Source organism: Lampris incognitus, chromosome 2, assembly GCF_029633865.1.
Source record: "Lampris incognitus isolate fLamInc1 chromosome 2, fLamInc1.hap2, whole genome shotgun sequence".
Taxonomy (NCBI): Eukaryota; Metazoa; Chordata; class Actinopteri; order Lampriformes; family Lampridae; genus Lampris; species Lampris incognitus.
The window spans coordinates 110,332,345-110,404,433 of NC_079212.1; the positions used below are offsets into that span (position 1 = coordinate 110,332,345).

Below are 72,089 nucleotides of genomic sequence, written 5' to 3' on the forward strand. Positions count from 1 at the left end.
CGGCGTTCGTTGCCATAATGTGTGTGGTTTCAGAAAACTTATCCGAAAACCGACGTCGGGGTCACCAGTGTAGAGCCAAAGGAACGGAGAAGACCGTAGGTTCACACTTTAGCCGTGTAGGCAACTTTCTTTAATCCACGGTAAATCAGAGAGACAACTAAACCACAGCTCGACTGAGCGGAGGTGGCAAGAATAACCAGAAAACTGGCTGGACAACCATAACTTAACCCTGCGTTAACCTGCCAGGGCTACCATGACTTAACCCTTAGTTCCTGGGTTGAATTCTGTCCCCAATACGTGTCCACCACAATTTTATCATTTGCAAACCAGAAATGTCTACATTGAGTAACAAGAATGATTTGGCCAGCAGTTGCAGACATAGATTATTTTTTTTTAGTTGCAGACATGGATATAAGCACCTATTTTGTAATTATAAATAAATCATGCCAATAGACAAATACCACCCCCCACACACCTCATTGGACCGTTAGTGATGACGTGTTTTTGAATTTTTTAATGTCGCACCTTTTTTTATCCCCGAATTCGCTACAATATTTTTATTGAACATTGTTAATATTCTTGAAGAAAGTTCATTATAAAACAATTTAATGTCGCACCGCTCCCTTCCCCATTGGAATTGGACGTTGTGCACGTGATGTGCATGACTAGGAAGAAAATGGTAGTTTAACGATCACGGATGAATAGACTCGGTAGCCCTTGGCTAACGGGTCGGACGCTTTAATCTACTGGTTAACGTTGTCGGGGACGCTCTTCCCGAAGGAAGAGAACAATGTAGCGAATTCGGGGGCGGGCAGCCCAGCCGGACCGTCACAGCGGAACGCGAACTCGTGGCTCCCCCGCATCACGGGCGACAACGTTAACCAGTTGACTAAAGGGTCTGACCGAAGTCGTGGATACGGTGCACCGCCTCGGTCCTAAGAAACCCAGCAACAACCAACCCAGAGGCGTCATCATGCAGTTCACATCCAGGGTCCACCGTGATGCTGTCTGGCGGGCGGCAAAGAAGTCAGCCTTCCTGAAGGACAACAACTTAAAGCTGGCAGAGGATCTGTCAGCTGATGACCGCGACCGGAGAAACCGACTCTGGCCCGCCGTGGATAAAGCACGCAAGGAAAATAAGTTAGCGTTTTTCGTCGGGAGACGCGCGTTCGTGAATGGGAAAGAAATATTTCCACCTCAACGACGTTTTCTGAGGCAGCACAAGGTACAAACTGAAGTAATACACGGTTCAACTGCCTTCTATTCATCTCTTACATTGACTGCTCTTTTTTCTTGTTACTTGATATTAGGTGTAATTGCACTCAAAAGCTAACCAGGTTTAAGCTGCCATATATTTCTCAGTTATTTATTATTTGAATATGCAATTTATTTTAAGCACTCATGCATACATTGAGTATTGTGTGAGTTGAACAGCAGCTATTTTTGTTGGACTATTTAAAACGAGTGATTTAATTTTTTGCCTTCAAAACTCACACACTCACATGAGGTGAGCTATATGTTACTTTGGCTGTATTTTATTATAAATACGTTTTGTTATGGCTCAAGTTCACTGGTCCTTCATCCAGGGTTTGCAGTTCTCACCTTCAACAGTACTCTCTTAAGTGACCACAAGTTCTCAATTTAACCACTTCTTCACTTATTTGGTCTAAGCTTTCACTTATTTGTTCTTTTTTCTTTTTTCTTTCCTTGCTCTATCCTTAAGTCGTTGTCTATTATCTCTTTAAATGTGAGAGGTTTAAGAAGTAATGTGAAACGTAAAGCCATATTTTTATATTGTAAGCAGTTTGGCACAGATTTTTGCTTTATACAAGAGTCCCACTCAATTGAGCGAGACAAGTGTTTCTGGAGCTCGCAGTGGGGAAATGATTTGTGGTTGTCCCATGGTACAGAGCGTTCTGCTGGTGTTTGTATATTGAAAAACAGATTTAATGGAAAAATCTTAAGCTCTGGCTGTGATAAAGACGGTCATTATATTATTCTGATACTTGAGGTTGCACACTCTATCTATATTTTAGTCAATGTGTATGGATTTAACAGTCAAACAGAGAATAATCTTTATTTTGACAGGTTGGAAGAGCGTTTACTGCACTGGCTGTCCAAATATCCAGGTTCTTTTATAATCTTTGGTGGAGACTTTAATGTTGTATTTGATAATTGCATGGATAGGTGGCCTTCTAGGGGTTTAGACTTCTCTAACTCACATGTAAAGTTGTTTGCACAAAGATTTGATTTATTAGATTCATGGAGGGATTCTCATCCAGCTCAAAAAGCATACACATGGTGCAATAAGACACAAACCAGTCACTCACGGATTGATTATTGGCTTATTTCAAAAGAATTGAAAGAAGTTAAAACTGACATTTTTCCTATGCCGCTTTCAGATCACAAAACAATTCACTTAAATATCTCTTTGTCATCGTCTTCTGATGCTAAAGCGTCATATTGGAAGCTTAACAATACTATCCTTGAGCATAAGGAAATAGTTACTGAAGTTCATAGTTTAATAAGGCTTCACTGGAGCAAAGCTCGGGCTGAAAATGTGTTTTGTAACAACTGGGAGCTTTTGAAATATGAACTTGGCAAATTTTTTCGTAAATATAGCATTTGTTTGACAATGAAAAGAAGGGCTGACGAGAATGAAACAATACATAAGATTACATCTTTAACATCCAAACCAAAAGAGGCTCTCAACGACTATGATAAGGCAGAACTAATTGACTTGCAGCATAGGTTGGATGAGATTTATAAGCGCAAAGCTGAAGGAGCATTTGTTAGGTCTCGCAAAAAGTGGCTTGAAGAAGGAGAGCAAAACTCTGCATATTTTTTCAGACTCGAGAAACACCAATCCAGCATTAACTCTATTCTACAACTAAATATTAATGGGACAATTTCTAACGATAAGAATACCATAGCAAAGTATTGTGCTGATTTTTATAGTAAACTATACTCTTCCAGTTATTGCCCTCAAGCTGCTTCTGATTTTTTTAACTCCATAGATAATATTACTCAGCTGAGTGAGGCTGACAGTGAACTCTGTGATAGGTCAATTTCTCTGAATGAGGTCGCAGATGCTATAAAGTGTCTAAAAGTTAATTAGTCTCCTGGTACAGATGGCCTTACTGCCTAACTTTATAAGCAGTTCTCTGACAGCTTAGCCCCATTTCTTGTGGAAGTCTTTAAGGAAAGTATTGATAGGGGTGCACTCCCTCCCACTTTATCTCAAGGCCTAATCACCCTGATTCCCAAACCTAGAAAGGACCCCTTATTCTTAGATAATTGGCGACCAATTTCCTTATTGAACAACGATTACAAGATACTAGCGCTGATTCTTGCAAATAGAGTAAAACCTGTTTTAGATACTGTTATTGATGAGTGTCAGTCCGGGTTTATGCAGAATCGTCATATTTCAAATAACATAAGACTAATCTTAGATATAATAGACTACCCAGAATTTGTGCAGGATGAGAGTTTTATTCTTCTTTTGGATTTTTATAAGGCCTTTGACTCCTTAGAACATGATTTTATTATTACTGCTTTGAAGAAATTTGGTTTTGGTCAATCCTTTTGCAATGCAGTTCATACTTTATATTTCAATAGTAATAGTTCCATAAAACTTGTTAGTGGTACTTCCCCAAGATTTTCTTTGAAACGTGGAGTGAGGCAGGGGTGCCCCCTTTCAGTGTATCTGTTTCTTCTTTCTGTACAACTCCTTAATTTACATATTAAACTCAGTTCATTAAAGGGTATGGTCGTAGCTGACAGAGAAATTTTTATAAGTCAACTGGCAGATGACACGGCTCTCTTTCTCAGAGATGCCTCGCAAGTTTCTGTCGCTATCAACAGTATCCAGTCCTTCTCGAAAGCCTCTGGACTTTTCCTTAATCTTAATAAATGTGAACTTTTGCCTGTTAAAGACTGTTTGGCGACCTCAATTCATGGGATTCCTGTGAAAGACTCTGTAACATACCTCGGTATTCAAATCACTAAAGATAGGCAATCCAGAAGCTCTGTAAACTTCAGCCCTATTATAGAAAAGTCCCCAAAAATCTTTAATCACTGGCTGCAGAGAGACTTGTCTCTAAGGGGTAGAGTTCTGCTTTCGAAGGCAGAAGGAATCTCTCGTCTAACCTATGCTGCTCAGTCCTTACATGTCGATAACACAATCTGTAAATCAATTGATAAAATGTTAAACAATTTTTTATGGAAAAACAAAACCCACTATTTAGGAAAATCTGTTACTTTAAGCGCATATGACAAAGGTGGTTTGAATTTTATTGATTTTTGTGCACTCAACAATACCTTCAAGATAAACTGGATAAAAAAATATTTGAAAAATCCCACATCTATCTGGAATTTCATTTCACATCATGTGTTCTCAAACTTAGGCGGCCTTAATTTCCTGCTGCTATGTAATTATAGCATTCCAAAAATACCTCTGAAACTTTCTCACTTCCATCAACAGGTCCTTTTAGCGTGGGCATTGATATACAAACACAATTTCTCTCCACAGAATTGTTTCATCTGGAACAACTGTAATATTGTTTATAAGAACAAAACATTGTTTTTGGACAGATGGCTTAACAATGGTCTTGTTTTAGTTGGTCAATTGTTCAAAAAAGATGGGCTGCTATATAATTACTCTGAATTTCTAATGAGATATAATGTACCAGTAACGCCTAGAGAATTTTCGGTGGTATTTGATGCTATCCCTTCTGGTTTGTGCATGTTATTCAGGTCCTCTGGCAGCTCTCAGCTCATATCATTCAACCCTCCTGATGTGTCACAGTCTCCTCTTGGTACTGTCTGCTTCTCATCATGTAAACTTCTGAACTCCAGAATAAGAGCCATGTTTCAGGATAGCCTAGTTTCCGTCCCACCAGCAACATTTTTTTGGAACAACTTTGTGAATGATGTTGAATGGAAGAAAGTTTGGTCGTTACCACAAAGATTTTTTTTAACAAACAAAGTCAAAGAGATTTCATTTAAATGGCTACACAAATTCTACCCTGCAAAACAATATTTATCAAAGTTTAAAAATGATATAGATGTTGAATGTTCTTTTTGCCAAATGCATCCTGAAACATGTGTCCACTTATTCTGGTCATGTCAGTTCACTTATAAATTCTGGAGAGACTTCCACAAGTTTATCGCTGATTTTGTCTTTTCTGATTTTCACCTTTACTATAAGAATGTTATTTTTGGTTTTCATAATTTTAATCACAAAGATTAATATGCTTTTATTTTTAGTCAAGTTTCATATACATAAATGTAAATTTTCCAACAGAAAGCCTCAACTCTTTGCACTTAAAAAAGAAGTTGAACAATATATAAGGACAATCTCTACTTCAAAAAACACAAAGGCTTTAAAAACTATCAACATTTGCAAATCTCTGAATCTGTTTACATAAAATATGATCTCACCTTTATTTACTTATTTTTTTCTGTTATTTTTTATAATTTACTTTCTCTTTTGTGTCTTTATTGTTTTTTATCTTCTATCTATTGTTTTTGTGGTGTCTCGTGTGTCTATTTTGCTCTATTTGAATGTATTTGAAGTATCAATAAAGTAAGAAAAAAAACAAAAACTAAAGGGTCTGACCTGTTAGCCAAGGGCTACCGAGCCTATTCATCCATGATCGTTACAGTATGTTCTTTCCCGAGTAGATTTATTGACAGCTGATTATCGCTTATGGCATGAAACAGGCTTCACTGTCTCGTAAAGTATATATATATATATATATATATATATGCTGAGCACTTATCAACAAACACCATTGACGGTTTCTGGGAGGGAAAAAAAGAAGGAAATTATATATATATATATATACACACACATATATATACACATATATATATATATATATATATATTGTAGCGTGCATGGATAAGTAGACACGTTGGTGCTTGGCTATCGGGTCGGATTCTTAAGTCGACTGGTTAAAGTTGTCGCTTGCGGAGCGGGAGACACGGGTTTGCGTCCCGGCTGTGGCGACGGTTCCCGGACTGCCCCCCCGAATTCGCGTCATCCCTTTAGTCGACTGGTTAACGTTGTCGCTAGCGGGGTGGGAGACACGGGTTCGCGTCCCGGACTGCCCCCCGCATTCGCTACAATATATATAATATGTGCAAATAAATTATGAAACATGCATGCGGCAAATCATCAGAAAGAGGGCTAATGTTATGCTGGAGGAGTCAGAAGAACAGAAAGTTGAGCATGTACAGATTTTTGCTTAGAGAGAAGGATAGAGGAAGAGAGTGGGCGTGTGTGTTGCTGTAGTAACAGTTTATGGTGCACAGTCCATCTAGAGTTCATGCGAGGGCACAGGCAGTTTTGTGAGTTCCTTGAATTCGAATCTTATCATCCAATGTTTAAATGTATACTTATTGCTTAGCAGTTATACTTCAACTTAATGATGACATAATCCAACTTCTGCAATCAAAACTTCACCAGTGTGCTTCAACTGCTACGACCATGAGGTGCTTGGAAGAAAAAAAAATATTTATACAGCACTTTTCTAAAATGATGTTACAAAGTGCTTTACAGAGAAATAAAATCAGACAAGGCAAACAATATCAAAAAAAAAGAAGTTAACATCAACTCCACTCCGACAAGCAGTCAAAAGGAAAACCCATTTTACAAGATGACAACCTGTTTACTCCTGAAGGACATTATGGCCTCTCTGCTTAAAGACAACCGGCAGGGATTTTTGAGTGAGCATGCACTGTCTCATACTAATAAGTAACAATTAGATTTAAGAAATGGCCCTGAGTGGAAATTATACCCCAAAATAAAAAAAAAAGTTTTGGAATTGAAATGGTACAAACTTAGAAATTAACGTTTGACGCAGCGTCGTTCATTCTTTTTTCAGAGGTGGGGTGGGGTGAGGCTAAAAGGTTGGCTATCTTTGGCTGCCTTGATTATCTTGTATGTCTTGTATTTGTCTAAAAGGTCTGCACTGACAGCATTAGAGTCAGCATAAATGATGCTTAAACCTCACAGGTTCAGCTCCCTATAACATTTTTCCCAAGTTTTAGCCACAGTGAATGGTGTAAATCCTCTGATGTGTTGTTTTATACACATCTCCTTGTCTCTCCATGTAAAATGCGTAGTCTTCCCCCATGGTGCTGCTATAACCTGGATAATCCAAGCAGATGTGGACCTCCCCCTGTGCCCCCATCAGTCCTGCCCCCCCTCCCACATCAACTAATTTCAACCATGCCTGTGATAGCAGAGAGTAAGGACCATCTGGTCTGCACCAACCCTGTTTGAGATAGGCAGACCTCCACATCTGGACCCCTGCAAGCCGCTCCTCCTGCTACTGCTTTTTATCCCCTCCGTGCATTGTCTTTGTTGCAAACAGAGAAATTAGAAAATATTACAGCATGCATCAAGAGCCTTTTGTATATTTCCATTTTTTCTTCATTTGTTTCCATTGCAATCATGCCATGAAGGGTAAATTGCCTCTAGAGTTTTGTTGTGTTTTTTTGTTTTGTTTTTTATCCATACTCTCCAATGTGCGAAAGGCTTAAGCAAATCTTAATGGTATAAGTGCATGGTGTATTTTAAAGAATTTCATCAGAATGATATAAGTCAACTAATTTAATACCATTGTCGGCAAAATGGTGGCTGTTTATGTGATCATGATCATTGACTCGAGTGAATTTAGTGAAATCACATTTTTATTTACTAGTAGCCTACATTGCTGGATGCAAACATGCAAACTGCTCATTGATTGAAAATGGCTAATGCTGTGACAGAGGTATTTTGGAATGATAAGTGATTGACACATTTTTGCTGATACTATCATGCACGACTTTAGACACACCGTGGAAAGTTTTGACTTTCTTGCAAAATCCACTTGCCCTCATCTGTGATTATCTATCTGTCAGACACCCACAATTCCCCTACCCTTAGCAAGGTGGCATGGATTAATTGTTCCAGACAAAAGGACTCAGTGAAACAGAACAAACAAAGCTGACCTTTTCACAGGTGACTTCATCAAACTGTTTTCCCTCTATCAGTTGACTGAATCGTGTACAAGCCCCTGGGCCAATGTGCAGTTGCGAGACGAGTGGCTGACTTTGAACTTTGAAGAACGAGGGTGCAGCCTTTGTTATCTTGTCCATCAGCCACTATTCATCTGGTGGTACATGACTTTAGATTATGGTGACCCATGATGTTGGTAAATCAGGGTGTGATGAATGCTGTTCATGTTTTAGCCCAATCACAACAGAGGGTTAACCTTGACATTCACGATATAGCGAAAGGAGAGAGCAAACAGTGACAATGTTCCAGAGACTGAAGCGTGGACAAGAGCAAATATGCCCTGTCTCCAGCCCACTGCTGTTCCATTTACTTTGCAGCACTTCATTGTTGCCTCAACACAATCCATCTTCAATCTCTAAGTAGGCCATATGAAAGCCTGTGTTTATTTATAGTGGTGTGACTCTAAAATAAGATCTTCCTTCTTTGTCTTAGTAGGCCTATTGGATGACATGCTATATTTGATACTAGGGCTTTTCCAATCAGGCTGACTGAGCTGAAATCCCTCCATGCATGTACATGCATGATTTAAGCAGGTGAGGCGGGGCTGAAGATTCGGTAAAGAAAGATACATCAGAAGATAAAACTGAACCAGTAATCGGTAAATATCATCTTTATGTTTTTTTTTTCTGGCATAGTGAACACAGACCATCATTATAATTACCACCACTATCAGCATACTAATGGTGGGTGGAGTGGTATTGTGACACTGAAATGATGACTAGGCTAGCAAACACTCATTGAAAAGTTGAAATTAGCCAAACAACTAATGGATGTCACTTTGCTGTTTCCCATGGACACCACTGTTTAACTGTAAGAGTTGCATCTGCCATCACTGCTATAGTGGTGTTCATAAGGGAGTATGATGGCGACATGAATAGGATGAATGGGCCATACATTGACATTATTAGGACTCCAGTGAGCGTGAATGGTGCTTACACTCATCTCCTTTTGTCGTTCAGTAAAACCAACCTGCTCTTCCTTCATCCATTTTTAATGTGTTTGCTGTGCTAGATTAATTCTTCCAGATCAACAAACATCAGTCACAGTGGGATATACTCCCCCTATGGGGATTACGTTAAACACTCCCTTAATCTTTTAGCACGTTAGCATTCGTAGCACACGTATTGAGTAAACTCCAAGTCTGTGCTTGTCATTTATGTGATTTTGATTGTCTGTGCCTATCTTTAAAGCTCATCCATGTTGTCTTCTTGGCATAAGCTCCCTTGAAAATATCAGTGGAACCACCTGACTAAATTTAAGTATGTATAAAATAAACAAGGGAACAAAAGCATTTTTCTTGTAGCGTTTGTTATTGATGCCCCGAGGATGAGATGAACCATAAACTGTGATGTTTGGTCATGTTTCATCCTGCTATGCAGTAAAGAAATCCCCCAATTCACTCTTCTACCTCGCTTTCATGCCAAGTCTGTACATCTTCCTCTGCCAAACAGGGATGGAGTCTGGAGACCAAAGCTTGTTATCCCACACCAATATCATGCAGATCAGTGTAAAAAGGAAAAAAAAGAATAACCTCATAAACACATAAATCCTGGCCACATTTGACATGCATGTTAATTCAAACGAAGCAGTGATTCATGAAAGCACTGCGATGTTTATGAGGAAAAAGGATTGGCTTCCTCTCATTGTTATTCATTATTCGTGTGCCTATGTCCGGCCCCAGATATTTTATGGCATTCCCCATGTACAAAGCATACAAGAGGAGCCAGCCTTTGGTGCAGTGAATGAGCAGTTTGCCAGAGGCATGCATTGATGCCCATGGCTGCCCACAATGGCAGTGTTCCTCGTTCACCTCTTCCCTCTGTGCTTTGAGTGAAATTGTAATTTGTTTCTCATAAAGTTGGTCAGACAGTGTGGGATGAACCCTGTTGTGTCATTCATGCCCTGTGGGCCTTTTCTGCATTCACTCAGGCTCGCTGACAAAAAATAAAATGATGGTGGCAAATTCAAACTGATTGTTGATCAAGAGCTTCGTTTCTTTTTTGTTGCGTCATCCATTGCTAGGTTTGATAGCTTTATGGAGATAGAATATTTTTAAATTCAAGAAATTGCTCTTGATGTGATTTACAAATTATTCTTAAGTATATGTTACACAGTCTTTTAATCTTATGTGCCAAAGAGGTTTGCCTGCCCTAAATGTTTGGTGCCCTTCTGCACTTTTCGGGATAATATTAACAGATGTCTCATTGAAGAAAGGTCTCATCCTTTATTGTTGAAAGTGTGCATGTGTCCTTGCAATTTGTCAAAAAAAAATTCATATTTTAAGCATTTAGCTGCTTCTCATCCAACGTGGCTTGCAACAAGAGCAACAACAGTTAGTTCATTATTATAAGGAATCCGAGGGTAAAAACCACAGTACTAACAGAACAGATTTCACACCCACAGAAAAGGTCACAATGTGCCTCTACAATGTTCCTGTTAACCTGCAATTTAATCTTCATTTGCATGTTATAATTTGGACTACACTATAGTGCAAATATAGGGATGAACAGAGAGCACTGTGCTTGTCAGTCACAGAGAGCAGAGGAAGTATGAGGTGAGGTTTCTCTTTCACCCTGCAACCTGACCTCTTCTCCTGTCGGCTCCGAACCAAACCCAAATCCCACTGTGAAGCACAGGACCATTATTCATTCAAAGCTTCCTCTTTCAGTGTTGGTTTACTTGCCTCTCTGTTTTCCTCGCCTCCTGTCTTAGTTTCCAGGTCAGGGGTTGGACAGCTGTGGCCCTGACTGAAGGCAGAGACAGATTGCAAAGAGAAAATGAATAAATGAGGAGTTCTGCTGCCAAACAAAAAAGCAAAACAAACCTTACCTGAATTTAGTCTGTCAAATATTTCTAAAAATGTAGAGGAGCCGGTCTGTGGATATTGTTTTGTCAGTAAAAGAGCCAGGTTCTTATTTATCCTTATAAAGTATCATATTTTCACTTGATTTTGGTGCTTTGAATTGTTATGCAGGAGTAGGTATCCCTTTTATCAAGCGGTGTATATCCAATGATAGTTCACGACTTGTGAAATTATAACTGCCAAGTTAACAAGACTAGGTCAAAATAGTTACCTTTAATTTCAGCACAGTGGGATGTTCATCGATCAGCCAAAACATTAAAACCTAATATTGTGTAGGTCTCCCTTGTGCTGCTAAAACAGCCCTGAACATCGAGGTGTGGACTCCACAAGACCTCTGAAGGTGTTCTCTGGTATCTGGCACCAGGACGTTAACAGCGGATCCTTTAAGTCCTGTAAGTTGCAAGGTGGGGTCTCCATGGATCGGACTTGTTTTCCCTGCACATCCCACAGATGCTTGATCAGATTGAGATCTGGGGAATTTGGAGGCCAAGGCAACACCTTGAATTCTTTGTCAGGTTCCTTAAAACATTCCTGAACATTTTTGCAGTGTGGTAGGGTGCATTATCCTGCTGAAAGAGGCCACTTCCATCAGGGAATACTATTGCTATGAAGGGGTGTACTTGGTCTGCAATGATGTTAAGGTAGGTGGTACATGTCAAAGTAACATCCACATGAATGCCAGGACCCAAGGTTTACCAGCAGAACATTGCCCAAAGAATCACACTGCCTCCACGCACCCAGCCATCCACATGATAAAAAAAAAAACGTGATTCATCCGACCAGGCTACCTTCCATTGCTCCATGGTCCAGTTCTGATGCTCGTGTGCCCATTGTAGGCACTTTCAGCAGTAGACAGTAGTCATCATGGGCACTCTGACCAATCTGCAGCTACACAGCCCCATATGCAAGCTGTGATACACTGTGTTCTGACACCTGTCTATCATAGACAGCATCAGCAATTTGAGCTACAGTAGCTCTTCTGTGGGATCGGACCAGACTGGCTAGCTTTCACTCCCAGTGTGCAGTGATGAGCTTTGGGCGCCCATGACCCTGTCGCCAGTTCACCAGTTGTTCTTTGGACCACTTTTGGTAGGTACTGACAACTGTATACTGGGAACACCCCACAAGACCTGTCGTTTTAGAGATGCACTGACCCAGTTGTCTAGCCATCACAATTTGGCCTTTGTCAAAGTCACTCAGATCCTTACGCTTGCCCATTTTTTTCCTGCTTCCAACACATAAACTTTAATAAATGACTGTTCATTTGCTGCCTAATATACCCCCCCCCCTTGACAGGTGCCATTATAATGAGATAATCAATGTTATTCACTTACCTGTTAGTGGCTTTAATGTTTTGGCTGATCGGTGTAGATGGAAGTACTGTTGAGCTAATTGGATGATCAGTAATCCATAATACAAAATCATGACTGAGGCAGTACATGACTGTGACAGGATATATTTTCTGGTTCAGTCATTGATGCAGAGATGTGTGCAAGCTGATGATGACCCACCATTTAATTGAAAGAATATTCCCCTTTCACTTAATTATACAGTACTGACTAAACTACAATGCTCATGTGGTTATGATAAAGGATAACCCTAGTTGACCTATGTAGATGCATTTTGCAGGCAAATCATAGGGGTGGACACCAAAGTCAGAGTTTGGTTCACAGGGGCATGGTGCTGTTGAGTTTATTTTTTCTTTCTTTTTAGATGCCAGGTCCGGTTAGTTGATGTATGGAGGGGGAGGCGAGGCAGCCGTGCTGAAGGCTATACTTCCCAGCATCTCTCCCTCTCCCTCTTCCCGCCTCGGCTTCCAAGAGCTAGGGCCTCCGGCTGTGTAGCCATGACAACCAAATGAGGTAAATGGTTGCAGGAGAACCCTCATCACTGTCACGATACCCTCCCAGGCCTCTTTTCACTGTCTTGTTGAGGTGGTACACGTTGTCCTCGTAATCTACAACCATTTCAGAAAAGCCCAATAGTTCATTTGCATTTGTAAACCAGTCTGCAGATGATTTATTTCTCCAAACCATGAACCGCGCTTCGATGCCTGCCATCATGGTTCTGTTTTCGTGCTATAATTCAAATTATCTGCTCATCCAATTGTTTTGACTCAGATATTAAATTTCGAAATAATCTAGTGGAAGATGCACATTGGCTCTAGACTGCCTCTAAAAAGATTTTTAAAAAAACTATCTACAAAACATGACAAAGAGACACCTGTGTGCATGCTGCTGAGACAAATGTGGGGGGAATGAATCATGTGCACGAGGGACAAAAAAAGAAACACGTTCTCTGTTGAGCAGTGGAGTGAATACCTCTACAGTGGCTCATGCGTGCCAAAGGACGCGTGCTCTCTGCAAGTCATACAAATATCCCTCTAATCAGGGGTGGGGAAATTGTTTACGTGCAGAAAAAAAACAGTATTTATCCATTTATCCCATTTCACTTCAATTCATTTTGTGATTCGGCTATCCCTATACCGCTTATAATAGTGCAATAATGGTTTACAAATGCAATAGTGTACACAGGAAACTGCAAAGAAGATTGATTTGGAGAAAACGGGACTTTCATTTTATTTTGTTTTACCAAACATTGATACACAGATACACATAGGTTCTGCTTGACAGTGTTTTGGTGACATTTTGAATTGCATTCAGCTGCATGGACACTTCAATGTTTTCTCCTCTTTGTCACTTCAGGTCATTTTGAGCCAGTCTGACATTTTTCCCTGACAAAAAAAAAACAACAACATGGATGTTTCTTTAAGCTATTTTGAGACAAAATGTAGGAAAGCACTCATCAATGCCAATGCTTTCGAGGGATATGATGGCAGAAATGTCCCGGGGGCCGACATAATAAACAGACAATGCATTCTAAAGAATTCAATAGAAAAATAGACATGAATCTGAATTGTATTGGTAACCTCAAGACTGCATGCTTGAATGTGCTCTTATCTGAAATCTAACAAGATGAGTAAGAGAAAGGAATTGGTCATGCTAACATATGCTTCAAGCTAACATAAGAATTTTGTAATACAATTGTACAATAACTACACAGTAGTTGGAAATTATATGTATCAAAAGTATTTCTGTGACTCTTAGACTAAGGTCTTAGAGTTCTTATAAAGAATCCACGTTGCAGCTATCTAAGGGGAAACCATTCTGTTAAATTAATACAATGTCATTCTTAACAGTCCAATCAGGATTTGTGAAGACAAAAAAATGTTTTGAGAAATGACTCGACTACATACCAAAAAATGTGCTAACATGTAAACCTGAACCTTTGGCATTACATGGGAGACTGATGTTCCAGACTCGGGATTTAACGAGCATATGTTTTTTGTATTCCAGTTGGGGCTTTTGGATTTTGAACAAGAAACTACAACCTTATCCTGATAAAGTGTACCCTTATTCTCCTGGCTTCAGCCCGAATTTCAAATTTGGAAAGAGACACACTCGTCTTTTTTGTCTCTGGCAATGAGACGGCAGTAACTGCACACAAGTATAAAACGCACAAGTGAACAGCAATGGTGTATTTCAAATATGCCATTCAGCGGTATTCCCCTATAAGACAACACATAATTCAATTTGAAGATTTGTCATTATAAAATAATAAGAATTTCCATTGGGTAAATTGAAATTTAAGTTGCAAATAAATCCCATGCATGGACAACTTGAGGATCTGTCACATCCATATGAATATCTGTCTAAGTGTTGGTATGAGTTTTTATTCAAATAAGGTGTGAAAAGTCATCTCATTTTAACTTGAAATAACTGTGCTTTTGCAGATGCTGATGCTCACTGAAAATGGCAAATGAACAATAAGGCCACACTTATTTGCTGTCATTTCCCCAGAACTGTGAACTGAATGTTTCTTTACAGCATTATTTAAGGAACAGAAGTATTTATGCATCTTTTATAATGATATTTTTGTGACCTGCACAGTAATAAATAACTCTATCTTGGCTCTTACTCTTTCCTCTGTTTGTTTGTATTTAGAGGCTCAACATTCTTTCTGTTTCACGTCCAAGAGTAGTTGAAGTATGCACGCTGTACAAGAATGCTGAAAAGCAATGCAACATACCTTTACTCTGCAGTGCAAGGCGGGAAAGCAGTCAAAGCATCTGGCTTTGTGCTTTCCAGATCATAATGAAAGAGGACTGTACGAAACAGAATGCTTAAACCAATGTGATTAGAGAATGATCTCAGTATGCTGGTTTATTTAAATCAGAATGTTTCGAGTCGCCCTCGTGAACCTCGGTGATCCTGTACTGTAACCGATACGGCACAACTTTCCACACCAGCCCACTCCAGTTAGTTTCAGATCAGCAACTTCAGTGCAAGGCTTCGGAAGATCTGGAATAAAATGACAACAATCTGACCACAAGTCCATGATTCTCCCTATTTTGTATTATTACTAATTTATCTGCTATCTTGTTCTGAAGGAAACAAATTTTCAGTTAGGACGACTGACTGCCATGTCTACCACTTAAAATAACAGAGCTGGTTTGAGAATTATGTCAACTACTCAGGTTTTGAGAATAACTCAACTCTTTGGAAACCATAAGCATGTGATCAAATTCTTGTATGGGGGGGGGGGGGAATTTGGCTGTACTGCTGCCTTGTCTTCAGGGGCCATCCTTACCACATTAAACAATATATCCACATGGAGGTCCCTGCATGAACCATCTCTCTTAGATTACCTACTTATCTTTGGCAGACAAAGACAACAACAGTCCACTTGGTATTATTAGAGACCTGTCAAATCCAGGTTTAATATTTACCCTTTAAAGTGCATTATTTGACACATCTGTTCTACATAGACTATATGCCAATACTATATTTGCCATACTTTTCCATGGTTATAGATAGGCTATTGTATGGGCATCATTCTACATAGTTCACAGTTACCAATCTAAGGAACATATATCCTCTGGAAGATTTATATGTTTGTCTAATATTTCTGACTGTACATGGTTTCGTTTGGTTTATAGATTTGTGGTTAAATAGTGCTAACATACTATTAATACATGGTGTAGACCAGTTGGGAAGTCTGTCTGTATATGCCAGACGCAAAACATTTCTTCATTATCTCACTCCCATTACATTAAGATGCGTGGCATACTGCAGTTCAACAATTTTGTCTTCCTGTTATCGTTTTTACTGAACTAATTTTGGATGCTAGTAGAGTAGATAAAAAGAGAGACGCTGTGGTTGGCAGGATATGTCAGTATACCGTTTTTAGGCAGTCTAAACGCTGTGACGATTGGTCAATATGAAGCTGTTTTTCCTTGCAAACCAGCATTCTCCAGCATACAGATGAAGCTAAATTGACAGCCACCCATGCTCCTGTGAGTCTGCAATCCCAGAAAAGGTCACACTAATGTGATTTACATAATTTCATACTCCAGAACTGGTCATCTCAAGTCATAAGATGCTATTAAGTTACTGGATATCTAAAACTAATCTGACAGCACTGTATCAACTGTTCAGTTTCTCTGTATTTGTTTTTTTTTATGTCTTTCTTTGTCTTACTATGAAGGTATAAGCCTCTTTACACTGGTGTGTTACATGATGGAGCTAATGGCCACGAAAGGATGACCAAAGGCTTTCACAGCCAAAAATATAAACTCTACAACATCATTTTGCATGTAGAGTGGAGCACTCGCTAATATTTATTGGGACTTTAACCCTTGTCTTAGGAATGTCCTTTGTTGCCAGGTTTCAGTTATCCATGTGCAAAGTAAACAACTCCCATTTTAATAGCAGAAAAGTCCTCCCACCAGTTCCAGTCTCGGAAGGTCACCAGGGAAGACACAATATGAAATATGTCAATTAGTCGGTCCCTGGCTGAGTTATCGTCCATTTGGAAGCAGCGGGGCTGGGCAGGTCAAAGCTCGGGCGTACCCTTACAATAAAAGAGTCGGTCTCACTCTTCACTCTCCTCCTCATCCCCCTTGGTGCCTTTGCTCCAGCGCTGGAAACAGTGAACCGTGGAAGCCAGGAAGAAGCTAGTCATGATGGCCACCACAGAGACTGAGATGCCGGAGAAGATGATGATAAGCAGATCGGTTAGGGTGAGGGTCACCTGGCACTCCCGGAAGCTGTCCTGTGAGAGCTGGGTCAGTGAGACACGCCTGCCGTCCATTGGGAGCGAGCACTCCATACCCTCCACACCTGCAAAGGAAAAATGACATGATATGAACCAGATTCGAGACCTACGAATTTAGAATGACACAAATTATTTCATGTGTGTATAAAGATTTTTGTTTCTTTTTGTTCAGAATATGCTACAAAAATAATATTCGTACCACTTTACAATAAGACATACTTTATAAAGGGTTCATAAGTGGCTAATCATATTTGATATTAATAACTCATTTATTAATCACTCTAAATCGATAATACAACAATTATATAGCATAAACTTTAGCAGACTTGACCTTAACACTAAACCTAACCAAGCAGGAAGTGGCAAAATAATATTGGGTAGTGGTTGGGAAGACTGCCGTCTAATCACATGGTTTCTAGGAGAATGGCTTTGGAGACTCTCCCCACATGTGCTCCAATCCTGGAAACCCAAAAAGTAGTTGTTGTTAATGCACTATGACAGCTTTTAGTGATCTATATAGTGTTCTTATTGTAATGGGCTGTATGTCTACAGCCTACTACAGTGGTGTGAAAAAGTGTTTGCCCCCTTCCTGATTTCTTATTTTTTTGCATGTTTGTCACACTTAAATATTTCAGATCATCAAACAAATTCAAATATTAGGCAAAGATAACACAAGTAAACACAAAATGCAGTTTTTAAATGAAGGTTTTTATTATTAAGGGGGAAAAAATCCAAAGCTACATGGTCCTGTGTGAAAAAGTGATTGCCCCCTAAACCTAATAACTGGTTGGGCCACCCTTAGCAGCAACAACTGCAATCAAGCGTTTGTGATAACTGGCAATGAGTCTTTTACAGCGCTGTGGAGGAATTTTGGCCCACTCATCTTTGCAGAATTGTTGTAATTCAGCCACACTGGAGGGTTTTCGAGCATGAACCGCCTTTTTAAGGTCATGCCACAGCATCTCAATTGGATTCAGGTCAGGACTTTGACTAGGCCACTCCAAAGTCTTCATTTTGTTTTTCTTAAGCCATTCAGAGGTGGACTTTCTGGTGTGTTTTGGATCATTGTCCTGCTGCAGAACCCAAGTGTGCTTTAGCTTGAGGTCACGAACAGATGGCCGGACATTCTCCTTCAGGATTTTTTGGTAGATAGCAGAATTCATGGTTCCATTTACCACAGCAAGTCTTCCAGGTCCTGAAGCAGCAAAACAGCCCCAGACCATCACACTACCACCACCATATTTTACTGTTGGTATGATGTTCCTTTTCTGAAATGTTGTGTTACTTTTATGCCAGATGTAATGGGACACACACCTTCCAAAAAGTTCAACTTTTGTCTCGTCAGTCCACAGAGTATTTTCCCAAAAGTCTTGGGGATCATCAAGATGTTTTCTGGCAAAACTGAGATGAGCCTTTATGTTCTTTTTGCTCAGCAGTGGTTTTCGTCTTGGAACTCTGCCATGCAGGCCATTTTTGCCCAGTCTCTTTCTTATGGTGGAGTCATGAACACTGACCTTAACTAAGGCAAGTGAGGCCTGCAGTTCTTTGGATGTTGTGTGGGGTCTTTTGTGACCTCTTGGATGAGTCGTTGCTGCGCTCTTGGGGTAAATTGGTCGGCCGGCCACTCCTGGGAAGGTTCACCACTCTTCCATGTTTTCGCCATTTGTGGATAATGGCTCTTACTGTGGTTCGCTGGAGTCCCAAAGCTTTAGAAATGGCTTTATAACCTTTTCCAAACTGATAGATTTCAATTACTTTGTTTCTCATTTGTTCCTGAATGTCTTTGGATCGCAGCATGATGTCTAGCTTTTGAGGATCTTTTGGTCTACTTGACTTTGTCAGGCAGGTCCTATTTAAGTGATTTCTTGATTGAGAAGAGGTGTGGCAGTAATCAGGCCTGGGTATGGCTAGAGAAATTGAACTCAGCTTTCCAAAGATGTGATAAACCACACTTAATTTATGTTTTAACAGGGGGGGGCAATCACTTTTTCACACAGGGCCATGTAGGTTTGGATTTTTCTTTTCCCTTAATAATAAAAACCTTCATGAAGAAACTGCATTTTGTGTTTACTTGTGTTATCTTTGTCTAACATTTAAATTTGTTTGATGATCTGAAACATTTAAGTGTGACAAACATGCAAAAAAATAAGAAATCAGGAAGGGGGCAAACACTTTTTCACACCACTGTATATGTTACCTTTTCTCTGCATTGTACAAGAGGTCATATTGTCCTTGGGCTATATCTTACCATGCAGTACTTTGTTTCAGTGTAATCTGTGGATAGGTCTTTGTCATTTACTTTGCAATTTCCTCAAGACAAATAACTGTATTTTTGCTTTGCCTGGTAAGTAAAGTGATTGCAATTCCTTTGCTGATTTTTTTCTTCCAATATTCTTTTTGAAATATAATTTTGCAGCCAACTAATCCTTTTGTGGATCAGAAAAACATTTTTGGGAAGCACACTTAGCAGAGTGCAGATCTCCGCCAGGAGTTCATATAGTAGCTCGCTTTCTCCAGGGCTCAGACTTGGCGACAAACCCTTTTTTCACCGACCAGGAGAAGGGAAATACACACACACGGGGACAGAAAAAAACAGTCCCCCCCCCCCACCATAACACTTTTGAGCAGCGCCCAAGTTCGTTGAAAGGAAAATATGCAAAAAAAATAACATAAAAAATTAATATGCAGCGTTCAAGCTAAAAAAATCTACCTAATAAAATGTTTTGCCCGTCAGTCTTTGAATGTGCAGCCTCCTAGGTGGACCCTTGCATGACCAAGTCTGACATGAAATGACAGAGATCAGACTATCATCATTTCAAAGCCCTTATTGAAAGACTTCAAATGTGTTTAACCATCATGGTTTTCATGATATAAAATGAATGATGGTGAATGGCTTCTCTGCTGATTGACTTTCATTCATAAAATAATGGTAAGAAAACATAGCTCAGCCATGGTAAATGATTTATTGTAGCTACTGAGATTATTTCCATCTGTAACTGTAATTAATCCTGCCCTTGAAATTGTATTTTTATAGTGGAGTTTTAACATTGGAGACTATGGCACTTCCGTGTGGCGGCGAGGTCAATAAGGCGAATTATTTTTGGTTCATCCAGTTCTCCTGTAATGGGATCTGCAGTGAAGGATTTGCTGGGTTGTGAAATACGACCGACTTCTCGTTTACTTTCAAGACTCACACCTGAACACATAATGTTTTGGTTTTGACACCATCACTGCCCAATCTGACTCACCCGAGTCACACACACCCCGTTTACAGTTGGCTTTAAAATGCGTTTTTGCGACCGGATCACAATTGTAGTGATATAACGCCATGTATATCCACTGGAATTACACTAGGTGTTATGTACTACCCGGACTGTTATTATGGTTACATCACTACCGTGTATGGTTATTACGTCTGCCTACTGAGCCACGATTAAACCTGAGTTCTATAACCCGGTGTGGTCATTGATCCTCGACCAATACTACCCCAAGTATTACTTCATGGTGGCAGCGGTAAAGTACTCTCTATGAAGAATGAAGATAGACTGATAAAATTGTCCGTGGATAATTTCTGTCATCATTCAAGCAAGAGTGCGCCGGAGCTGAGCTAGCCGCAAAGCTAACTAGCTAGCTAGTAACAGGAGAGGTCATGGCATCGCATCTACCGACGATGAATTGGTCAGACCCGGACCTGGGTGAGGCAATTTCACTGTATAAACAGAAAATGACTCTGTATTTAGAAGATGAAGAAATAAATGGCGCAGCTAAACAAGCTAGGAAAATATGTCGTGGAATCGGAGATGAAGGATTAAAAAAGACTGAACGCCAGTGGTCTCACTGATGATGAAAAGGAAAAGCCTGCCAAACTATGGGACTTCTTTGAAAAACAGCTAAAGTTGAACGTAAATTTCAGAATCCATAGACTGCAACTGATGCAACACAGACAGAAACCAGATGAGAATATTGATGATTTTGTGACCAGAGCCAGAACACTAGCACAGAAATGTCAGTTTTCAGACGAAGAGCTTAACGAGCGTATGATTGAGCTTATTATTGCGAGCACTCCCCATGATGCCCTGAGGAATGATCTATAAAGCAAACCAAAAGGATATTCCTTAGCAGAGGTTCTGGCCGAGGGACGAAAATATGAAGCCCTGACAATATGCAATGAACAGTTAGACAAACTTAGCCTGTCACACAATGAGAGAATCCACGCTGTGGACAGGGACCACATATGTCGTAACTGTGGGAGAAGCCACAAACCACGTCGATGTCCTGCATATGATGATGAATGCAATGCGTGTGGTGCAAAAGGTCACTGGGAGCGGTGCTGCAGGAAGGCCAAACGAGAGCGCCAGGAACACTCCAGCCAGAGCAGGAGCGGGGGAAGTAAGTCCCACACACCAGAAGACAAACAGCACAAGCGCAAAACCTATATAGACAAAAAGCAACAGAGCAGGACTCGCATACATGCTGTAGAGAGTAGCAGTGAAACAGACAGTGAGAACGAAAGTACTTACCAGAAACAGTTCCACTCCATAACTATCAGTGAAAAGTGCATGCATAGCATAGACAGCAAGCCAGCCAGAGAGGAGGCGTACACAGTCCTGAAGGTGACACCACCTGACCTATCTGGTTGTGGATACACACTACGTCTGAAGATAGACACAGGTGCGTCAGGCAACAAACTCCCATTGCGTACCTTCAAGCAGATGTACGGTGAAAATGCATGCACCCTGAAACGACTGAAAAAAACCAACAGGAGGCTATCTGCATACAGTGGTCACACCATCCCCTGCCTAGGCACCATTGACATTCCATGCCAGTACAAAGAATCCAAATGAATCAATGCAAAGTTCTATGTTGTAGACGTACCAGGGCCAGCCATAGTTGGGCTGCCAACATGTGAATTGTTAAACCTAGTGACTGTCAATGTAGATGCAGTGACCGAGAAAGGACATGCAAACCAGAAAAAAGTCAACACAAGACAGACAAAACCCAAAATGACCATATCTAACAGTGCAGACCTAAAGAGAGCATACCCAGACCAGTTTGACAAAATTGGCAACTTCAGTAGAAAGGCCAAGCTCTTCCTGAAAAAGGATGCTGAACCATTCATAGACCCACCACGTAAGTGCAGCATTCACATCAAAGACAAACTGAAAGATGAACTGAATAACCTAGTCGAACAAGATGTGTTAAGAAAAGTAGAACAGCACACAGACTGGTGCTCGAGTCTGGCATACAGCACAAAGAAAGACGGTTCCCTTCGCATATGCTTAGACCCCCAAAAGCTTAATACCAGCCTTAGGAGATGCCCACACAAGATTCCTACTGTGGAGGAACTGAACCCGAAGTTTGCAAATGCAAAAATATTCAGCAAACTTGACGCAAAAGCTGGATATTGGTCAATACACCTAGAGGAAGAGTCACAACTGCTAACCACATTCCGAACTCCATTTGGTAGATACTGCTGGAAACGTTTGCCATTTGGTCTCAGTGTCTCTCAAGATCTCTTCCAGGCAAAGATGGACCAAATCCTGGAGGGGCTCGACGGTGTCATCAGCATAGCCGATGATATCGCAGTCTACGGAGCAAGCGAAGAGGAGCATGACAGGAACCTGACCAACCTGATGGAGAGAGCAGCCAAGACAGGTATTGTGTTCAACAGTGACAAGTGCACAATCAAACAGACAAGCATCTCATTCTTTGGCAACCTGTACACAGACAAAGGTATCAAACCTGACCCAGCCAAAATCAGGGACATCCAGAAAATGCCGACACCCCAGAACGAAGATGAACTGAACAGATTCTTGGGGATGCTGACCTACCTGTCACCCTACATCCCAAAGTTCGCAGACAAAGCACACACACTGAGGGTGCTGCTGAAAAGTGACGTGCCTTGGACATGGGACACTGACCACCAAAAGAGCTTTGAGGACCTGAAATCAGTTATCAACGAACATGACTGCCTGAAGTACTATGATCCAAGCACACCTCTGACACTTGAGGTCGATGCATCACAGAAAGGACTGGGCGTGGCATTAGTGCAGAACAAAAGACCCATAGCTTTTGGCTCAAAGACACTGGACGACTGCCAATCCAGGTACAGCAACATAGACCGAGAAATGCTGGCCATAGTCTATGGAATGCAGCGATACCATACCTACCTGTATGGGAAGTCATTCATTGTAGTTACAGACCACAAACCCCTCGTTACCATATGCACAAAGCCACTGCATGCTGCCCCGCCACGGCTTCAGCGAATGCTGATAAAAACACAAGGATACAACTATGAGGTCATGTATCGACCAGGAAACCAGATGGTCCTGGCAGACACACTCAGCCGACTACCCAACCCTGAGAACAACAGCAACATCGAGCTGGACGAGCGCATTGACGGAATAGAGGCAGAAGTCGAGGATCCAGAGATGCTCACTGTTGCAATGATAAACTTCTCTCCCGAGAAACAGGACGCACTATTGTATTTAGAAATCACGTCAGGACACAGCGCTGTCGCTCGACACAGCCTCTCCGTGGCATTCTTTATTTAGACTGACCCAGCATCAAAGGCAGACCCGATCAAACAACCCAGAGCCCGCAGGCATCACCAATCGATCCCAGCACAATAGAACAGCACCAAATCAAATGCAGCACTGTCGATGTGTGCATACATAACATTCCCCCCCCCCCCCCGGCAGGATTTCAAACATGAAAGGTTGACACAAAGTCCTCTAGGTGGCCAGGGCGTAAACGTGTGCGAACAGGTCGCGGGGCGGCCTGAGGCTGGGCAGGCCGAGGTGGGGAGGGAGATGGCAGGGGAAGCTGAGGCCCAGAAATGTCTGGGGCCCGTGTAGGAGCTGCATGAAGCTCCGGGGCGTCTCGCCATGCTGAGGGAATGGCTATGGTTGTGTCACCAGCTGAGTGTGGCGGAGCTGACACCTTCCGTAGACGACTGGAGTGCCACCGAGTGCCATCGCTGAGGAGGTAAGTGGCTGGGCCCAGCTGACGGAATATAAATCGCCGAAGGAGGGCACTCTGTGGAGCAGCGAAATGGGTGCTCATAAGTCCCACAGCTTCGGCAAAGCTTGTGACGTTCCCCAGAGACCCGAGCACACGATGACCCTCTGCTCCCAAGCAGTGTAGCAACAGAGCCGTCTTCCTAGCCTGGCTCACGTCGTCGAGCCCTGAGGCGATGATGTAATTTTCAAAACTATGTAGCCAGCGAGTCCATGGTACCGGAGGCTCGCCAGGTAATGCCAGGAAGGGGGCAGGTGGTGGGAGAGAGATATCAGCCATCCTCGTCGCCAATATTGTATTTAGAAATCACGTCAGGACACAGCGCTGTCGCTCGACACAGCCTCTCCGTGGCATTCTTTATTTAGACTGACCCAGCATCAAAGGCAGACCCGATCAAACAACCCAGAGCCCGCAGGCATCACCAATCGATCCCAGCACAATAGAACAGCACCAAATCAAATGTAGCACTGTCGATGTGTGCATACATAACACGCACTCTGCACGGAAACCACCAGCGACCCCAGACTCAATGCACTGAAAGAGCTGATCCACCAGGGATGGCCAGACAACATCAAAGCTCTACCAAGACAACTACGTGAGTACTGGTCATTCAGAGATGAGCTCGCAGTTGAAGCAGGAGTCATATCAAAGGCAGACGGGTGCTCATCCCAGACTCCATGACTGATTCTATACTCGAACAGCTGCATGTAGGACACCAGGGCATCAAAAAGACACGGCGACTGGCGAGAGAAAGTGTCTACTGGATCAGAATGAACGATGACATTGAAAGAGTCTGCAGGTCATGTAGCACATGCGTGGAACATCAGGATGCAAATCCAAAGCAACCTCTCAACCCACACAACACACCGTCAAAACCATGGCAATCCCTAGCTTCTGATCTATTCGAGATCGATGGACATCAGTATTTACTGATTGTGGATAGATATTCTAAGTTCCCTCTAGTGGATGAAATGCCCATGCCTGTGTCCAGCCGGGCAGTTGCACAAAAAATGGAAACGTACATGTCTCTTTTTGGAAGGCCTGACGAGATACTTACAGATAATGGACCCCAGTACACAGGGCACGCGTTCCAGAAATTCACAGCTGACTGGGGAATCAGGCACGTGACAAGCTCACCCCACTATCCAAAAAGCAATGGATTCATTGAGAGGCATGTGCGACACATCAAATCCATTGTGAAGAAAACCATGAGACAAGGAGGTAACATACAAGTGGCCTTACTACAGGTCAGAGCAACACCCATCGACAGTAAACTACCATCACCAGCAGAACTGATCTTCGGAAGGCCAGTCACCACCCTGCTGCCGAGTCGAGGGGACCCAGGCAAGGAGGAAAACCGATTCCACCTGGAGCAGAGAACAGCAAACATGAAGGAACATCATGACCGCAGCAGCAGCAGAGAACTACCTCCACTCGGTCCCGGACAGCACGTATCTGTCCTAAACAAGGAAAAAGGGACTTGGTATCCAGCCACCGTCGTACAAAAGTGCGATGAGCCAAGGAGCTACATTGTGCAAACATCAAATGGGAACAAACTCAGACGTGGCAGGAGCCACCTGCGGGAAATTCACCACCCCCATGCACTGAGGAGCGCAAGAACCCGCTTCACAGAACCTCAACGGGACACTCATGCAGCTGGAACTTCTTCCAGCCAAACCTGTGAAACACACAAGACAGTACGCACAAGATATGGAAGAGCTGTTTCCAAACCAGCTCACTACAAGGACTATGAGTAGAGACAATCACACACAAAAGGAGGGCTCTGAATATGTTTATTGTTTTTTGAGACGGACAATTCTGAGTGTGTTGTCTAAAAAAAAAAGAAAAAAAAAGAAGAGAAGGCAACCTCTGTGTAATGACTGTACAATGCTGATCAATGATTGTACCACATTGGAATGTTCTAGAGTATTTTGATACTGTAAAAATTGAAAACTAAACAGGGTGGATGTAGTGATATAACGCCATGTATATCCACTGGAACTACACTAGGTGTTATGTACCTCCCGGACTGTTATTATGGTTACACCACTACCATGTATGGTTATTACGTCTGCCTACTGAGCCACGATTAAACCTGAGTTCTATAACCCGGTGTGGTCATTGATCCTCGACCAATACTACCCCAAGTATTACTTCAACAATGAACAGCGCTAAATACGAGTGTAAACGACCACCAAAACGTTTTGTGAACCGGTTACTCAAACCACTTGCCGAGGTGGTCTGGGATGCATTTGACCGCATATATTTTGGAGGAAAATACGTCATCAATGCAGGATGCGGTGGTTGTTTTGGTAACAGCGCGCGAACTTTCGAAAAAATGGAGAGAGGGAAGCGTGCACATGGTCGGAGTACAAGTGAACCGATATGCCTAACTTCCATTTGGGCATAAGAATCAATCCTGTCAATAGCAACAGTTGGAATAGTCCGTACATGTATATTAGTGCTTCAAACATCTTCAGACATTAGCTATTGTTTTCACAGCTAGTCGGCAAATCTGGTACTTGACTGAGGCCCTTTGACCTTGTGGCGGAAGTGACGTAGACTAACGAAATTTCTTCTTCGGAGTAACGTAATCTGATCACAAGTGGTCAGCAGGACGCATTTGGAGACGCATGACAGACACAGGTGTAAACGGCAATGTGTCTCGCTGTCCACTTTTGAGCCGATCGCCCAAAACGTATTTTAAAACCAAGTGTAATCAGGGTGACACATGGGCACGGTTAACTCAGAGTCGGCAGCGATGGAACGCAGCATTGGTTCAGCAAACTATAGAGTGAACGGAGAGGGGGAGTGGCGATATATAGAGAACAAACGTTTATTGGGGGTTTTTGATCATCGCAACCATGAGAGCTTATTCATCATACATTCATAACTGCGTACAAAAAAGAAAAAAAATCAGGTTGATAGGTCCAGTAGTTTGTCAGATTAGCCGCGGACGGACACGGACACACACGCGCGCGCGCGATCAAACTCATAATCCCCTCAACAAATCCCCTAGTGGAGATAACAATCTCAAATTAGCCACTGATACGTCTGTTAAATGTACCGTCTGAAACAGGGGCACCTTGACTGAACTCATCACCGGAAGAAAGCACAATAAAACTGTGAGTCATGCTCTCTGGTGTCTTTGTCCTTTACAAATGGTTTATTGCTTAGACGTCATTCACATATAGGACAGACAATGAAAGAAGTTAATTCAATTTCAAGAGAAGTCTCTTCAAAGGGAAAGGGACATATCACTATCCTTTCCCAATGTCGAACTCGTTAATGCCAGTCCCACTCAAATAACATCGGAAATGTATCATGGTTGCAATTGCTCCATTTTGTTGCTAAAAATAGGGTTTCATGGCCTGTGTACTGCCAATTGTTTTAAATCATAAAAACACTAAGTGTCGGCCTGTGTTGCAGACAGTAGGAGACATTACCACTAGAGCACCCTTCACTGCCAATGCAAGTGAAGGGCTTCTAGCTTTGTATTGAACAATGTGTGAGATTTGCAGCACCCATGAATTATTAGGGCACCACAATTCATATAAAAGGTAGGTCATTCATTCATCATTCATTCTTTCATTTATTCATTCGACAGCTTGAATTGACACAGAGTGGCTGTCATCACACTCACTGAAGATCTATGAGGCATAAAAAGTATTATTGTCATACCTCAGACTTGGCAAAACATTTGGATAAGTAGCCTTCCTATAGCAAAATTAGATGAAAATAAAAACAAAAATACTGACTGTTCTGATTTAAGTGTTGACCCATTCTGAGTTGGTGTTTCAGTCTGATCAGCATAGATAGATATAATCATTGACAGCAAAAACACACACACACACACACACACACACACACACACACACACACACACACACACACACACACACACACACACACACACACACACACACACCAAACCTTTGCAAAAACGCATGACCACAGCGAAGCATAACCCACAATTATGCTTTGGATTCAACTTTTAATTGTTGTGTCATGGATAACTGAAATAGTTGAGCTTTTAACCACATCAAAAGATGAAAGCCATAATTTTTTCCACATGAGCATGCATGACACCGCTACTTGGAAAAACTAGGAACTAGAATAACAAAATCTAACCGACAACAGGGGTGATGATAGAGTAATTTCCATGGGTAGTGAGCAATTGAAGAATCAGGACTGAATTTCCTCTACCTCCTCTTGGAAAAAAATGAACGCCTTAACCACAGCGTATGGTTAAGGAGTAGTGCAATGAGTAGAGAGACTATCCTGCAAGTGGATGACTAAGGTTCAAGCCCCTGTGCAGCAAAAAGTCCCCACCTCACTTAGAGAGTGCTTGAGCAAGACGCTGAATCTCTGTTAGTCCTATGAGTGTCAGTAGGTCCAGAAGCAATCACCCATAAGTATATTCATCCAAGTCAAGCGTTTTGTCCATTGGTAAGATGCAGGCCTCTAAGACACAGAATATGTGTGGCAATGCAAACAGGAGACAGTGAGGGGTGTCAACATTATCAGCAACACTTCAAAGTCATATCACATGGGTTTGTACCATTGGTGAGCACTGTTGCCTCACAGCAAGAAGGTCCTGGGTTCGAACCCCAGGCCATCCCAGGTCCTTTGTGTGTGGAGTTTGCATGTTCTCCCCATGTCTGTGTGGGTTTCCTCCAGGTGCCTCCCACCATCAAAAAGGCATGCATGTTAGGGTTAAAACTCCTGTCTGTGCCCCAGACCAAGGCAATGGAAAGAAGACCTGGAGTTGGTCCCCGGGCCCTGCAGCTGCCCACTGATCCTATACAATAGGATGGGTTAAATGCTGATGACAAATGTCATTGTAACCGAACTGTACAATGACAAAAATAAAGTGGTTTTCTTTCTTTCTTCTGTTAAAATCCTGGTGGCTTCATGTTGTCTTGTTCTCAATTCCAATGTACTTTCTTATGCCATCTATGAGACCTTAGTCTTTTGGGGGAACTGAACAAACTCAATGTCTACTGAGAGGCAACAGCACAGTCACACTGACACAGATTCATATGAGCTACTAAAGAGGTAAACAAGTCTAATGGCCCCAACCAATTAAACAATGAATTAGATCACAGAAAAATACAAATGTGATTTAACATTTTTTTATTTTATTTCAAATTTGTATAGGTTTGAAGGATTTGCAAATAAATTGTCCCAAACAATTTACTCTTATTTGAAGCATATCTTCCAAAGAAACAAAGTACTTTTATTTGAGGTATTTCAAATAAATAAATAGTTTTTATTTCGAAAAAAAAAGAAAAAAAAAGAAAGAAAAAATTAAACAATGGGCAGGAATGCCGAATATTTATTAATACATCCTCTGCACCCGCTGACAGAAGGAAGGATGTCAAGGCCCAATAGTGATCAGACACACAGGACAATCATCGACCGCTCCAGCCTTTCTAATTCAAAAGCTTGTTTGGGGGGGTGTTAGGAGTTTTATTTTTGTAAAGTTATTCTGTGTGCCATGTGCTGAAATGCCATGTGACTATTTAGCAAGCTGTTTCCTCTAGCAATCCTTTTGGAAGATTACTGACTACAATATGGCCTGCGTGCTGGTTTCCGTGATGAAACCTTTGAAAGCAATAACTCTCGAGCATTATGGCCCAGATGAGGATACTGAAAGAAAATTAAAATCTTGAAAAACCTTGCAACAGTCAGGTATCCAGCTCAAAGCAGGCGACCTTCATTCATACATATGACGGCGCCTGGATAGTCTCATGTATAACGTAAAAGCAGTGCAAGAGATACCCCCGTGTACTAATATTTTTAGATGCAAGGAAAGAATCGGAGAAAAATATTTTTAAAAAACTGCTTTTTGACACCCATTGAGTCACCAGAATGAAGCATTCAACCAAGTGTTATTATTAACCAGAAAATTGTTTAGTCTGACTATACACTCCCACAGACAGGAAAATAGACAAATCCACTCCAAGCAAACTGAGCCATCTTTAAGCACTGAACTTACATACGTAGGTAGAAGTTGCATGTGAGAAACTATCTTATAATTATGCAGGTATGATGCATTGGCTGTAATGAAGGAGGGAACAAAGGAGTCTGCACATTGAAATGCTCCCAAAAACTAATTTATTTGGCAATGTTACAAATAAATTAGATTTTGGGAGCATTTCAGTGTGCAGACTCCTTTGTTGTAGTTTTGACATTTTTGTCTTGCACTTTTTTGGGGGGGGATTTCCCCCCCCCCATTTTTTCCCCAATTGTATCCGGCCAATTACTCCACTCTTTCTAGCCATCCCAGTTGCTGCTCCACCCCCTCTGCTGATCCAGGCAGGGCTGCAGACTACCACATGTCTCATCCGATACATGTGGAGTTGCCAGCTGCTCCTTTTCACCGGACAGCGAGGAGTTTCACCAGGGGGACGTAGCGTGTGGGAGGATCACGCTATTCCCCCTAGCTCCCCCTTCCCCCTGAACAGGCGCCCCAACTGACCAGAGGGGGTGCTAGTGCAGCGACCAGGACACATACCCACATCCGACTTCCCACCAGCAGACACGGCCAATAGTGTCTGTAAGTACGCCTGACCAAGCCGGAGGTAGCACGAGGATTCGAACCGCCGATTCCGTGTTGGTAGGTAACGGAATAGACTGCTACGCTACTCGGATGCCCCCTTTGTCTTGCACCTTAATAATGTTTTCTGGATGTGCACATTTGTACTTGGTTACTCTTCTGATGTCCATTGAGCAAATGTTTTTAGTTTTATCCATTCATGCTGTATTGAGCAATACACATTCCTTTGAATAACTATCTATTTATGTTTCTCTGCGTAGAGAAAGCACTTGGCCCTCAGCCTTATGCCATGTCCACTTCCTGCATCCAAATAGTGATGTTGCCTTCAAATTGAATGATTTACCAAGTTTTGTGACAGCATGGGCTCGATTCAGGGCCTGCTCGTGAGAGGAGGACTGTTAATACTCTTGTTGACCTTAAGGTCAAGGCAGAGAGCAGTATCCTTTCTCATAAACACACAGTGACATCAATCTGTGTCTCTATAAATAGCTTGTCTTCACAAGTGATGTACCACCTAAACACTGGCATCATCTCCTGAGCTGGACTCTTAACAGTGCGATGCTTCAATCTCCCGGTTCACAGAGTGTGACGAGAACAAATTAAGCTACTGTAATGACTCAAATCAGGATGGTACTGTAGTTAATGACACTGCCAAACATCATGGTTGCTGTCTCCTTCCATGCTGATTGTCCAACAGATGAAAATGGTGGTGATCAAAATGAGGAGGAGAGTCTTTATATATCCTATCTAGTCTCATGTAGCATTCTCTCCAAAGCATCAGCATTGTTTGCTAACACTCTTCAGCAAACCATTAAAGGCCACCTAAAATCCGATCACCTTGTGAAACCATTTCATATAGATTAAACATCTAATGACACTATGACCAGTCTGCTATGGCACAAAATATCTTTTAAGAGTAAAACATCACCAATCAAAAAAATCTGCTAAGTTCATGAAGTGTTTCAAACAGAGACAAAGCAATTACAGATGACAAAACTGTTCATCATAAGAGCATCACTTCCTATAAACATGTTGTCAATACCTTGTATGTTGTTTTGTTTGTCTGGCATCCTATAAGATTGTTTTTTTTAGGTTTTATTGTAAAATATATCTAATGTGGCCAGGTTGACATTTAGATCTTTGTGGGAGCAGTAAAGCAATTTGAGTTTCATCTTTTTGTATTATATTACATCATTATGTAGAGGAAGTTTTTCACTTGACACAACAATCAGTCAGTATGTTCTTATTATTTGTACCATTATTATTACTGCTATTCTCATTATTTGGTCAAAATCCAATATTCAAAATGAATCCAAATCCAAATTAATGTTGATTCGTGTTAGATCCTAAACCACCATGAAATTGAAAGTTAGGTTATTTACATATGGGGCTTGTTGAGAGCACTGTGGTTGTAGACATTTACATGTGGATGGTGATGCTGTTTTTCAGAGTCAAAAGGTAAGAACCTTAATTGACAGTACAATTTCATTAAGAAATAAGTTGGGGGATCAGAGGACCAGGTTTGTTAAGTTCAATACATCTTAAATAAAGGGATGAATCATATGTATATCACATGTGCATCCAGGGTATAATGGTCCTGAGTGTCATCCAAATACACCACTGAAATGTAATACTGTGTAATGGTAAATAGCATGATTCGGTAATTTTAAATACGTACATCTTCGTCTTCTTTTTCTTTGTGCTTATTCCCTGTTTCTCAGGGGTTGCCACAATGGATTTGATAGTTTCCATCAGTAGCCTGTGAGGGCACAGCACCAAATGTTAACCCGGGCCTCGACTGATCCAGTATGGTCTTGTCAATCAGCATAATGATTTGGCAAAATTTTTCGTCGGATGCCCCTCCTGACACAACCACTAACCCTATGGACGGGGGCACAGGTAAAGCGCTGGATGCCATCCCAGTATTCATGGACATGCCTGTCACCTGAGTAATTTCAAATACATGACATAATCAAATACTTGTATTTGTAAATACCACACACACACACACACACACACACACACACACACACACACACACACACACACACACACACACACACACACACACACACACACACACACATACCATATCACCCTATACTTGTGGGGGCCCCTCATTGACTACATTCATTCCCTAGCCTTAACCATCATAACTACATGCCTAACAATTACCTTTACCCTAACCTTAACCCTAAAACCAAGTCCTAACCCTTAAATAGACCCTTTTCCTCACGGAGACCCGTCAAATGTCCCCACAAAGTAGGTGGTTTCAGGGGAAACCACCTAAAAACCTGGTGTACACACACACACACACACACCAACTGGTTTAAACGGGAAGAGTTTGATGCTTGCTATAACTTAGCTGTCCCGTCTGTAATGAATGTTGTTTTAAATGCAGCACTTGCTATCCAATCAGGACAACACGATTGGGATGTTTCTAAAAAATCCAATATTCTTGGAATAATGTTAGATAACTCACCATATGGCACACGAACAGCTGTTTAAAAGCACCAGTTTTGTTTACAAATTAATTTGGGCTTATCATTTTTTTTGTTTTTTGTTTTCATTAGAAAAATAAAGAGGAAGGTTCACTTTGCACTGGAAACAAAATTTCTCAGAAATAGCCATAGAAAATACACAGTTGCCGTAACTCTAACTATTTCAAGACAAAATGTGTCCTGCCCTTAAGACATATAGATAATCTTGTGAAGGTTACAATGGATGATATTATGGAAATCTAGCAGAGACGGTTCCCTCGTGATCTGGAGCCAAAGTATACAGGGTTTAGATGAAGGAAATAATGAATAATGGAATATGCAAATAGGGAGAAGACCCAGAGGCACTATGGAATTTGTCATTGTCAAAATTTGTTTGATGATTAGAAAATTAGATGGAAAAAAAATCAAAACTACATGTTATATCCTGTAGGTTATTTAGAAATACTGCTGATGACCCAAAAAAAAAATTGTTGTAAGTGAATAAACTTTGAAATTCAATATATTGCCTTAGGAGCATGTCCTGTCTGCTTGTGCTGGAGATGAATGGACACTATTTATATTCACCGTGCACTCATTGCATGGAGAACTAACTCATCGCCTCAGAGGATTGGCCTTTGCATTGGAGATGCCTCTATTTGGTCTAGCATGTCCCATTGTTCTGATTAATAACATCAGGGGCTAAAGTTTCTATGGTGAACATGCGGCCCCTGTACAAGGCCTCTGCGCAGCACTGAGGTAATTATTATTTGATCAAATAAGATTTTGCTAACAAAGCCATGTTGAATAGAAGTCAACAAAAATGAATCTCTGCAATGTTTAAGAACGGATAATGTTAAATGTATGTTGATCATACTTGTCTTGCTCTCATTTGGGTAGTCATATGGTACATAATTTGAAATCTAGATTTCCCTCTGTGCTGTATAAGGGGCTTTTCTTTATTTCTGTTCTCATTTTAATTCAAAAAACATTTTTGGACCCCCCCCCCCATTTTTCCCCAATTGTATCCAGCCAATTACCCCACTCTTCTGAGCCATCCCAGTCACTGCTCTATTCCCTCTGCAGAGCCGGGGAGGGCTGCAGACTACCACGTTTCCTCCGATACATGTGGAGTCGCCAGCTGCTTTTTTTCACCTGACAGTGAGGAGTTTCGCCAGGGGGACATAGCGCATAGGAGGATCACGCTATTCCCCCCAGTTCCCCCTCCCCCCTGAACAGGCACCCCGGCCGACCAGAGGAGGTGCTAGTGCAGCGACCAGGACATATATCCACATCTGGCTTCCCGCCTGCAGACACGGCCAATTGTGTCTGTAGGGACGTCCAACCAAGCCGGAGGTAACACGTGGATTCGAACCGCCGATCCCCGTGTTAGTAGACAATGGAATAGACCACCATGCCACCCAGGTGCCAGTATTTTAATTTAATCTAAACAACTTTATGCAAGACATATTGCATATTCATTTTAGTCACAACAATTCGACTTGGTGTAAGTTAAATATGTTGGAATTGCATGTTAAGAGCAGCAAATTACACAAGAGATGTGGATTTCAAGTGCAGCTACACTGACCACATGCAGCTAGGCACTGACATTACATTGCAAAATTACAGACTCAGTATGGTTTTAGAAAATCTGTGTTATTTGACCGAAAATAGAAACCTCTGGGTCAAAGAATACCATGATGCCAGTTTCTCAGTATTTCATGTACATATGTAACAAAATGTGCAGACTTCTCATTTAGAGAGGAAGTCCAGACCTCTTATTAGTGACTGTTGCCTAGGATTAAGCACCACTTTCCCCTCTGCTATTAGTTTGCTCTTCATGTCGTAAGCCTCAGACTGTGAACACCTGTTCTCGTCTGCCAAAATAAACCCCATTATGTAAATCTGACACAAAATGTGTACTCTCTAAAATAGTGGCTTTCTTCACAGCATGTCTTAGTAAAGAACTGACACTTTGTTTGTTTTCCTCCTCCAAAAAATGTTAATCATTCGCCGCAGGTCAAAGAAATGTAATGAATTACAGGGTTAAGTAGGGAAAAGTATTTGGTTGGACTAAAACACTAGTGCCCCAACCCTGAGGTTCATGGTTTAAGTCCTGATTTGCTTCCAGAATGTCCAATTTAAGGAACACAATTGGCAATTTTCTTGGGTGGGGAGCCAATTGGGACAAGGGTAATGTGTCACACAATTGCAATTTACAACTCATAAAGGTGGTGGAGTACCTGTAGGCACCCACACCTCACAGCCTGAGCCTCAGCATAGGTTATATTCCCTTGGAGAAAAGCGTTGCTGAGATGGGAAAAGAGGCAGTTGCTGATTCCCATGTGTATCCAAAAAAAAAATATGCATGTAATAGTCTGCACGCTCCCCAGCCCCTGTAGGAGTTATTCAGTGGTGGAACCTTAAACAGAACATTGAATTGGAGATACCAAATTGGGAAAAAAGGGCTCTGAGTCCTTTCTTGTTTTCAATGGTGATGGTCAGGTTGACGGACGAGATCGGGCAGGAGTCTCCATGGACTATGATGTTCGTGGATGACATTGTGATCTGTGGTGAGTAGGGAGCAGGTTGAGGGGAGCCTGGAGAAGTAGAGGTATGCACTGGAGAGAAGAGGAATGAAAGTCTGTAGGAATGAGATGGAATACCTATGCGTGAATGAGAGGGAGGACAGCAGAAAAGTGAGGATGCAGGGAGTAGAGGTGACAAAAGTGGATGAGTTTAAATACTTGGGTTCATCTGTTCAAAGTAATAGGGAATGCAGAAGAGAGGTGAAGAAGAGAGCGCAGGCAGAATGAAGTGGGTGGAGAAGAGTGTCAGGAGTGATTTGTGACAGAAGAGTACCAGCAAGAGTTAAAGGAAAGGTTTACAAGATGGTAATGAGACCAGCTATGTTATATGGTTTGGAGACAGTGGCACTGACCAAAAGACAGGAGGCGGAGCTGGAGGTGGCAGAGTTGAAGATGCGAAGATTTTCATTGGGAGTGATGAAGGAGGACAGGATTAGGAATGAGTATATTAGCGGGACAGCTGAGGTTGGATGTTTTGGAGACAAAGCAGAATCAGAATCATGTTTATTGGCGATGTAGGTTTGTACATACAGGGAATTTGACTCCAGTTTCATGGCTCTCTCAGTGTGCTTAACATAGAATAGCAACACTACAACACAATAATCTTCAGATATATACACAAGGATTGACTCATACAGGTGAAATAAGAGGTGATTAAGTGCAATAGTGCAGAGAATATATCAGAAATGCTGAACTACATGTTAGCAGGTTACTTACATACATGCCTGAGGTAGAAGTACATGCCAGAGCATACCAGTATGTACAGTATACTATAGTATATACAAAATGGTTGGATTTGACAGTGTTAAGTGTTCATTTGAATGACAGCCCGCGGAAAGAAAATGTTTTTATATCTGGTTGTTTTGGGGTACAGTGCTCTGTAAGAGCAACAGAGACGAGATTGAGATGGTTTGGACATGTGCGGAGGAGAGATGCCGGGTATATTGGGAGATGGTTGCTGAAGATGGAGCTGTCAGCCAAGAGAAAAAGAAGAAGGCCAAAGAAGAGGTTTATGGAAGTTGTGAGGGATGACATGCAGGTGGCTGGTGTGACAGAGGAAGATGCAGAGGACAGGAATAAACAGAAATGGATGATCTACTTTGGTGACCACTAACAGGAGCAGCCGAAAGAAGAAGAAGAAGAAGAAGAAGAAGAAGAAGAAGAAGAAGAAGAAGAAGAAGAAGAAGAAGAAGAAGAAGAAGAAGAAGAAGAAGAAGAAGAAGAAGAAGAAGAAGAAGGAGGAGGAGGAGGAGAAAACGAAGAAGAAGGAGGAGAAGAACTGTATGGAGAAAAGGTATTTTGGTCAGTGACCCTTCTTCAGCAGTCCATCGAAAAACAATGATCACTATGATGCAGTCTAAGCTTGGCAACACGCCTGTAGGCCATCAGGCCCACATTAGTGCGATAATATTGTCCACATTCATCACAGATGAATCTTGTTTGAGTTGGTCTGTTATGTCTTGCATGGTGGGCCTTATCATAGGCTTCTTATCTCTTTTGTTCAACAGCTGTTCTTGATTGCCTTACTGTGGAGCACCACCTCTATCTGTCCAGGGCCACTGTCTCCCAGCTGGAATCATCTATGCTGCAGATCTTCATGACCACATATTTGAAGCGCAGCTTCTGGCCTCTATGCTTTCTTTTTTCCCTGGCATAGCTGCTCATAGAAAACATCTTTTGGTAGGCGGTTGTCTGGCATTCTTCCCACATGGCCAGCCCATCTGAGCTGGGAGACTGTTATTAGGGCTTCAACACTGACAGTACCAGCACATCTCAATACTTGCATGTTGGGCACCTTGTCTTCCTATCTGATTTGCAGCAGCTTTCGCAGATGACGAAGCTGTATGCGGGTGCACTTCTTGATGTGCTTGTGATACAGGGTCATGCATTCAGTGGAGTATAGTAGAGATGGGAGAACAGCTGTGTTGTACACCTTGATCTTTGTTGTCAGCCTGATGTCACGGTAGGACCAAAGTGATTTGTGGAGGGCACCAAAGGCTTTTGAGGCCGCTTGGATTCTTCTGTCCACTTTTAAGTCAGGGAGTTTGTATCTGTCACAGCACTGCCTAAATAGGTAAAGCACTCAGTGGTCTTCAGAGTTGCTCCACTAACCAAAATACTGGGCTGACCTTCTTTGGGGATTTTCTGAGGGGGAGGCTTGTACAGAAGCTCTGTTTTAAAGATGTTGATCTTCAGTCCAAAGAGGGTAGCCACTGAAGAGAAGCAGTCTACTATTTATTGCATTTCTCCAGGATCATTGGCAACCAGAGCTGAGTCATCTGCATAGAGAAGCTCTCGAACACAGAGTTCTCTTGTTTTGTAGATGCCTTGAATCTCGCAAGACTGTAGAGGTTTTCATCTGTTCGGGTCCTGATATACAAGCCACCTCTCAAGTTGGCTGACATTGTTTCTAGGACTGCAGCGAGATATAACATGAATAGGGTTGGTGCAAGCACACATCCCTGCTTCACTTCATGCTTGATGTTGAAAGTATCACTGACATCTCCTCCACTTGATACTTTCCCTGTCATATCTGGTTGTTTTGGGGTACAGTGCAGGAGAGAGATGATGGGTATATTGGGAGATCGTTGCTGAAGATGGAGCTGCCAGACGAGGAAAAGAAGAAGCCCAAAGAGGAGGTTTATGGAAGTGCTGAGGGAGGACATGGAGGTGGCTGGTGTGACAGAGGAAGATGCAGAGGACAGGAAGACATGGGAACGGATGATCTACTTTGGCGACCACTAACAGGAGCAGCCGAAAGAAGAAGAAGAAGAAGAAGAAGAAGAAGAAACATTGGGAAAAAATGACAAATTTAAGAAAAATAAATAAGTAGGGAAAAGCATACTTGTGGGAATACAATTGTCACCTGTTGGTATTCAAATCAAATATTTGTAAGTCATCCGTAAAGTAATTATGAACTTGTAATCTGTTTGTGCTGCTACACATTTGTCTGACCTCACCTTTAATGGACTAAGGTACAGTAGACATTCTAAATTTACACAGAATTGTTAGCTAAGGTCACATGCACACATGCCCATGTTAGTAAGGAGAAGATTTGGGAGCAAGCGCTCCATCAAGTGACCCACAAATGACCAAAATCAAAACCAAGTGGTTCTGGAGCATCATACAGCTGTGGTAACAAATCCTGTTCTCACACTATCAGATATGGCAACCACACAGACCAGCGCACATCTCTGGTGTAGACAGTTGATGGATTACATTTCGGATTACAGCCAGCCTAGGGGATTGGTGATCCGCTGGTAACGCATGCCCTGTTTGAGGCTTGATTGATCTAGCTGGCAGTGACAGACTGATATCGGAGGCTTGTCTCTTCTAGTTCCCTCAGAACCTGGCATTCATGTTATTGTCTGCATTAGATTTCCCAAACACAGGTGTTGTTTGGTCGACTTCTTGGCAGCAAGTCCTTATCACTAGATCGGCCAGGGTATACACAAGTGACAATAACTCTCAGTAGGAAGGGACAATAAATGTCCCTTCCTCAAAGCATGCTAGGAGATGAATCTGCCATTCATGTCCAACACTGAGTAAATGGAGGAAAATCAGATGGGACAGACATAATTACACAGATAGATGCGAGAATTATACACTGGCAATCACAGGGAGAGGAGGCCTGTGGAGTCTACAGGAAACGTGCCTTCAAGAGGCTTATGAGGAGGGAGCATGGGTGAGAGACGGACGCAAACAGAGAGGGTGAGAATGTATGAATGCAAAAAGTGACAAGTGCCAGTGTGATGGCGATAGTGAGGGTGAATTATTCAGGAGGGGTTTCCTTCTACGTGGATACAAAATGACATTATGGTTCCATAGGCACGCTCAAAATGGCTCATCTCAAAACCACATATATGTACAGATGAAATGGCTCATGCCTAAACACAGAATATGATTTTTTTTCTGTGTAAAACATGAACACTATTGGCTGTTTTTATATCGATCTATCTATCTATCTATCTATCTATCTATCTATCTATCTATCTATCTATCTATCTATCTATCTATCTATCTATCTATCATGACAAATACCTACAGTCTTCTTATTGTTTTGGTGCAATTCATGGTTAAAAAAATAAGCTAATATTTCAGAATTTACTGTTCTTCAATGTTATTTTAGGCTCTCACATCCAGTCTGGGTTCTGTCCCAGGACACAGACTGGATGTGTGTATGTGGAGTAGATGACAGCATTCCTACACTTTTTAGAAAACCCTTTTTCAGAACATTTCAAAATGATTTTCCATAACTGTTGCTTGGATATGTATGATAGCTGTTGCTCATGGACGGTCATACCATTTACCATTAACTATCAGTAGAATCATCTCTCTTTAAATAGATCGTGTAACTTTTAGCTGGTCACCGAACATACCCCACAAACTTCAAGCACCGATGTGTAACCTCGTGGCTAAGAATATGCCATCTCAGTGGGTAAAAATAAACAGCCTTTACCATTTTTCATGACCTCAATAATATTTCCAGGACATTTGATCATTTTTATCACTTTCATTTTCCATAACTGGAAAACACTAGTCTATGAATTTCCAGGTTTTCCAGGAAAATTCCATTGCTGGCAGCATCCCCTAATCTGGGTTATACTTACATAAACTTAAGCGTGTAATTCTGTCCACCCTTTGATACTGATTTCCCCTGCCAACACTTTCTCTCACTTCCCAACTTTAAATAAACATTAAATGAGGCCAAGGTAAAAGCAGGCACTCGAGCTGGTAATATTGAAGCGGATAGTTCTCACATCACATGCCAGCAGGTGGTAAAGATAGCATGTAATGGAGGGCAGCAGTGCTATGTGTGCTATGGGTATGTAGTGGCTGGCAGTGGCATCATATTTTCAGGGCTGCTTTTGCACAGTGGCAAAAAGGTCTCGCGGGAGCAACTTGATAGGCTGTGAAGGAAAATTCAGACTTTGACCATGTCACATGAACTGTCAATGTGCCGTGGAACCACACGGGTCACGACTAGTGTTGATGGCAGTGCCACAGTGGGCCTCCGACTCAATCTGCTGTCGGAGCCGCCTGCCCTGCCCGGCAGGCAGCTCTGGCTCCAATTACTCTGGCCAATATGCCATAGAACTGTGTCGCTCTAAATTATCCATGGCCTTTGTTCATCCTTAACCCAAGAGCACTGGAGACAGCGGTGGATCATGTTTACACTCATTCCTCTGTTAAAACATTTATGGACCCGATTGCCGGTAAGAGAAAAAAAAATTGAGCAAATGGTACTTTGACATAAAGGATAGTGACTCAATTACAGGGGCTTCCCCATTTTGTTGAGATATAATGACATTAGATTATGTGTTTAGTCATGACTGTTTACTGATTGATTGCTTTTTTTCTTTAATTATGCAACATGAGCACTTTGTAACATAACTCCTGACTCACCAGCATTGTCACCAGCAGATGTCGGTCCTAATGTCGACCTCATCTACGATGCAATAATTTTTGATGCGGTGCACATTAAAATAAATTTATGCAGTAAATTTTGTCCGTTTAATCCAACCCACCACCCTCCCAAAGAAAAGAAAAAAGAAAAAAAGGCAAATTATAGGATTGTAAGAAATTCCCCACCCACTCCACACACAGGCCCATAGTAATCAAAAGGTTGCAAACAGAAAGACACCGTGCTCCTTTGTGAACTCATAACCACGGGGGAAATCAGCATGTGGAAACTGGAAAGAGAATTGGGTGTTCCACATGTGCACTGTGGCTCTTACATTATGCAGGACTGGCAACCACAGATACCTCAGGATGATTTCCACAATACAACTAGAATATTTACAGGTACAATTTGCTTACAAATTTGCTATCGGCTGTAGACTGCTTTTCAGTTATTGTGCTCTTGTCGTATTTGTACAATGTGCAGTTAAGATTGTGACCTGTGTTGCACCTAATGCAATGTTTAGTGTTTACTGTAGTTTTTGGCACCATAGTAGATTCGTCGTCTGGTAAGAGGCCAAGAAACTACACTCAAGTAATGTTCGCACTGATGCATGTTGAGAAGCTTATAAAGGAAACCTCATTCTCTAACACGTGTCCATCTGTGGTTGTGTAACTATGCCCAATATGGCCTTGAAAGTGATCAGTCCATTACATTTTCCCCTCGGCTCAGAGATCAGTCATTATGTTAACTTGGTCTGCCAGTATGATGTCTGTTTGAATTGGCCAAAATTATGGGTCTAACTCGCTACAACCATCCTCCTTTCTATTTTATGGAACAGTGGATATCTGATGTCATATTTGAGATGATATGTAGGACCAATGCTCATTTCATACGAAGAGGATTTGGATGGATGACTAAGTCATTCAGCTCATAAAGACACCTCTACAGCAGCAGCTCTCAAAGTCAGGGTCCTGGGTCTTCCAGGAGACCTCGTAAATCAAATCAAATCAATTTTATTTGTATAGCCCAATATCACAAATTACAAATTTGCCTCAGTGGGCTTAACAGCAACATAACATCCTGTCCTTAGACCCTCTCATCGGATAAGGAACAGCTCCCTAAAAAAAAAATCCCTTTAACAGGGAGAACAAATAGGAAGAAACCTCAGGGAGAGCAACAGAGGAAAGATCTCTCTCCCAAGATGGACAGCGTGCAATAGATGTTGTGTTTACACAATTTACATAATACAACATTGAAAGAGGATAACAGAATTATAATGGACTTATCAAATTTATGAAGAATACTAGAAGAACCCCGCTACAATGTAGCAGTTTGGTTGTCCACCCGTCTAAATCTCCCTCCTCTTCATCCTGCCAGCTAACCGCCTTCCCCCTGCCCCTAAACCCCCCCCACTCCAACTCCCCCCCCCCAATGCTCAGAATCATCTGAAATGCTGAGAAAAGTGGTTTTTAGCCATTTTTAGAAAATGCATATTTTGCATAAGTATGCATAATTATTATAATTATTTTAATTTTCTGCTATTTTTCTGGTCCTCTCTGGAACAATACCTACCACCTCCCAAAAAAGTAGGATCATAAGTGCATTTTTGTAAAAATGCATATTTTGCATAATGCCAAAACATTTTAGTTCGTTTTTTTTATATAGGTGAAAAAATCAAAGATGCTCAGAATCATCTGAAATGCCAAGAAAAGTGGTTTTTAGCCATTTTTAGAAAATGCATATTTTGTATAATTATGCATAATTATTATAATTAACCCAGCCACTGAGGATGCACAAGCCAGTGCATCCTTAGTGCCGGTCCCAAGCCCGGACAAATGGGGAGGGTTGCGTCAGGAAGGGCATCCGGCATAAAATCTTTGCCAAATCAAATATGCGGATCATAAATAAGACTTACATACCGGATCGGTCGAGGCCCGGGTTACCAACGACCGCCACCGGTACTGTTAACCAGCAGGGTGTCGGTGGAAACTATGCTACTGTTGGGCGAAGGAGAAGGAGAGGGGGAAAGCATGTCCAGAGGCAGCTAGAGAGGAGGAAGGGTAGGCATGTGGAGGTGAGAGTTGGAACTTTGAATGTTGGCACTATGACTGGTAAAGGGAGAGAGCTGGCTGACATGATGGAAAGAAGAAAGGTAGGCATACTGTGTGTGCAAGAGACCAGGTGGAAGGGGAGTAAGGCCAGGAGTATCGGAGGCGGGTTCAAACTCTTCTACCATGGTGTGAATGGGAGGAGTAATGGGGTAGGGGTAATTCTGAAGGAAGAGTATGTCAAGAGCATGCTGGAGGTGAAGAGAGTGTCAGACAGAGTGATGAGTATGAAGCTGGAAATTGAAGGTTTATTGCTGAATGTTATCAGCGCATATGCCCCGCAAGTTGGGTGTGAGATGGATGAAAAAGAAGAATTCTGGAGTGAGTTGGACGACATGGTGGAGAGGGTACCCAAAGAGGAGAGAGTGGTGATTGGAGCGGACTTCAGTGGACATGTTGGTGAAGGGAACAGAGGTGATGAGGAGGTGATGGGAAGGTATGGAGTCAAGAAGAGAAATGTGGAAGGACAGATGGTGGTCGATTTTGCGAAAAGGATGGAAATGGCTGTGGTGAATACATATTTCAAGAACAGGGAGGAACACAGGGTGACGTACAAGAGTGGAGAAAAGTGCACACAGGTGGACTATATCTTATGTAGAGGCGCCATCTAAAAGGGATTGGAGACTGCAAGGTGGTGACAGGGGAGAACGTAGCTAGGCAGCATCGGATGGTGGTCTGTAGGATGACTTTGGAGACCAAGAAGAGGAAGCGAGTGAAGACACAGCCGAAGATCAAATGGTGGAAGTTGAAGAAGGAAGACTGTTGTGTGGAGTTCAGGCAGGAGTTAAGACAGGCACTGGGTGGTAGTGAAGAGTTGCCAGATGGCTGGGCAACCACTGCAGAAATAGTGAGGGAGACAGCTAGGAAGGTACTTGGTGTGTCATCAGGACAGAGGAAGGAAGACAAGGAGACTTGGTGGTGGAATGAGGAAGTGCAGCAAATTATACAGAGGAAAAGGTTGGCAAAGAAGAAGTGGGATAGTAAGAGAGATGAAGAAAGTAGACAGGAGTACAAGGAGATGCAGCGTAAAGCAAAGAGAGAGGTGGCAAAGGCAAAGGAAAAGGCATATGGTGAGTTGTATGACAGGTTAGACACTAAGGAATGAGAAAAGGACTTGTACCGATTGGCTAGACAGAGGGACCAAGCTGCAAAGGATGTGCAGCAAGTTAGGGCGATCAAGGATAGAGATGGAAATGTGCTGACAAGCGAGGAGAGTGTGCTAAGAAGGTGGAAGGAGTACTTTGAGGGGCTGATGAATGAAGAAAATGAGAGAGAGAAAAGGTTGGATGATGTAGGGATAGTGAATCAGGAAGTTCAGTGGATTAACAAGGAGGAAGTGAGGGCAGCTATGAAGAGGATGAAGAGTGGAAAGGCAGTTGGTCCTGATGACATACCTGTGGAGGCATGGAGAGGTTTAGGAGAGATGGCAGTGGAGTTTTTAACTAGATTGTTTAACACAATCCTGGAAAGTGAGAGGATGCGTGAGGAGTGAAGAAGAAGCATACTGGTACCGATTTTCAAGAACAAGGGCGATGTGCAGAACTGTAACAACTACAGAGGTATAAAGTTGATCAGCCACAGCATGAAGATTTGGGAAAGAGTAATAGAAACTAGGTTAAGAGGAGAGGTGATGATCAGTGAGCAGCAGTATGGTTTCATGCCACGAAAGAGCACCACAGATGCGATGTTTGCTTTGAGAATGTTGATTGAGAGGTATAGAGAAGGCCAGAAAGAGTTGCATTGTGTCTTTGTAGATTTAGAGAAAGCTTATGACAGAGTGCCGAGAAAGGAGGTGTGGTATTGTATGAGGAGGTCAGGAGTTGTAGAGAAGTATGTAGGAGTGGTGCAGGATACTTATGGGGGAAGTGTGACAATGGTGAGGTGTGCGGTTGGAATGACAGATGGGTTCAAGGTGGAGGTCGGATTACATCAAGGATCAGCTCTGAGCCCTTTCTTGTTTGCAATGGTGATGGACAGGTTGACAGACAAGATCAGGCAGGAGTCTCCATGGACGATGATGTTCGCGGATGACATTGTGATCTGTAGCGAGAGTAGGGTGCAGGTTGAGGAGAGTCTGGAGAGGTGGAGGTATGCACTGGAGAGAAGAGGAATGAAAGTCAGTAGGAGCAAGATGGAATACCTATGCGTGAATGAGAGAGAGGCAGTGGAATGGTCAGGATGCAAGGAGTAGAGGTGACAAAGGCATTTGAGTTTAAATATTGGGGTCAACTTTCCAAAGTAACGGGGAGTGCAGTAGAGAGGTGAAAAAGAGAGTGCAGGCAGGTTGGAGTGGGTGGAGAAGTGTGTCAGGAGTGATTTGCGACAGAAGGGTATCAGCAAGAGTTAAAGGGAAAGTTTACAAGATGGTTGTGAGACCAGCTATGTTATATGGTTTGGAGACAATGGCACTGACGAAAAGACAGGAGGCGGAGCTGGAGGTGGCAGAGTTGAAGATGCTAAGATTTTCACTGGGAGTAACGAAGAAGGACAGGATTAGGAACGATTATATTAGAGGGACCGCTCAGGTTGGACGGTTTGGAGACAAAGCAAGAGAGGTAAGATTGAGATGGCTTGGACATGTGTGGAGGAGAGATGCTGAGCATATTGGGAGAAGGATGCTGAATATGGAGCTGCCAGGGAAGAGGAGAAGAGGAAGGCCAAAGAGGAGGTTTATGGATGTGGTGAGGGAAGACATGCAGGTGGCTGGTGTGACAGAGGAAGACGCAGAAGACAGGAGGAAATGGAAACGGATGATCCGCTGTGGCGACCCCTAACGGGAGCAGCCGAAAGTAGTAGTAGTAGATGCATAATTATTATAATTATTTTAATTTTCTGCTATTTTTCTGGTCCTCTCTGGAACAATACCTACCACCTCCAAAAAAAAATGAGGATCATAAGTGCATTTTTGCAAAAATGCATTTATTTTGCATAATGCCAAAACATTTCTAAGTCCCAGAAAAAAAAAATTATAGGTGAAAAAAATCAAAGATGCTCAGAATCATCTGAAATGCCGAGAAAAGTGTTTTTTTAGCCATTTTTAGAAAAATGCATATTTTGCATATTTATGCATAATTAATTATGCATAATTTTAATGTTCTGCTATTTTTATAGGTGCCCCTGATCATCCCCAATATCCTCCAAAAAGAATCAAGGCCCCAAGTGCTTTAGTTTGGCCGTTTATAGACTCTCACACAGACACACACCACACACCAGACACACATTGTGAAAATACGGGAGTAGATGATGCACAGGATGCCAAGCAGTGTCCAGATGCCAAGGGGACGTAAAGGGGTCTAAGAAGTCTACAGCACGATGAGAAACAGTTAAATCCCACTATTATTAAATTCACCAGCAATCACATCAGTTAGCAAGTACACTGTATAAGAATAGCTATTCTAATAATAGAGTGTTCTCTTGCAGGCAAAATGCACCTAGCATTTCACCAAATACTGCCTTTGTGTATTCACGTGCGCTCTGCTCTCCACGTTGTGTTTTTCTTATGATCGCTGCATTCCTTCACAAAGTATGTATGTACCTCGATATTGACTGACACTCATGATTATCATAAAAAACGTGACCTTAGTGCATAAAGTAGATTTTGGCTACTATACACATCTGATTCAGGCCAGGCCGTATTGTGTTTATGCTTTAATCAAATTTATTCATGTGTGCATTTGCAGATATTTGCAAATGTTGGCAAACATTTCTGAAAACAGTTGTAAAATGTTCAATCCAAGTTAATGTTACATTAATTGTTGTTAGTAATTAATACCTCCCTCTTTAGTAGAGGGCTTTGCTGATTGATGGAATTAGTGGTGTCATGTACAGTTGACACTTTTTGGCATGGGCACACTTGTTTTTATCCCTTTCTTAAAAAATGTCTTTTTGCAAAAGGGATTTCTAGTCCAATGCCATTTGAACCACTTTATGTGACTGACTACATGAGAAAATATCTAACCAGATTACAGTATAAAGAAAAAAAAGAAATGTTATTTGTCACTGTAAGCAAGCATACAACAAAATGTATCCTCTGCATTTAACCCATCCTATTGTATAGGAGCAGTGGGCAGCTGCAGTGCAGCGGCCAGGGACCAACTTCTTCTTTCCATTGCCTTGGTCAGGGGCACAGGCATTAACCTATGCATGTCTTTGATGGTGGGAGGAAACCAGAGAACTCGGCGGAAACCCACGCAGACACCAGGAGAACATGTAAACTCCACACAGAAAGGACCTGGGACGGCCTGGGTTTTGAACCCAGGACCTTCTTGCTGTGAGGCAACAGTGCTAACCACTGGGCCACCGTGCAGTATGTATTTAGTACATGTACAAAGCTGCAAATATGGGTATACACATTCATGCATACAGGTACACACACTCAAACAAATAAACAAGATATTTTAAATTTATCTGCCAAACTGCCTTTCTTCTTTGCACAGAGCATGTCTGCAATGATTTGAATTGAAGTTAAAAAGTTATGAAAATAGGTTTTAAAACTATTTACATCATAAAAGCATCTATTTTGCCCCCTCTGACCCTTGCGGATGTCATTAGCATTGTCTTAAAGGAGTAGAGTGAAAAATGTTGAATTTTAATATTCCTGCCAAAATGTGTCTTCGTCAACAGATGCAGTGGCATTATTATCATTGCAAGTATGACTCAAGACACATCTGGCAGTCAAAAAACAACAGCAGATATTCTAGAAAAGATCAATGCAGACCCCACCCCCTACCACACACACACACACACACACACACACACACACACACACACACACACACACATATACTTAATGTGTTTTCTCATGCATTTATAGGTTTGCATGTGTATGAGCAGTTGTATAAACATGCATGTCTTTGTGTGTGTGTCTGTAAATCACGCAAAAATGTACTTCCCACATGTTATTTGCATTTCAGCAAAACTGGTAGGCAGTTTTGCCCAGCCTGGTGGTCTGGTCTTTAGGGTCATAAAGCAAGCACTCACTGATGGGACTGTAAGAGCTTTTCATGAGGTAAGTAAAACACTTCCAACTCAATCTGGGCGCGTGTGTACTGTGGGCCCAGCTGGCAGGCATGCCAGAAGCCTGGCCTGGCCATCCTCCTCTTGGTTGCTTTTGATGTCTGCTTGGCCAGTCCTGCTAATGAGATTCATTACACTCTGCAGTAGACAACACCAAGATCCCTGTGATGGATTGTATTTGCCACCTCTTACACGGGGGGAATAAAGTATTCCTTCCTTTTTATCAACTTCTCGCTCTCTCTCTCAGCCCCAAACTTTCTCTCTTCTCAATACAAATGAGGAGAGGTTGGAGAAGAGAGGCAGAGAGGGAGGGCAGTATCAATACTGGGGCATGCGATGGCCTATATGTTTCAGAGTTTGCTTTAGTCAGTGGTCAGCAGTTTGAAGCACCCGGTAGTTCCTCAGGGCCACCGACTTAGGGTATTGCAAGGAAAAGTAGAGTGATTTCGATTCACTCAGTTAATTTAGCTCCTGAATCGGTCGGTATTACAATAATCATGTGGAAATCTCAACGTATAATAGGAAATGTGTTACATCACATCACCATGGTGATAATTACCACATGTCACAGTGATTATGATGTCCATATCTGGAGGCTGTAACGTTTAGCCCGTCTCATCATGCAGATTGAATGGCATGATTACCTGGGCAGGTTACCAGATTTTACCACTTCTGCTTAAACTTCATATCAGAGGTGCAATCAACTCTCACAGCAGAAGGGGATCATATCCTTAAGTCTAAAGATAACACGAGATTTCCAACAGGGCCTTTTTCAATTTGTATGCCAGCAGACACGCAACAAAGACAAAGGGCAAATGCACAAATTGTGTTGATGACCTTTGCAATTATCAACAGATCAACATTTTCCATTCAGAGCGACCTTGGTGCAGTGACGGCTGTAGAAAGAGCTAATGTCATATCAACAATCGGTTTTACATACCAAACACCACCTAGGTATAATGTGTTTATCAGCTGCATTGTATGTATATGGGTTTGAAATGCAGCACATGTATTTGCATGGACAGATGTCAAATGACTGTAAGCCACATTCATCTTGAATTCATAAATTAGGCCAAACTCGTGTAATCTGTTTAATCTAGTCTCTCATCTGAACAATATAGCAGCAGGAGATGCTAGCTGTGAGTGGCTGCACTGTCAGTCCTGTTTATTTTTGCCGCCTTGGTGTCCACATGTGCTGGCCTGCACTCATTAGATAACCACTGTTGTGTCCTCTTTAGCATGAAGGACAATACAAATCATTTACCAAAAGATGACCTTGAGTAAGCAAAAAAAAAAATGTTGATAACAATTTGGTTTTTGAGAAATTTCCGAGTTTGATTTTTAGGATTTTTCTGCAGTGTGCAGCTGTCATGTTGTTCTCCACTCAAGTGAAAGAAATGAGCAGTGAGTTGAACAATAGTGGCATTTTGCACTAACCTAATGTAAATCTGGTGCCCCAGAATAGCAACAGCTAGCTTTGAATGCTGTGTCGAATCATCTCCAAGTAAGCAGATTTTACCCACCATTCAACACTCCCAAAGGTGCATGGTGATCCCCTTTGTTTTGTTTTAATTTTGGTCAGATTTGTGTGCAAACATCGATAGACTGTGCCCCTGAGACAGTGAAACAGAGTGAAAGAAACACACACACACACACACACACACACACACACACACACACACACACACACACACACACACACACACACACACACTTTATTCCTGTTACCTAACTCACCCCTCCAGGCTGAATCAGTCGCCGACCTGACATGGGTCATGTAAGAATAAAGGGAGTTGTTGCTGACATTGGTGGACATAGTCTATGAATTTCTGGGAGCAAGAAAGTTCCAGTCTAACTGTTGCCATATAGATGTATAAGTACGAATTGGCACCAATGCTGACACAATTTAGGTGTTTGATGGCAACTGTTGGCATTACGTTGCAAAAATGCATGCACTAATGGTATTTTTAAAAGTGTTATAAAATATAGGTTGTAATGCATCGTAATGTACTGATTCGCTGAAAAGATCATGGAGCACAACACTTGTTAGAGGCCTACACTTGGCTTGTGTGGTTGCTGAAATGTGCTGCTTCTAAGAATGGATTAAAACAAATCTCAGATGTGATTTTTTACATAATCTTGGTGATTTCTGAGGATGGGGCTGCACTGTTTTGAGAGCCTGCTTTATTTTAAATTGTATTTCAGAGCATCCCATTGGTTTTTCCCGTCAAGCAAATCTTATTGTCTCTTAGTAATATAGCTCTCTTATACTATAGGCTGTGGGGGTGGCGGAGGAAAATGATAAAATTAGAACTGATGGGGGGGGCTGCTGCATGTGTGCAGTCGTGTCGTGTGTGTATGTGTGTGTGTGTGTGTAGAGGGGGGTTCCCTCTTCCACAGGGAGAAAACTTAAATAGACCAAAGCCTCGGCACGGCAAAGGATGCACGAATAAACTGACTTATGTTGTGCACATATACAAACGCTTTATTTAGGTCAAGCGGAGACGTAAAGCAAATGGTTCCCTGATGAGGTCACTCACCGTTAGGAAGCTTGTGACTGTTTTCCATCAGCCATGCGAACAGGTTGGCAAAGTTGCAGTTGCACACCCAAGGGTTGCCCTCCAGCCTCACCACCCGTAAGGAGGGTAGCTGGCTCAGCGCCCCCACCTTAAGGGTAGACAGTGCGTTACGCTCCAGCTCCAGCTCTCTCAGAGAGGTGAGGCCCAGGAAAGCATCCTCGTTCACCATGCTCAAATATGGGTTGTTGCCCAACCGTAGTTTGATAAGACTGCGGGACTCACCGAAGGTCCCCTTGGGGATTTCAGTCAGATTGTTGCTGCCAAGGTCCAGGAAGACGAGCCTGGAAGAGGTGCTGAGCGTCCCTGGCTCTATGTGGGAGAGAGAGTTGTTCCTTAGGTCTAGGTAGACCAGGTCACTGTACAGAACCAAGAAGTCCGACGGGATGCGGGGGATCCAGTTGTCAGCCAGCAAAAGCCTCCGCACATCCAGGGGGATCTCTTCGGGGAGACGAGTCAGTCCACGGCCGCTGCAGTCCACAGTGTGAGGGTCCGGGCACAGACAGGTCACTGGACAGTTTTCCCCCCAGGTCCGTACGACAGAAGACAGCAAGATGAGGAGAGGCTGGAGCCAGCAGACACATGGCAACATGGTCAAGGGGGGTGAAAATGAAGTAGGGGAAACAGAGTATTGGGGTTAGGGGTAAATGGGAGGAAGCTATAGGTGGGAAGAGAGGGGGGGGAGAAAGGGATAGGGGTCAGGGGGCAGGAGATTGGGAGGACAGGGGAGGGGAAGGGGAGAGTGAAAGAGAGAGGAGGAGAGGGGTGGGGAGGGGTCAGTCTTTGTGAAGGGGCATCCTGTGGTTCTCGTGGTGGAAATCTGGAAGGGCTCGGTGACTGAGCGTCAAGAGAGCGGCGGCAAGTGTTGTTTTCCAAGAGATCATGTATCGTGCAGCCTGGATTGAAAAGCAGACTTCTGGCTTGGAGGGAGGCAAGAGGGAGGTAGACAGCGAGTGGCAGAGAGAGAGAGAGCGAGAAACAGAAAGCTTAACACAGCGGGGAGGGCAGCTTAACAGAGGTAAATAGAAATGAGCAGGCTGGGAGCGATGAGACGCTGGGGGCACGGACGAGGGAGATGGGGGTTGAGGAGGTTCTTTCCGTCGTGCTAACCCACAGTCGATCTGGCAGCAGGGGCAGACAAAGACACTGGGGTCCCTGACACAAAAGGATACACGGAGGGGGGAGTCCAGCATGACAAGTGACGAGCAGAATCGTTGCATCCCTCCATTAGTCCCGGGTGTCTGTGCTGGGAAAGGATGACAGCCTAAAACGAGAGCGAGAGAAGCCCTTGGAACATCGCTGAGGTGTATGGTAAGCTGGTTTCCCCCCCTCACTTACTTGCCGTCTTGCTCCCAGTGCTCTGCAACATGCCACGAGAGCAGACCTTAATAACACGCTGTCCAGCTGGGTATCACAGCTCTGTTGCTATGGAGAGGGGATCCTAATTTCCACAGAGAAGCCATATGCATGCAGATTGCAGTCCTGAACTACACACAGCCATGTCAATCCAATGTCTGTTTCTGGATGTGCCAGGGTTTATCTCATGCACTCACAGACCCCCGCCCGCCCCCCTTCTCCCATCTCCACGGAGGCGTGCCTCAACCAAGTTGTCAACATGTGATGTCACTTCCTATTTTGTGAAGAAATAGGGGTCATTTACACATGGGAGAAAGGAAAATAAGATAAATAATACTTTATTAATACACACCCTTAGACCCACACACGTGTACTCATGTAGTTTTATAAGAAAATAAAACTAGATGACTACATAAGACAAAAAAGACAGAAGAGAGAAAGAGAAAGAGTGATTATTGAGAGAATAGGCAAATAAACTATAGCTGTTGAATTAAATTAAGGCAAATTAAGACATTTTTAGAATCATTTTCATCTTCATCCTATGCCAATATTTTCGTTTCACCTCTTCATTTGGTTTGTAATCCCTAGATGATGATGACAAGACAATGCTTTGACAGTAAGCCTCTCTAACTGGGTTACATCACAATAAAAGAGAATATCTTGTAGAAAAGAGACAGGATTACACAACCTACCCATGGCAGAACCTTGGTTAGTTATCTCTGTACATAGAAAAGTCACAGTCGTGACCTTTGAGAAAGTGCAACACAAACCTTCGTCTCGTCCCCCATCCGCCTTCTATTTTCCAAACGTCAGCACATGAAGTCAGGTCTGGTCTATCATTATGATGGTGACGCCCTGCCACAGCAGATCACCTGTCAAACGGAACAAAGACCTATTTTATGACCCACCCTCCACCCCATTTATTTTAATGACCTCTATATTTCTGATATTAAAGCTGAAAAGGACTGCCAGCAGTGTAAGGGAGACGTTTGACTCAGAGTGTTAGATGCAAATGCAATTAGACCAAGGTTGCCACAAAGGGACAATCAGGGAGGCTTAGGCAGATGAGGGTGGAATAACATTTCACACAGTTGTGTTTGGCTGAAGGTAAAGGCAGAATTGAGAGCGTGTCAGTGGGTGGAATTGTTCTTTTAGACATAATAAATGCCCACTCGATGTTTTGTGGATCCTATATTCCAAAGTGGTATTACTTGTTCATTTATTTCATTGATAGAGAACTAAAATGAGAGCACACAGGAAAACATGAGTGCACGTGTGCGCACACACACACACACACACACACACACACACACACACACACACACACACACACACACACGTCACCCTATACTTGTGGGGACCCCTCATTGACAACAATCCTGAGCCCTTAACCCCAACCTTTACCATCATAACTACATGCCTAACCTTAACCCTTACCCTAACCCTAACCTTAACCCTGAACCAAAGACGATTGAATCAGTTCATCTGGATACATTTAACGTATCCAGATGAACTGACTCAACCTTCTTTGATTTTCTTACCTGGATTATTGAGCATGCATAAAGACTTAACCCTGAACCCAAATCCTAAAATAGACCCTTTTCCTCATTGGGGACCCATAAAATGTCCCCACAAGGTAGGTGGTTTCAGGTTTTTGTATCCTGATGGGGACATTTGGTCCCCATTAGGATAGAAAAAGCTGACACACACACACACACACACACACACACACACACACACACACACACACACACACACACACACACACAGCATTTTATGCCGTGATTTAAGCAGTGCCACCACAATAAACAAGATGTAGACAACGTCTAACACCACGTCACAGGTAATCTGATGTTTCCAGCTGTTGCCTCAGGGATCTGCTGAAGTGAGAAGAGTCTGCTATTACGTCTGCAGTGAGGTCGACATAACGCTACTGGCAAAACAGCAGTTTACTCATCAGAACAACTAAGGACGATTTGCCAATGGCGGCTGTGTATTTAGGTGGAAACTATCAAAGGCTATAAGGCAACACCATTTATGTTTTTCCTTTCAACTTGTCTCCGTTAAAGCCTTTCCTCTCTGTGGCTTTTTCAACGTTTTCCCCTTGCCATTTTTAAACAGTGTTTATTCCCTTAACGCTATTTTCTGACACTATTTTTGCACTCTTTTCATGCTGAACAACCGACTGCTCCAGCAGAGGTAAAGCAGCAACGCACTTTCTGTTCACCTCAAGCACTGTGAATGACAGCCTCCAATCAAACTAAAAAAACAAAAAAATGTATCATTTCATAACTATCATTAATTGTGGATGCTAAACATACTTTCATTGCATTACTGATGACTGCTGTGACATATTAATACCCATATATACAATGAAAATATGAGTAAGATTAATCCTTGCATGCGATCTAATGTTATGATGTTGAGTCAGGGTTAAAAGAATAGAATATTATAATTGAGATATACATGATGTACATTGAGTTGCCCCCCCCCCAGGGTTTCCTTAGTTTTTCATGTTTTCTGCAATTGTGTCAGCAAACATTTTAAAAATAGACTGACTAAGAGTAACAAGCAAGCTGTATTTTGCAGAAATGCAGAACATATTGTATGTGCTTGTCACCCTGTGAATGCTGGATATTCTGGATAAAAATCAAAAGAATAAAAACAACAATAACGAAAAGTAAAGGGAAAAAGGCTCTAAAGAAAATGCACTCTTTGAGAGCTGAAGTAGAAATAAAGCAGAGCAGAGAAACACATTTTTTTTCCCTGTCCTGTTTGTGTCAACTGAGTAATTACTAAGCATCCCGAGAACCAAATGGACTGGAGCACAGAGACTTGGCTAAAATGGAAGAGGTTTCCACACTGAAATGCATGTGGAGCACCACTACTTGTAGGTATAATGGCCACTCTGCTGATGAGGGTAGTCACCGATGTTCAATCCCCAAATGTGCTCCTGCAATTCATTGTGTCTGACATTTTCCAGTGTAAAGCCTGGAAATAGATCAATTTGGACAAGACTAAACAACCTTCCATCTGCTAGCTAGTCCATAAGACACTTAAGCCTATATTCGTCTATCTCAACAAATCCACAGACTCACCACAATATTTCTCTCTTCTAATATCCCTCTCATATCAGTTAAACCCATTTATACATTTAACATTTATTAATTTGGCAGAGACTTTTATCCAAAGTGACCAACAAGAGAGTCAACAATTAGCAGATAAATTGGAGTGTTACCAACTGGCATTACAGAGCACTAATCGTATCATAGCCAAGAGTACATGTCATGTCGAGTCCATTAGTGTAAGAGCGCCTTAGATCATAAAGATGCAAAAAATAGTCGAATCAAGATAATAAGTAGATTTACATCGCCAAACATCAGTATAATGGACATATAATCACTATAAGAGTATATAAAATGTCTAGTGCGGGTAGAAGGAGGGCACTACATTAGGCCCAGATAATAATGGTGTTTAGTAAGTAAGGACACAATAGTCATAGTTGATGCCAATGGTAGAGTTAGACGATTCGTATTAGCTGCAAAGTGCCACCAAAGACCATTTAAATATCAAGGTAGGACTTGAAGAGGAAGTTCTTAGGGCCTTTCTGGAGGGAACTGAGTGAGTGTAGCTCTGATGAAGATCGGGAGTTGTTCCAACATTTTTGCGCCAGGTGAGAGAAAAATCTGGACCTTGAGCTTGTCACTTTGGTAGAGGGAAAAGATAGTAGCCTACCAGAGGTAGAAGGAGGATGTGAGCAGGAGTTTACATGTTAATATGAGTTTTCAGGTCATGTTGATTATGTTCCTTGAACTTTCCGGAATATCAACAGCAAGGTTTTAAAATTTATGCGGGCAGAAACAGGGAGTCAGTGCAAGGACACAAAGAGAGGGCTGACATAGGCATTGTCATTGTTTTTGTCATTCAGCACCAATAATTTCTATGGATGTTTGGAAGATTCGTTTTGACTAATTTGTGTTCAGTGGTTCAAAAGCTTCCATGTAGTTACTCACTTGCTGCAATTGTAAACCTAATTAATCTAGGAAAAATTGATTTGTCGTTGCCAGAGCCCAGGGTGAATAAAACTTTCTTATCTCTACAGCTGTAGGCACAAATCAATCTCTATGTGTCAGTTTCAATTCACTTGGGTAAAAACTGTTGTTTAAATGCAACATGAGAGAGAGAGAGAGAGAGAGAGAGAGAGAGAGAGAGAGAGAGAGAGAGAGAGAGAGATAGAGAGAGAGAGAGAGAGAGAGAGAGAGAGAGAGAGAGAGAGAGAGAGAGAGAGAGAGAGAGAGAGAGAGAGAGAGAGAGAGAGAGAGATGTACCAGCACTTGAGGATGTGGGGACCTTGTCAATGGTGAAGGTGCATCAATCTCTTCTCTGCTGTTGTACGTCTCCTGGTCAGTAGCGGCCCGTGGCCATAAATACTAGTGGGTCGGACATTGGCTCCAGCTCCTGAATCGCTAACAACGCCCACTTTTGATATCGTTATTTTAATAATTAAGTATATGAATCACTTATATTAATTAAGTATAACATTTACTATATTAGGCGGCACAGTGGCGCAGTGGTTAGCGCGGTTGCCTCACAGGAAGGAGGCTCTGGGTTCGAGCGCTGGGGTAGTCCAACCTTGGGGGGTCGTCCTCTGTGTGGAGTTTGCATGCTCTCCCCGTGTCTGCATGGGTTTCCTCCAAGAGCTCCGGTTTCCTCCCACAGTCCAAAGACATGCAAGTCAGGTGAATTGGCCATACTAAAATTGTTCCTAGTAGAAATGTGTGTGTGTGTGTGTGTGTGTGGGGGGGGGGGGCTGTGTGATAAGTCTGGCGGCCTGTCCAGGGTGTCTCTCCGCCTGCCGCCCAATGACTGCTGGGATAGGCTCCAGCATTCCCATGACCCGGATAATGGATGGATACACTCTATTAGAGAAGAGACAGTAGGCCTACATACTAGCTGTAAACATACCTGCCAGCAGCCCACATAACGCCGCAGTAGCCAACACATTTCAAAGATGAACAATAGGCTATCCTCTAACCCGAGTGTAAGCGACAAAAAACCCACGATAAACTAAAGCAATGTCTAAAAATAGCTCACTCCAATTTTTCACAAGTATGAGAAGGACATGACAGTTGCATTACGTCTAGCGTGCAATGGAGTAGCTCGTTCTGAATACTTTTGGACGTACCTCTGAAAACAGTATTCTTTTCCAGGTGCTCCTGCATGGCAGGATCCAACGACGAAACGAAATCCCCAAGGCCACGGAAGACGCCACGGTTATCGGAGGATTCGGTCTCGTCGTGTCCTCGAAGGGCTAGTTCACATGCTCTACAGAATGGTATGCAGCCTATAAGCTTTGACAGAATGCGCCGGTTTTTGTCCACCTCCTTATTGTGATTCCGCACACCCACATGGTGGCTCTCGTCAAGCTGTGCTGCTATGTTAGTGTAAACTACTAATAAAACACATTAATCCCTAACGGGTCTGACCCTTTAGCCGAGCGGTTAGTGATGTCGCCTTGTGGTGCAGTACACCACGTATCGAATCCCGCACCGGGCAAGAAAATAACCGGTTACATTGGTGGCAGCGGCGGGATCCGGAAGTGTGCAGATCCTCAGAAGTCTCTTCGGAGCGCGGGAATAACAAAGCGCGAGGGCGCGCTTCCGGGGAGGGTGACGACTGTAAACTACTAATAACACACATTAGTCCTTGGCTAACGGGTCTGACCCTTTAGCCGAGCGGTTAGTGATGTCGCCTTGTGGTGCAGTACACCCCGTATCGAATCCCGCACCGGGCAAGAAAATAACCGGTTACATTAGCTTGACCAAGCATGGCTAGCTGCGAAGCAAAATTACGTGCTTTGCTTGACTCGCGTTGCTTAGCCCGTTCTGAAAAGTGCTTCAAATCACTCAGCCCTGTGTTAGTCCTTATGTCCCCTTGCCCTGACCCTGCTACAGATGACCGGAACAGTAGGCACGGGAAACAGAATACTGTATTCCGTGTTAAGCAACCACATAGCCACGTTTTCTTTTCATACCTTGTTCGCGAATATGTCCTGTTGTAAGTTTTCCCCTTGCCCTTTGTTTGCTGAGTAATGCTAATGTCTGGTCTATCGGCGCCAAGCTGCTTAATTGCTAACTTTTAACTGTAGTCGTTCAAATCGTTTTTTTTAAATAAAGTCTACACTGTTAGACACAGCAGGTGGAATAATGCTGGTCGCCATTTCTGCAGTAGTCTAACCGTGCGGACTAACTCAAGAAACGGTAAAGGGCTGCAGAGCACGGGAGACTTATTTCTGCACCAATGAGCCTCTATTGGCGCTTATTGCAGTTCTCATCTTTGACCACAAGGCGCCGTTATAAATCTGCAAGCGAAAACGGGGCGCTGAGGTCTCCTGCCCCAATACTGCACAACTGAAATGACGAGTTTAAGTTTCAAAGATCAAAAGTCGTTGACTAGTTTGATTCATTTATTGCACAAAAACTAGGTAATATTTATTGCAATGTAAATTATGATGTATTAATGCTGAAAAATATTTTATGAGGAGGAACTATGTTTTTGGGTGGATGATTTATTTTTTTCTTCTGCTCATACGAATGGGCCTGCCCATTTAGCTAAATGTACTAACAGGATCCGTTGTCGACCGAACGGATCCAATATTTAGCGTTTTTATGATCGGAATCGTTATTTTATTTATCCAATTACCGATAAAATAAATTAATTTAAAAATATGTTAGTTTGGCTCTGATTCAGCATGGTCACCACTATGTGGTCTTGAGCAATGTCCCGCCCACAGCACCATGTGATTGGTTACACGTCATGAGAAATAACCTATTATCGAAGTTGCGATAAACATCACAATGCTCCACAATCGTATGATTTATTTATATTATTTATTTATTTGTTAAAAATTTCAGTTAACTTAAGATAATATTGAAACATTATCTTTTATGAAATATACGCTTAAAGGCATTTCAGCAAAGTTTTGTGTTGGAGTTTGTGTTATTCTAAATTTTGACACCAAGTTTTCATGTTGACTGCAAATGTATATCGGTTCCAAATATCGGCGATCAGTGTCCTTGATTACTAATCGGTATCGGTATCAGCCCTGAAAAAAAAAAATTCGTCGACCCCTAATTAGGATCGCATGAATACTTTACTCTGATTGTGATGGCCACCATGGTTACCAAACAGTCAAATTATATTTTATGGAGACAAATTAATGCCACAGCAGAGACAGATTAGGCTAAAGTTTCCTGTAAGAGTAATTATAGATTCAAGGAGGTACGCAGCAGACCAGGATTTGAATTACACAGTGGCTTTCAGGGGAGGCCTATTTTCTAGTGCGCTACTAACAAATGTCCCATGTACATGCATAAATGGATGTGTGCGGTTAATTGTAGGGTTACTGCGAAAAACTACTGTTCCTACATGCCTAGGCACAGACATGAATAATGTCAAATATGCGAGTGTGCTGCCACTGATAATGTTTTCATCTGTATCAAGGTGCACTGTCACCGATTATGTTTTCATCTGTTATGGTGCTCCGACACCAAATTGTGTCGAGTAGGCTAGTCTATCACTATTTTGGCCTTGCTATTATGACTCCTCTTCTATAGCACGGCACTCTCCTAGTAATCATTCTATTGTATTTAGAAATCACGTCAGGACACAGCGCTGTCGCTCGACACAACCACTACGTTGCATTCTTTATTTAGACTGACACAGCATCACAGGCAGACCCGATCAAACAACCCAGAGCCTGCAGGCATCACCAATCGATCCCAGCACAATAGAACAGCACCAAATCAAATGCAGCACTGTCGGTGTGTGCAGACATAACAATCCCCCCCCCCCCGGCAAGATTTCAAACATGAAAGGTTGACACAAAGTCCTCTAGGTGGCCAGGGCGTAAACGTGTGCGAACAGGTCGCGGGGCGGCCTGAGGCTGGGCAGGCCGAGGTGGGGAGGGAGAAGGCAGGGGAAGCTGAGGCCCAGGAATGTCTGGGGCCCGTGTAGGAGCTGCATGAAGCCCCGGGGCATCTTGCCATGCTGAGGGAATGGCTAAGGTTGTGTCACCAGCTGTGTGTGGCGGAGCTGACACCTTCCGTAGACGACTGGAGTGCCACCGAGTGCCATCGCTGAGGAGGTAAGTGGCTGGGCCCAGCTGACGGGTGACTTGGAGAGGAGAGGACCAGTATGAAGCCATTTTATTGTCCCTGTGGGGCCTGCGGACCCTGACACAGTCTGACACATTGATGTCTGGCACCCTGGTTCGTTTTGACTGGTCAAACCGTTGCTTCATCCGCATCTGCTGACGAGTGACTGAGGCTCTGACCCCAGAGGGAGGTGCCTGGGGTGTGGAGGGGCGGAGCCTGTCAAGGGGCATGCACAGTTCCCGGCCTAGCATGAGAGAGGCTGGAGAGATGCCTGTGGTCGAGTGCTGTGTGGCCCGATAGTGCAGCAGAGTGTGACGGATGGCCTGCGTAAAAGAGCACCCTTGGGCCATGTGTGCTCTGAGGCCGTTCTTCAGTGACTGGTGAAAACGTTCAACGCCGCCATTGGCCTGGGGGTGGTAGTACGCAGTGTGTATATGACGGATGCCCTTGCTTTCGAGATAAGCAGTGAACTCAGCAGAGACCAGCTGAGGGCCATTGTCAGTGGTGATGGTGTTTGGGAGGCCCCAGCGAGAGAAAAGAGAGTCCAGGAAGTCGATGATGATCTGTGAGGTCACAGTGCCGGAAGTGGTGAGTTCAGGCAATTTTGAGTGTAGATCGTAGGCGACCACCATGAAGCGTTGGTGGTGGGGAACTCCATGGATCTCACCACAAATGTCCAACTGCAGGTGTTCCCAGGGCTGAGAGGGCCAGGCGAGAGGTTGCAGGGGTGGGGAAGCCTGGTGGCCAGTCTTGCCACTCACAAGGCAGGTAGAACAGTCCTTCACCAGAGCCTCGATATCTCTGTCTATCCCCGTCCACCACACCAGGTCTCGGCAGCGCTGTTTCAGTTTCACAATGCCCAGGTGGCCTTCATGCACCATATTCAAAACACGTGCACGGAGAGCAGCTGGGACCACTGTGCAAAACCCACGTGCCACGCAGGTGTCGTTCCAGCGGGAGAGCTCCTGTCTGACTCGGGCAAATGCAGCCAGCTCCTCTGGGACCTTGTGAGGCCAGCCGTTCTGGATGTAGGTGCGGAGCTGGGAGAGGACAGGGTCCTGTTCGGAGGCTGCCCTCAGCTTCTGCAGAGAGACAGTGGCCTGAAGGGGTGTGTGTAGCATTTGGACAATGTCCTTTTCCACACAGTCAGTGTCCGTCTGTGGAGCTGGGGTGGAGACAGAGCGAGAGAGCAGGTCAGCGACAACATTGTCTCTGCCTGGGGTGAACTGCAGGCTGAAGTTGTACTGGCGGAGGCGGTCAGACCAGCGGTGCAACCTCAGGGGTTTGTGGCCTGTCCCAGATGTGGACAGCAGCGCTGTCAGGGCCTGGTGATCTGTCCTGAGGGTGAAGGAGCGGCCATAGAGGTAGAGGTGCCACCTTTCACAAGCCCAGATACAGGCTAACGCCTCACGCTCACCCACGGAGTACCGCTGCTCGGTCAGGTTGAGGGCACGGGAGGCGAAGGCGATGGGCTTCTCCACACCGTTCTGGGTTTGAGACAGCACAGCCCCTATCGCTGTGGCTGATGCGTCACAGGTCACAAAGGTGGAGCTGGAGATGTCGAAGTGAGCCAACACTGGTGGTGAAGTCAGTTGAGTCTTGAGATCACGCACAGTGTCACTGCATGCCTTTGACCACACCCATGGCTCGTCCTTACGCAGCAGCTGGCGCAGGGGGGCTGTGGTCGCAGAGTACTGGGGAAGAAACCTCAGGTAGTAACTTGTCATACCCAGGAAGGAGGCGACCTGGGCAGCCGAGCTGGGCTCAGGGATGGCCTGAATGGCGTCCACGTTGGATTGTAGTGGAGTTACACCGCTCGCTGACAGCCAGAACCCCACGAAGTCGATGGCTGGCACAGAGAGGACACATTTCTCAGCATTGAGAGTTAGCTTGTGCTTGGACAGGGCTGCGAAGACCATGTTGAGGCGCTTGTCGTGGATTTCACTGGTGGGCCCGTGTACCACTATATCGTCCAGATAAATGGCCACGCCCAGTATGCCAGCCAGGACGGAGACCATGATTTTCTAGAAGCAGCTAGGGGCGGAGCTGAGACCGAAAGGCATCCTGGTGTAGCGAAACACTCCTGCATGTGTCACAAAGGCTGTGAGGTTTCGGCTGCTGGGGTGGAGGGGCACCTGTAAGTACCCCTGTCTGAGGTCGAGCTTGGAGAACACCTCAGAGCCATAGAACTGAGCAGTGAGTTCTTCTGAGGTGGGCAGTGGATACTTATCAGGGACCACTGCCTTATTTACTGTTCGTAGATCGATGCAGACACGCAGGCCCCCCGACTTCTTCGTAGCCACCACGAGGTTTGAGACCCAAGGTGACGTGTCCACCAGTTCAATGATGCCAGCTTCCAGCAGTTGTTGCAGCTTGGCGGAGACCCCATCACGGAGAGCCAACGGGATGCGGCGCAGTGGTTGAATGACAGATTTCACAGCAGGGTTGAGGAGAGGTTGATGGGCGAAGGCGGAGAGGCAGCCCAGCCCCATAAACAGCAATGGCCACTTCTGCTGCCAAGGTGTGGCAACAGTCAGGATTGCTACCCCCCTTGTGTCTAAGAGGGAGAACCCCAGAGCGGAGAACAAGTGGACCTGGGAACGGTTCATTGATCCATGCTCGGGTACTGTACACAGTGTTCCCTCTACTCAGATGAACTGGGTTTTGAGGTCAAGTGTACTTGGATCTGGAAGTGGGTCCCTAGTGTGAAAGCACCCTTAGGCGTCAACTGGGCAGTGCATTTCACTGTTGCTGGTCGTTTTAAAGCTGTGTGCTTTCACTCATTTCATTTGCCAGTGACATTACATTATATTACATCTGATTGTGTTGGGCAGGCCAGGCCTGCTTTGACCATCTTGCATCGGGGCCCGGCGCTGACTCGCGAACAAACACAACACTGGCAAATGTTTACTATTATTATTAATTTCAGGAACCTTGATATATTAAAAAATAAAAATCTATAACCGCTGACATAAAAATGGATTATGTTTCAGAGCTTCCACTAAATTTCTTTAAGAAGCCTTTCAGGTGAGCTTGTGTCCTTTTCAGGGGAACCGAGCTCTCCTTAGCGCCCCCCTAAACCCTGCAGCAGACGCAGGAGGAGCCACATGAAAAAATAAAAACAAAACTGGCAAACAAAGAACTTCCTGTATGTACAACACATGATTTTCAGATTGTCATTGTAACAGGATTTTTTGATAAGCAAGTAATATCAATAAGGGTTATTTTAACTAAACAATGCTTATTGCCCAGTTTTGGAGGTTTCCCATAAATTTAGCATTTGAATCATCACTGAATAATAATCTGAATAATAAATAGACTCAATGAACTTACATGTCATTTGCCCACTTTTTTGCCTACCAGGTTTATTATACTGTCTCGGGATTCATGGATTACAATTCCTGTTTAAGAGGCACTCAGTCTTTCTCAGGCGCCACTCAAAACACTCGTTGGCTCTATTTCCACTTAGTTGTTGACTGTAGGCTTATGCAATACAGATGGGCTGTAGTATATAGCATGTGGAGAGCGAAATGTTGGGAAAAAAATGAACAAAAAAAACTGCAGGGCATTTTTGCCATGTGTCACGAAAATCATAAGACAACAGCTGAGCTCCCAGCATGCTGAATAAATGCAGCGTCTTGGCGGGAGAGGGGGCCCCCCTCGGTTGAACCAGTGCGAGCACAGAGAATCACGTGCTCCAGATGCAATTAAAGAACAGGCCATCAATAAATAATTAATGTCAAACACAGCGTGATGTTTGGGATTGTTAGGAGACCGCTGCCCCATGTAGATTCGTGGTCACAGCAGGGCAGCAGGGGCATGGGGTGCAGAGGAAAACACAGAGTGGGGAGGAGGCAGGAGGATGTCAGAGGACCTGCGCTGCAAAATGTCACCTCATCCCTTTGAACGCCTCTTGGAACGCAGCACACGACATTCAAGATGCAGAGGCAGCTGTCATTTCTTAAGCCATCCACCGACATTTGGCATTCTGGGCCCTGTGCCATCCCAGGAAGTGGGAGCACAGGACAGGGGGTTGCTCTTTCAGCGAAGGGCACAGTGGGAAGGGTGGCACCGTCACAACTCTGTGAGTACCCATTAAAATAGCCGAACTAGGCATTACCCCGACATAACTACCAACCGGAGGGCAGGTCATGTGTGCTCACAAGGTGCCTATAACCCGATCTTACCAAGTGTAGGGGGGGAAAAAAGGTCGCACACAACTGAAAAACAATCTAACAAGGTGACAACTACATCAAGGGAGCATGTGATCCTCTAAAATGTCTACTGAATGTGTCAACAACAAAACAAACTTGCATACTTTCTGGAAGATCATCTACATACAACTCCAGTACCAAAAAGGTAATGTATGCAAAATAATTGCGTGACTAATTATGCTTCTCATGGTTGTCTGTATATGAGTATGAGAGGCGTGTGTGTGTGTGTGTGTGTGTGTGTGTGTGTGTGTGTGTGTGTGTGTGCATGTGTGCATGTGTGTTTTGAGAATTGGGGTGGGGGTTCCTTCTTTGGGCACATTTACCAGCAGGCGGCAAGTGACATGACCGCCAAGTTATTAAGCTGATTGTTATAGGACCTCTCTGATGAGTGTAGTCAAAGCCTATGGGTCAACGCTCACTGGGGTGGGGGTGGCTTTCAACCCACACTCCAACGATGAATAACACTGTCCACTCAGATTACACAATCACTGTGAAAAAACAGTGCAGACATGCAATCTCTAATATCAGCTTTTTGGAGTAACTCGACCCTCAGGCCACATGGAGGGGAAGGCTTGGATATCAAATGGAGCTTAGTGTGGGTCCATTTTCTTCTGTTCGAAATGTGTAAATGTGACAGACTTTGTTTTGTAGGGAGCAAGTAGTTTCGGCCCCTCAGGTCTTGCCTTCATTGCAGCTGGCTGAAATACTCTTGCTCTTGTCTTCAGTGTACTGTAGTTCAAAAAGCAAGACGTGGTTTCTTGCACCCTTCACCACAAGGGGGGTAGATAATCATTTTGTTTGAAAGTAATGTGAATCCAATGGCTTAGTTGGACAAATACACTTGTTGTATGTTAATCCTTTTAACCATGAAAAAGCCTGTTTAATTGTAGTTTAATCCTGTCCCAATGCTTATCTTGTTTCCCCCTTAAAACAACTGATAACAACCAGTGCACTGAGATAAACTTACTTGTTTTCAGTAAAAACCAATTCGTTTAAAGTACAAATTAAACAAGTGATATTATCTTGATACAAGTGGATTGATTTGTCTTGTTCCAATAATGTGCCATTTGTACCAAATAAATCTTTAAACAAATGACGCTGCATTGAAAATGAGTAAAATTGCCTTGCTTCATTTGCAGTGGTTGAACTAAAGAGATAAAATCACTTATGGGAATTTATCATTTTTTTTGCAGCATTATCATTATAAGGAAGATTGCTGTCATGTGTGGCATTAAGCTGGCATTTAGACATCATAAGTTCTTTACTATCACTTAACATATTTAATAAGAATATGGTAAATGAGGCACACCATCTGCCTTATCCTATCCCTCTTAGCTTTAGTGAATTCAGAGCACCATCAGATTGTGCTCCAATGTCTCTGTGGATGTGTTAGACTTAAGCGTGACATGGTCCACTTCCCCCTCAGGGAACCCATTAAGCTTCATTCCATATTGCCCTACTGTATGTGAGCAAAATCCTCAAAGAGCCAAGTGCCATGTGATGCACATAGTCATACATAGTATATAAAGGTTTAGATGATGATGATGATGATGGTGGAAAAGCAGAAGCACAGCTGTTTAGCTAGTAAAATTACTGAACTACTTTCGCTTCTGTTGTTTGTCAATAGCATGTCCAAGGACCATGGATATTAATAAAAATGAGTAAGGACCCACAGATTGAATTTGCTAGGCCTGGACAGAACCAATGTTTCTGTCCTGTCTCTGAGGCATCTGTGTGGGCAATCATGTAGATCTGCAGTGGACGGGAAAGATATAGGACAATAACAGTTTCCCAGCTTTATGAAATTTCTTTTGTCGTATTTCTCCCAGAGTTCAATACATTTAAATGTCAACACCCACTCTCATCATTTCAGAAAGATATGAGTGTGATGGACCAAGAGGATTGCAGGATGTCATTCTGGTAGATTCCCGTCTTTATGTATTTGGACCATTACAGTGCAAAGTTAAATGTAGTAGATTTTAATACGGATATGATACAAGAACGTAAGTGCTTATTGTGAGTTTTTATGTAATTTGAGAACATTGTAGCACATTCGGGGGGCAGTCCGGGAACCGCCGCAACCGGGACGCGAACCACGGGCGACAACGTTAACCAGTCGACTAAAGGGTCCGCCCCGTTAGCCAAGGGCTACCGAGTCTGTTTACCATGCACGTTGCACTATACATAGTTTAATACTTTATCGTATTTCCCTGTAACCCACACTAGTTACACCGGGGTGACTATCAGCACACCAAGGGGTAATAACTGTACAGACCACAGATCGCTCTCCTTTTGACTTTGATCCACGAGCCGCTAGAGCTAACTGCAACAGAGATATCCCTTCATGCAAATCTTTGCTTACAACTCTTCCTCACGTTTTACATTTCTTTAAAAGAAGACTTCTACTCTTGAAAAGCAGTGATTTTGACCCCCCAAGTGTCTTCCCTGTCACTGAATTATACCGAGCAAAGCTCCGGTGAGTTCCACTTTGAAACATGAAGTCCTGTGACATTAGCCTAGCTTAGCATGCTAGAAAACGCTTCTCATTGATGGTTTGCATCTGCTGGCTATATGCATTGTTATCCATTTTTCTTTATGATTGCACAAGAATCTAAAAAAAACAATCGGCGACATATGTAATGTACCTAAGAGGTTGATATTGCAATTTAGGTCTGTAAAAATGCAAGAGCAAATGTATTCCATTGGTAGCCTCAGGCTGTAGGCTAGTGCTATTGAGTTGATTCATCTATAACATTTTATGCATGTGTTATTGCATTCATAATGTGATATTCCTGAACATAGATAATTGTAGTTTACAGTTATGTCTAATTGAAACACAGCTACTGCTGTATGCATGTTGCTTGTGTATATATATACACCCTGTAAGAGTGGATTCTGAAGATGATGATGAGCCAGAACCCAACTCAGTGATCGTCGTGGAGCGAAGTGGAGCTCGCACGTGGGACGTCACCTCCATTGCGCCATCATGTGTCCATGAAAAGGAACTCGTTCGTCTCTTTTTGAAGAACCCAGACAAGATCATTGCAAACTAGGAAAAAAACAAAAAACAAAACAAAAAAACCAAAAAACCAAAAAACATCTACCAGGTACATGAAAACTGACTCTGAACAGAACACAAACTGAGGTTGCAACCCAGAAACAGACACTCTATCATTTTATTGGCCATTTTGTTGTTGTCGTTTTGTTTTTCTAAGCACACTTGATACTAAAAGTGTATATACTGACCAATTTATTCTCTGTTCCTGTTAAAGACAATTGATTACTTTGGATACTTACCTTATTGGACCCAGTGTTGATATATGAGCTCTTACACTGATTACATTGACTGTGAATAAATGTCGATTATTGGTAAAACTTTTTCTATAACCTTGCCCCTTGTCTGTTCTATTCCTGTTGAGTGTACCTAGTGTTATCAATAGGTAATATAGATATGTTACCAATAGATACAGGCCCTGACTAATAAGTTTTACATCCTATTTGTGGCGAGCGAGCCAGGACAATTGAAGGAACAAAGGACAATGTTTTCACAGTTTTGAGGTTAGTTGACAAAGAAAAGTGATATTTTATTTTGCACTCAAAGTTAAACCCATTGAGATAGTACATGACCCCCCCCCAAAAAAAAAATCCCTATGGATATCAAACAGCTGTATGGTGTTAACCCAAAACGGTCTGTTTGCGTAGTTGGTATAGGACATGACCAAAACAGATGCAGATGATGACGTCACAACTTATTTTGAAATGAGGGCGAAAATAATGTCAGTGTGGCGTTTGATTCAGACACACTGCTACATATATACTCGAGTTACACATACCTTTTAAAATCCCCAATACAGATGACGCCACAGTAATTTGGTGAGTAAATAAGGTTAAAACACATACTAATAGCCCAGCCTCCTCTGACTTGAGTGAAAGCAGCGAATCATCTGATGAAAGCACTAGTCTGACCAAAATGATACACCTCTCATATGCAAATTCAAGACCAAGAACAGGCTTGACCTCACAAAGCCCCCCCATTGAAGCTAAGCCATGAACCAGACATGAAAACACCCCAACCACCAGACAAAATAAAGCCCAAATCTGCTGCTGCTGCAAAAAAAAAAAACTTAAGCTAAAAAGACAAAGACGTTTGATTAGTATACTATCAATCCACCAGAAGTGCAACGCACAGTGGTATAACATGTAGTTAAAAATGACACCTCCTCTTACCAGTATCATTCAAAATGGCTGTGCACCTTCTCAGAAAAAGTACCAAAGCCCCCAGGTGAAGCTGACTGCAAGATATGGTGCCTTCACATAGAACTAATGTTTCGGGATCAAGTCTCGGTGGATGTGGTGGAGGAAGATATTACAGTGTCTGCTTTCCCCAGCGTCGGACACTGTGAGGCAGCTTGGATCCTCTCCTCTGCACATCCCAGAGAGTATGTGAAGTTACTGGAGTCAGCTTATGGTCTTGTGTAGGATGGTGAGGAGATATTTGCCAGGTTTCTGAACACCCATCAAAACTCAGGTCAGAGGGCATCTATCTACAGTGGCTGCAGGTGCTGCAGAGCACTGCTGTGAAGCGAGGCAGCGTAAAACAGTCTGCTTCAAACCTTCAGCTGCTGAAAAAGTTCAAGCATGGCTGTTGCGATCACACTATCATCCTGCAGTTGGAGCTGAGAATGAATGGTCCTTTGACTTTGCAGACCTGCTACTACAGCTGTGAACAGAAGAACATAGGAGAGCAACAAAGCTGGACAGAATGTGTCATCATTTTGGAGCCTCCAAGTCCAGGGCCATTTGTTAACGAGCACTCTGTGCCTGATATGTACCTCCAAAAAAGACCTATACGAATTGTAAATAAAATCACTTCCAGTGAATCAACACATCCACTTTTTATCAAACACACTTAAATTTAAAGATTTGGTTGATTTCAAAACTATTCAGACTATGTGCAGAGTAATAAATCAACAATTACCTATTAGTATCCAAGGGTTTTTCCAACTGAGAGAAAGTAAACCCAATTTGAGCATGACCTGTACATTCAAAAACCACCAGTAAGGACTGTTGCAAAACATCACTGCGTTACAACCAAAGGAGTTGGTTTGTGGAATAACTGTAGCAATGAGCTGAAAACATGTGGTACTTTATCTGAACTGAAAGACTCTTCAGAAACAAAATACTGAACAGTTATGAGATGGACAAGCAACCAGATTTTTTTATTTCCTAATGGGTTTATTTGTTTGAGTCGACTGAGATAGATATCATGAACACTGATAGCTCTAAATTGAACTTTAATTTTCTATTACCAATGCATGAATAGTACAAGGGGGTAGGACTAGAAAAGTTCTCAAGTCCTTCTTATCCCTTTTGAACATGATTGGTGTTATTTGAGCTACTTATTTGTTGGTTATATATTGCCAATGATTTTGTCTTGTTTATTTGTTTTTATTGCCTATATGTTTTCTTCAATATGTTCAATAAAATTGATTGATTGATTGATTTGTTGATTTGTTGATTGATATGTCTCCTTACACCAACCCAACTGCAAGTGCACTACATGCATACATGACTGAGAGAGAGATGCTGAGGAAACAGATCACTGATGTTACTGTACAGCTCAGTGTCAAAAAGCCTAGAATACAGAGGAGAGCTGAAAACCAGGCAGCCTACTCTCAAGACCCATCCACACCAACAGCTGAAGCACACGCTCACCAGGTTACACCAAAACCTCAGCCGAGGGCCTGGTTGAACTTCAAGTGAGGCAAAGATTATAATATAATAATAATAATAATCATCATCGTCATCATCATTACATTTATTTAGCGCTTTTCTAGACACCCACATAGCAAAGACATGAGAATCCTATCAACAAAGTTGCTGTTGATCAAAACTACAAATAACTGAAAATGAAGCAGGAAGAATGTAGGGTGTAGGTAAAAGCAGGATCTGCATTTAAACTGGAGTCCCTCCCAGTAAAGGAATGCCCTGGAGCCACAGACACTTACGAGAGTCCCAAGATGAAAAAGAAACAAAGATAAGCCAAATGTTAAATGATAAAGCCTTCCGAAGATGAGTTCATCAATGGCTTGGTTGGACCAAGATGGACAGCTGTTATCAACATTGAAGAAATACAGTATCATTCCCTTCTTGACTCCGACTCATAGGTGATCACAGTTTCCAAAACCTTCCACGAAACCTACTTCCTTCTCAGCCTATCTTACCTCTCAACAACATCTCTGAAGTAGAGGGCACAGGAGGTCAACTTATGCCTTACCTAGGCTATGTCGAGCTCAACTAAGGTTCCTGACCTTTGGGGGCTTAAACAAAGTGTCTGTTTATAAATGCATAATGACACATGTGCATTGAAACATGTCTAACTACATTTTCAAATAGTTGTGAATAATAAACATTGATTTAACTATATATTGTGTTTAATCTTAGTGTCTTTATTCTTATAGTCTATTATCAACTTATTAATTTACTAATAAAGTTACAATACCCTTTGCTTCACCAATAGTAGTTGTCATGAAGAAGAGTGGCACCATCCACCTATGTGTCGACTACAGGAAGTTGAACAACCAGACCATAAAGGATGCACGACCGAACCATAAAGGATGCATGCCCTGACCGAATCCAAATGCTTCTCTGTGATGGATGTAATATCAGGATGTCTGTGAATGTTCTCATTCATCCAGGTCATGGTTATTCAAAGGAGTTGAATCAAGTGCAACTGGACTTGGTATATATCAAGTGGTATATACCAAGTCCAGTTGCACTTGATTCAACTCCTTTGGATAATATCAGGATACTATCAGGTGGAAATGGAAGAAGAAGGCAAGGATAAAAACTACTACACTTATAAAATATGCCTTATGCATGATCCACCTGTCGGTGAGTATCAGTGACTTTCAATGGCTTCATCAGTGTATGACTGTGTGCGTGTGAATGGGTGAATGTGAGGCATACTTTGCAAAAAAAATGCTTTGAATTGTAGGTAGACTAGAAAAATGCTATATAAAATGCAGTCCATTTACCATTCCTTAACAGGTTTAAGGATTGTGGTCTGAAGTTTCCCCCAAAGAAGTGCCACTTTTTCAAGAAATCAGTCAAGTAATTGGGACATGTAGACTCAGAGAATGGAGTGGAGACTGACCCTGGAAAACCCCCTTCTCTGACAAATTGGCATCATCAGCGAACTGAAATCCTTCCTAGGATTCATTGGATATTACAGGAGGTTCATCAAGCATTACTCCAAAATCGCCAAACCTCTCAATGATCTAACTGCTTGTTACCTTCCACCCTAGAAGAAGTTGAAGCATAATGGATCAGCTCGCACTTAACAATGGAGTTCTGTATAAGAAACAAATGAACAGAGAAGACCCATTCTACCAACAACCACTTTCCACAAAGTACAGAGAAGTCACTCTTGAAGGTCTCCATGATTCTGCTGGTCATATGGGAATGGACCAGATGTTGGATCTTGCTCACACATGTTTCTATTGGCTAAGGAAGTTTCTGGACATTGAGAGGAAAGTCAGGACCTGTGAAAGATGTATCCACC

The 72,089-nt window shown here is 42.8% G+C and overlaps 1 protein-coding gene across 1 annotated transcript; it reads right to left on the bottom strand.

The window, feature by feature from the left end:
* Positions 1-15,262: 15,262 nt before the first annotated feature.
* Positions 15,263-51,391, bottom strand: lrrc38b (leucine rich repeat containing 38b). Its single transcript, XM_056275338.1, has 3 exons — positions 50,764-51,391; positions 16,844-17,113; positions 15,263-15,292 (listed from the first exon to the last, which is right to left on the bottom strand). The coding sequence occupies exons 1-2, from the start codon at positions 51,389-51,391 to the stop codon at positions 16,866-16,868; spliced, it is 876 nt and encodes a 291-aa protein (XP_056131313.1). The 3' UTR covers positions 15,263-15,292; positions 16,844-16,865.
* Between the last annotated feature and the right edge of the window lie 20,698 nt (positions 51,392-72,089).

Coding starts and splice junctions, on each gene's coding strand:
- lrrc38b (XM_056275338.1), bottom strand. CDS start 51,391: ATGTTGCCATGTGTCTGCTGGCTCCAGCCTCTCCTCATCTTGCTGTCT. Junction 17,114..50,763: donor CAGTCACAAGCTTCCTAACG/GTGAGTGACCTC, acceptor TTTCCTTTGCAG/GTGTGGAGGGTATGGAGTGC.